This window comes from Pelobates fuscus, chromosome 7 (genome assembly GCF_036172605.1).
Source record: "Pelobates fuscus isolate aPelFus1 chromosome 7, aPelFus1.pri, whole genome shotgun sequence".
Lineage (NCBI taxonomy): Eukaryota > Metazoa > Chordata > Amphibia > Anura > Pelobatidae > Pelobates > Pelobates fuscus.
In genome coordinates, this window is record NC_086323.1 from 144,400,535 (window position 1) to 144,472,623 (window position 72,089).

A 72,089-nucleotide genomic window follows, 5' to 3' on the forward strand; every position below is an offset into this window, starting at 1 on the left:
CCTACCCGCTATTCACAAAAATCTGGGAGCCATGGGAAGACTACACGAACTGCTGACACTCACAAACACCACACTAAGGCTTGAGCTATATCTGACAGAAAACAAACAGTCAAGCACTCTAGCTAACAGCGACAACCCCGCCCCTCTCCCCACTAGACCTACTATTACCTCTCGTTTCAACCCTTTTCTTCTTTCCTCCTCAAAATGTTGACCGATCATGCATGCAATAAACGACCCATATAGGGAGCAGAGGACACAAAGAGGTGATCCCCGAAAACAGTGTAATTAAACGCTCAACTGATGAATGCACAAGGAATATAGCAGAGACATAGAGACGACATAAAATACTACTGTATGCATACTGTAAAACGCCACGTGAGCTACACAACATCCTCTATACACTGCCTCCCTTTTAGTACAAAATGTACAGCATGACTTGATCACTAAAGACATGGAAAATGTGGAGAAAGGCATGTATCATATAGCTACTATACGGACACCCGCTCCACTGAGGAGCATGACCACCTCTTGAAACTTGTGTCATCCGAAATGTACCATGCACTTCTTATGTATAGTTTTCTCTTTCTTTATGTTTTTTATGAACTACAAAACTGTGTCATAGTCTAGAATGTACTTGCTGTATTTTGGCTTCTGCGTAAACCTTACATACATGAGACAAATATGCTATGAACTATGTCACGGCCTAAATAAAGAATTTTAAAAAATGCACAGTTACAAATCTTAGCAGGTCTCAGGGACCCACTGTTTGAAAATCTTGATGCATAACTTTACCTACCTTTCTCTTGTCCCAAGCATTGAAGATTGAACACACATCTAAGCTACTTGTATTAGAGCTGACCTTCCATGATAATATAAAATTGTGCAAGTTTTACTATGTTCCCCAATGTTATAAATGTCATTGAAAAGCGTGTGGAATACTGTCGGGGTACCACATACGCACTGTTATATCTTTATGCACTACAAAATAAAGAATTAAAAAAAACTGGGCCTGCCGGCCACTAATATTTTGGAGGACACAAACCAGGTGGACATACCACACATGATGAAGACCTCAGAGAGAGTGATCCCAAGAAGCTATTTGGTCAAGTGACACTCTCCCAGACCCTGCCAGTATACAAGCACCCTGGACAGTCTCAACATACTGTTGTTGCCTTAGTTAATTTTAATGATAGTTAATTTCCTTTACCTTTTTTCTACTTCTCTTGCTCATTTACCTATCACTAGCATGGCTAGGAGCGTTTGATTTTATGCCCAGAGGTACGAGACTTGCTACTGTATAAATTCCATGGATGAGCAGCCTGGTCGGCTGACCACCTGCAGCTTACGCAAAGTCACACCTTGTACAGCGTCTCCATCTTTACTGTCTCCTCTTCAAACTTCATTCCTATAGGTCTATTAGAGGAACAATGCATAGCCTTGATGTACCCTTTAATGCTTATTCATCTCATATATTTGTACAGATGTACACTATGTGTTCAAATCTAATAAAATCCCCGCCAAAAAAAATTGCTTCAAGTTGTTTTCGGTACTAACGTCATGCCAGGATCACAACTCTGCTCAGGGCCGGACTGGGACAAAAATTCACATTTAAAGACAGAGCAGCCCTAGGAGGGGCGTGGCCCCAGAGGGTTCATATTGTGTCATCACCAATGATTTCCGTGCCTCTCAAAAGTGGGCATATTTGTTTAATACCACTCAGGGCAGTCCATGTGTAGCGGGGGGTGGGGGGAGAGGGGATGATAGGCGATGTGTGTGTGAGGGGGAAATGATAGGGGATGTCGTGTGACAGCGGAATAAGACATCTAGAATGTGGAAGGGGTACATGGTGCTGCAGAGTGTGAGAAGGGGACATGGGGCTGCAGGGTGTGAGAGGCGACATGGGGCTGCAGGGTGTGAGAAGGGGATTGGGGCTACATGGTGTGAGAGGGGACATGGGGCTGCAGGGTGTGAGAAGGGGACATGGGGCTGCAGGGTGTGAGAAGGAGACATGGAGCTGCAGGGTGTGAGAAGGAAACATGGGTCTGCAGGGCGTGGGAAGGGGACATGGGTCTGCAGGATATGAGAAAGGGACATGGGGCTGCAGGGTGTGAGAACGAGACATAGGGCTGCAGGATGTGAGAAGGATACATGGGGCTGCAGGACATGAGAGGGCACATGGGGCTGCAGGGTGTGGGAAGGGGACATGGGGCTGCAGGATGTGAGAGGGCACATGGGGCTGCAGGGTGTGGGAAGGGGACATGGGGCTGCAGGATATGAGAAGGGGACATGGGGCTGCAGGGTGTGAGAAGGAGACATGGGGCTGCAGGATGTGAGAAGGAGACATGGGGCTGCAGGACATGAGAGGGCACATGGGTCTGCAGGGTGTGGGAAGGTGACATGGGGCTGCAGGATATGAGAGGGAACATGGGGCTGCAGGGTGTGTGAAGGGGACATGGGGTTGCTGGGGGGACACAGCGGCTGTTCGGTGAGAGATTGTGCCATGGGGCTTCTGGGTGTGAGGGAGAAAAAGGCTGCATGGTGTGAAAGGGGACAAGGGGCTGCTGGGTGAAAGGGGGGCAGGCAACTGTTTGGTAAGAGTGACTAAAAGAACTGTCGGGTGAGATGGGGGATAAGGACTGCTGGGTGAGAGGGGGGACAAGGGCTGCTGGGTGATGGGGAGGCAAAGACTGCGGTGTGAGAGGAAGGGCAGGGTGTGAGAGGGGACATGGGGCTGCTGGGTGAGAGGGCGAAACAGGGTATGAGAGGTGACATGGGGCTACTAGTATGAGAGGGGACATGGTGCTGCTTGGTGATAGGGGGGACATGGTGCTGCTAGGTGAGAGGGGGAGACAGGGGCTGCTGGGTGAGAGGGGGAGACAGGGGCTACTGGGTGAGAGGGAGACAGGGGCTGCTAGGGGGGGGCAGAGGCTGCAGGGTATGAGAGGGGACATGGGGCTGCAGGCTGAGAGGGGAAGACAGGGGCTTCTTTGGGGGCATGGGGCTGCAGGGTGAGAGGGGGGCATGGTGTTGCTGGGTGTGAGGAAGGGACAGGGCCTGTTCGGTGAGAGGGGGACATATGGCAAAAAAAACGTATATTTCTAATTCATTTATTTAAAACAAAATGTACAGTTTACTCCCCCATCTCTCTTCCTTACCTTGATCCTTGGCAGGAGAGGATGCTGGGGAGTAATTCTTTCCCTGGTGGTCCAGTGGAAGATGTATCTGGTCTACACCCCTTGAGAGGTGTAGACCATGTGCATAGTGCCTGTGTTGTGCATCCGTATTCAGGCTTGTGAGAGAGATCTTTGATCTCCCCACCGCACAGAGCTCCCTCTATGGGCCAGAGGCCAGGCAGCACCAACCCTAAAAGGGGCGGATGGGGAGATGTCTTGATCTCCCCTGCCTGTCTCGGCCCATGGCAATCTCAGCCCACCGGGCATTTGCCTTGGTTGCCCAATGACCAGTCCGGGCCTGACTCTGCTCATCACCAGGCATTTTCTTGTGTCTTTCAAATCTTGTCTCTGTAGAAATTTTTGATGTTTTCCACATCTGCTGAGCTTTCTCAGTTGCCTATGACTTGGGCAAAATAGAGTGAATGCGTTCAACTTTTGCACACATTGATCAAGTGCAAGTCCTTCTTGCTGCATGTAGAGCTGAGCATCATTCACTTCAAAAATGAGAAAAGAATGAGAAAAAAAAGTAAAGGTCATGATGCAAACTAACGAACTTCCTGAATCAACCTTGTTTTCAGAGGTTTATTCTCGCCCATCTCTGAATACTTCCAAAGCTTCTATGATTTCCTTGGTTGTGCTCAGCAAGTACACGTAGATCTTCATACTTTGAACTCCATCTTGTGTCATTGGATCACTTTAAGTGAATTGGTTCCTTAGGAACATGAACATGTTCCTTAGGAACATCCCAACTATGGGTGGAGCTGGAGAAGAACGTGTACACCTTTTCCATGGTGCCAAAGAAAGTGACATACTGTGTCCCAACACCAACTGCATGCACATGAGCAAGATTGAATGAGTAATAGTTACATGGCACAAACACTGCTTTGGGATTCATATCCAAGATACGTTTCTGTACACCACTACTGTGTCCAGCCATAGTTGCGGCATTGTCATATCCTTGGCCGAAGCAGTGCTCCAGTTTAAGGTTATCTGCTTGCAACTTGTCACAAATCTGTTTTGTAATGGCATCAGTTGATTTCAATGAAAGGCTCTACCATGCTGACCTTGCTGTATCTTCAATGTGCACATATCGAATCACTTGAGACATTTGGTCAGTGTGAGAAATATCCAGAGTACCTGGCCTTTGCAATTGTTTGAGAGATGACTGTTCTAATGTGATCACTGAGCAGGCTGAACTCATTCTGTCCCTGCGGAGAGAGATAGGACACAACATAGCCATCTGTCTGCTGAACTTTGTAAAGATGCTGATTGGCAACTGAGTCAGATTTGGCAAGTAATTTGAAAGTTTCTAGGAAATTTCCACAGTTACCATCTGTGCTTAGATCTTTTGAATGACCACGTAAGGGTAAGGTTTCTCTGTCTAGATACAGCACACAATCAAGTATTCTGGCTAAGATTGTCTTCTATTTCTTAAATGAACTCTGTTGTGCAAGCTGGGCAGCAGCATTAATAGTCTCTTGCTTCTGTAGCTGCATTTTAAAACATTTTCCATATTGTAAATGCACTCAGGTGATTTGAACTGGCTTACGCTTTAATAATCCGGGATTTAGCTCCATACATTAAATTCACTTGGCTTTCCAAAAAACATTTTCCCTTTGTCCTTCTGAAAGAAAAAGCATGCCAGAAAAGCAATATGCAGCACAGTTTACAGGGTAAAAAAAACGCCAACCATGTCCTTAATATAATCTCACCATTGTCCAAATTCATGTAGAACCAGTCCTTGAAAAATGACCTATCATCACTGTCTTTTGGACACAATGCATCCGTATTCTGCAGTTCCACTGTCCGTCTTGATAAATTCCGTTTTCATAGTTTCAGGCCAATAGCTTTATTCCGTGAAGGTCAATAATCTCTGGCAGAATATTTGGCTGAGCAGAAGTAGAAGTATCCTCAAGCAAAGCTGTATCTGCTTCTAAAGCAACAACAGGAATGTCCACAGACACTGGATAAGGCTCATGAGACTCCTGTGGTGCTGGTGGAGTACCTTCAGCAGACTCCCAGCTAGCTTACCTTGTTGATTCTGCTCTACCTTTCTCCTCTTCCTGCTTAGTGCACCTTATTCGTTTCTGTTTGAGACACTGTGATTCACTGTAATTCATAGGGTCACTGGGAGACCTGGGGACACGACACAAGGGGACACTGGGAGACATGGGGACACTGAGAGACACTGGGAGCAATCCATCTATACAGCAGAATCAAACCAAGTAGTTTTTTGGTTATTTTTTCTCTGATGTCACTCCTTGTGATTTACATCATGAGATGTCACCCGTACATAATTAATTATGCAAATTAGTAAGGCCCGGTATGTTTTTCCAAGAAAGGTGCCAACCCTAACTACTTCACATACTCTTGCTTAAGTATGGAAACTTACGAGGGATGTATGGGAACAAAACTTGTGTGGACTGGCTGACAATGAAATTAGTTTAGGTAATGCTGACTTTGGTCTCTCTAACACTGTGGCATGTCCCCTTTCTTCTACACTCACTACATACAGCTTTTCTCTGTCCCAGACTATATACCAGGAGCTTCTGCCTCCTAGTAAGAAGGTAAGGAGACAAGTGGACCAACAAGTGCTAGGGGGCAGCCCTTAAAAAGCAGTGAGCGAGCTCATTATTAGACTAATTTTTGCCAAGCTCAGTGTGCTGTCTGCATAGTTTGCCCTTCGTTGGCCAGCTGCATGATTGGCAGGCAGCCTGACATGCATTCATGCCAGGCTGGCCTTCCAATTCTTTGGGCAGATATGCCCTCTTTTTGGGCATGTTCGCCCCTTTTGGCAGGTTACGTGATTTGTGTCAGTGGCACACCCTTTTACCGTGCCCATTGACTTCCTGCTTCACTGGACACTGCTGTTAGGGGTTATAGATTTACTTGAAATATTAAAACATAAATTAGAGAGAGATTAGCACAGGGTATGTGTTTTCTTATAGCTGCTGTTTTCTTTCCCTCCAGCACCATCTCCATCAGATACATGACGCTTGGGAGTGTTTTTGGTCGATAAGTTTCTGTAATTAGGCCCATCATAATTTTCAGCACCAGGACCATTGGGCTCTTAATCTGGCCCTGGTGAGCACCCAATACTTACTTACAGAGCTCCATTTGGGGCTACTTTGCATTAACTGGATGAGTGTGCCTACCTTGCTTTACTTTTTACTATCTATGGTATATGTGTGTGTCTGTATCTGTCATGGTGTATGTGTGTGTTTTTAAAAATAGTGTTTTTACTCACCTTTTTTTTTTCCCACGCTGTGCTGATCTCTCCTCGACTGGCCCTGCCTCTATGGCTGAGATCATCAAGCTTGATGATCTCAGCCAATCCAATGCTTTGCCATAGGATTGGCTGCAAAACGTTACACCAATCAGCATCTCCTCATAGAGATGCATTGAAACAATGTATCTCTATGGGGAACGTTCAGCGCCTCCAGAGCATGGAGGCGCTGAATGTAGGTGCTGCACACTGTGCTGCACTGACACAGGAAGCACCTTTAGTGGCCGTCTGAGTGTCTGTCACTAGAGGTGTCACTAGGAAGCAATGTAAACACTGCCTTGTATCTGAAAAGTCAGTGTTTACATTAAAAAGCCTGCAGGGACAGGCTTTAGACACCATCACCACTACATTAAGCATTGTGTGTGTGTGTGTGTGCGCCTGCTAGTGAGTGAGCTTGCTTGCGTGTGTGTGTGTGTGTGTGTGTGTGTGCCTGCTAGTGAGTGAGCTTGTGTTTTTATGTCAATGAGCTTCTGTATATCTGTGAGATTGTTTGTCTATGAGGCTGTGTATCAATGAGCTTGTGTGTGTCAGAGATTGTCTGTGTCTGCATGTGAGTATGCTTACTGTATAATTAAACATTTTACTCTGAAAGGACCAATATTTTATATTAGAAAAAGCAATATATATTTGATATATATAAATGTATTACTCAATCATCTGGGGTGGCAAGACATAGCCTTACATATTACATGCGACAACATATGGGGCAATGACTTATGGGGCTGGCATAGATTTTTTTTCCAGGGCTGGCAAAAACCCTTGTTGGCAATTACAGGAGTCAGCCATTTCTTGTAGTTGGCCACTAGGTTTTCACACATCTCAGGAGGGATTTTGTCCCACTCCTCTTTGCAGATCCTCTCCAAGTCATTAAGGTTTCAAGGCTGACGTTTGGCAACTCAAACCTTCAGCTCCCTCCACAGATTTTCTTTGGGATTAAGGTCTGGAGATTGGCTAGGCCACTCCGGGACATTAATGTGCTTCTTCTTGAGCCACTCCTTTGTTGTCTTGGCTGTTTGTTTTGGGTCATTGTCATGCTGGAATACCCATCCACGACCCTTTTTCAATGCCCTGGCTGAGGGAAGGAGGTTCTCACCCAAGATTTGATGGCACATGGCCCCGTAGATCGTCCCTTTGATGGGGTGCAGTTGTCCTTTCTCCTTAGCAGAAAAACACCCCTAAAGCATAATGTTTCCATCCATGTTTGATGGTGAGGATGGTGTTCTTGGGGTCATAGGCAGCATTTCTCCTCCTCCAAACCCGCAAGTTGAGTTGATGCCAAAGAGCTTGATTTTGGTCTCATCTGACCACAACACTTTCACCCAGTTCTCCTCTGAATCATGCAGATGTTCATTGGCAAACTTCAGACGGGCCTGTACATGTGCTTTCTTGAGCAGTGGGACCTTGTGGGCGCTGCAGGATCTTAGTCCTTCACGGCATAGTGTGTTACCATCTGTTTTCTTGGTGACTATGGTCCCAGCTGCCTTGAGATCATTAACAAGATCCTCCTGTAGTTCTGGGCTGATTCCTCACCATTTTCATGATCATGGAGACATTGAGGTGAGATCTTGCATGGAGCAACAGACCGAGGGAGACTGACAGTTATTTTGTGTTTCTTCCATTTGGGAATAGTCGCACCAACTGTTGTCGCTGTCTCACCAAGCTGCTTGGTGATGGTCTTGTAGCCCATTCCAGCCTTGTGTAGGCCTACAATCTTGTCCCTGACATTCTTGGACAGCTCTTTGGTCTTGGCCATGGTGGAGAGTTTGGAATCTGATTGATTGCTTCTGTGGACAGCTGTCTTTTATACAGGTAACGAGCTGAGATTAGGAGCACTCCCTTTAAGAGAGCTCCTAATCTCAGCTCGTTGCCTGTATAAAAGACACCTGGCAGACAGAAATCTTGCTGATTGATAGGGGATCAAATACTCATTTCACTCATTGACATGCAAATCAATTTATAACTTTTTTGCCATGCGTTTTTCTGGATTTCTTTTTCTGTTATTCTGTCTCTCATTGTTAAAATACACCTACCATTAAAATTATAGACTGATCATTTCTTTGTCAGTGGACAAACGTTCAAAATCATCAGGGCATTAAACACGTTTTTCGCTCACTATATATATATATATATATATATATATATATATATATATATATATATATGTATATATATATATATATATATATATATATAAAACAGACAAGATCTGGCCCACTAAACAGCAATTTTAAACACACAGAATGTAATAGTGTAATACTTTTTTTTTTTTTTAAACTCCTAATGTAGGTAAAAATAATGAAGATTTTGTAACAGTATATGTTCATACATTGCACAAGCCTGCCACAGTGCCAATATACCCCAATTTTTGTCAAGTCCTATCCTAGCAACCTAATACCTGCTCTTGTCTTGTGTGATTAATCCACTTATTTGGAGAAAAAAATCCTTCCTCCTGGGACTCTTTGCAGGACAAAGTTAAAAGGATTCTATAGTGTTGGGAATACAAACCTGTATTCAAAAAAGGTTTAACTTTTTTTTTCCCCAGGACTGTAAACAGTTATATATATCTATACCCTGCAACTTTCCAAAACCCCATAAAACCTGCACATGGGGGTATCGCTGTACTTGTGGGGCATCCCGGCATACAAATGCGTTTTTATTGCAGTAAAACAGCATTATGAAATTCACCGTTAAAATTACATGCATTTTTTTAAATTTATTACGCTATTCATATTATATTATGTTTCATATATAAATATTTGATGTGAAATGGAAGGCATATTTCTCCTTAATAAAATGATATGTACTAATAAGTGTGGGTGCACGTAATATGAAATAGGTAAATTATGGTTGAAGAGACATACAGATCAAAAATTCTATGCTTTGTTTTGGTTCAGAACTTGGACAATTGCCTCCGTCCTTAAGGGATCAAAACATGAATGGGTCAGCACTAGCCTATGTTCCTTTAAACTGTATATGTGGTAATGTCATCATTGATTACTGTCCCTTTGGCTTACTTCACTCAAATGATATTAGGCGTTTAAACCAATCTGAAATATCTATGTGTAAATCAATGTGATTCCCTTGTGAGATCCAGTAGCAGGTTATCTTAACACGCTGGGGCCTATCCTTGTTTTACCCCTAAGGCACATTTTTCCTGCTGTGACCTACACTTTATTGCTGTGAAATTACTGTCTTAAATTCCTCAAGGCAGACCTGTGTGACCTCCCAGATTAACAGGGAAGTTTACCTAGGTTTTTTTCTATCACATATTTGCGGTGGGAGGGATCTGTGCCAAGCAAGAGATAGCCGTCTCCCTGAATGTAATATTCCTTAAACACGGCTTCAGAACAGCACACCATGGACTCTGTACTAAGGAAAGGGTTCTACAGGCAGGAGATTAATAAAACCAAATGGGAAGTCGCTGAGCGGTATAAAGATCTGAAAGCTATAGGCTCTGGAGCGTATGGAACAGTTTGGTAAGTTCAGTGTGTATATTACTTGGACAAGAATGCATTCGTAAACTGCTTCTGTGTATACGTATGTATGTGTCTGTCTTATTTATCAGTTAAATTGTGTTAGATTGAAAACTGAATTGCAAAATTTCGGCTAAAATTTGGTTTGTTTTTCTGTTCAACATAAATTTCACGCTTTAGCAAATAAATCACATTGTCTTCTGGTCTGTCCATGCGTCAGTCAGTCCTGCTACTGTTCAAGGCACTGGCCATGTGCAAAAAAATTAAGCCAACATAACATTGTGTCTAAATGTAAAACACATACAGTTCTGGCAGCATTCCATAAGCAGAGTCGCGTTAAAGGGGAACTATTCCAAAATGTAACTTTTGATATGTTGTAACATTTATAGGTTTTAAGTTTAGAAGTCAGTGTGTTTAATCCCCACGTCAATCCCCCTTCATGACATCACACTGTAAAACAAATTCAGTCAGGATGTTTACATACACATTGCAAACCTTGTGAGAGAAAAAGGTTAGGTAAACCGTGCCAAAGAGGAAAAGTATATAAAACAAATTAGTACATATACATACACTAAATGAGGTCAAATGATGTATGGTTATATGATGACCTAAATAAAATGAGATAGAGAAAGGTAATGGTGCAATATGTCAGATAAGTATTAAGACATTTTATAACCCAATAAATGACTAACTCACACTTTTTTGAGCTACTAAGAGCTCTGCTGTTTAGCGCGTGGATGGTACAATCCCCGTCTAAGGATATATAGATATTCATTGTATTTGACATCCAGTTCTAAGTAGTCAAATATAAAAAATGAACAAAGGGAAAATAACCAATGGCACAGTATGTTGTAATGATATAAAACATAGAAGAGGTAGGTATCCTACTTACAATTTTCAGAGCAATGACTTGCTCTGGTAGTATATGCTTATGGTGGTACAATCCCCACCTGGGATGTGCAGGAAGCAGATGTAGTGGAACAGTAACAAGGTAGAATAAAATGATAAAAGTAAGGGTAAATTGTAACAATTAACTTTATTTTATAAATAAAATATAGAATAAAAACAACTGTCAGAGTGCTCCAGTCCAGCTGACAGTTGTTTTTATTCTATATTTTATTTATAAAATAAAGTTAATTGTTACAATTTACCCTTACTTTTATTATTTTATTCTACCTTGTTGCTGTTCCACTACATTCGCTTCCTGCACATCCCAGGTGGGGATTGTACCACCAAACGCGTATACTACCAGAGTAAGTCATTGCTCTGAAAATTGTAAGTAGGCTACCTACCTCTTCTATATTTTATATCATTTACATAGTACTGTGCCATTGGTTCTTTTCCCTTTGTTTCTTTTAAATATTTGACTACTGAGAACTGAATGTCAAATACAAGGAATTCAAATTCACGTGCTAAACAGCAGAGCTCTTAGTAGCTCAAAAAAGCTTGAGTTAGTCTTTTATTGGGTTATAAAATGTTTTAAAACTTACCTGACATATTGCACCATTATCTTTTCCTATCGCATTTCTTTTTAGGTCATCATATAACCATACATCATTGGACCTCATATAGTGTATGTATACGTACTAATTTGTTTTATATACTTTTCCTCTTTGGCACGGTTTACCTAACCTTTTCCTCTCACATGTCTATATCTTAGCAAGGGTTGGGAATACTTGCTGGTTCATTGCTGCCTTCCACCTTGATATATTAGGGAGCGCCTATTCGTTGCTGTTTTGTGCACATTGCAAACCTTCACAGAGAAAACACACACAGGTGAAGGCACTAACTGATTGGTGTGCTTTTTTTATCCAATTAAATCAGTTACCCACGTTGCAGCCCCCACCTAACTCCATCATTCGGATCCTGTAGGGATCCATAGTTAATTATCAGTAATTCTAAAACACCGCCATGTTGTGTCGTGTGGTAAAACAAAACATACAGGAAAAGTATGCTAAACAAATGTAGCTGGACTGGCAAAGTGGTGGAGAGAATTTCCCTCTGAAATATACAATTCTCTTGTTAGTTCAGCATAGTTTTCTGTTTAGTGAATTATTCCCAAAATTATTTGATACACTTTATTAATGAATCTTGCATGCATTACAACTGACAGGACATGTGTTAAGAGTACTAGATCCCAGCTGTAATTCACAGCTAAGGGCAGATGTGAGTCAATAAAGCTACCTGTATTTCTTATCTCTTAAATTTATTTGCATTTCCTCTTCTATGGGAGTCACACTTTAAAGCATGACGTTCTGCTGATTATTGTTCGACTGGAGAATGTAACCAATGTTTACCTATAAAATATTTTGTTATAAGAGCCACCATATATTGTACAAACGTACTACATGTGTAAATATTAACCACTTAAGGACACATGACGGAAATATTCTGTCATGATTCCCTTTTAATTCTGTAGTTGTGTTCTGACACTATAGCTCCCTCCTCCCATGCACCTCCCCCTGCTGTCACTTACCTCAGTCCAACCAAAAGTTGCCTAACAGCCCGGAAGTTCCTCTAGTGACTGTCTGGTTGACAGCCTCTAGAGGTGCAGCTAACCCTAAAAGGTAATTATTGCAGTTTCTTAAACTGCAATTATTACGTTTGCAGGGTTAAGGGACCTGTGACAGTGCACACAGACCACTTCAAGTGGTCTGGGTGTCTATAGTGTCCCTTTAAGGTTTGTGACAAGTGGAGACACCTGGAGATGGAGCAGAGGATTCTGGGTAGAGAACTAGCAGTATGTAGGATAGTTGAGTAAATTGTATAAATAGGAATATTTAGAGGGTCATGGCATCAGAATTCTCACTCAAAATTTCTCCTGTCCCAGTTGACAAAATCATTATTATTTTAAACACCCTGAAAGATTTTGCAAGGCTGTGCAGTGTATAAACAAAATATGGAGATAAGGGACAATATAGGCCAACATAAGCAAGAGGCTCAAACACAAGTATGGTCTAAAGGTCATAATATAATGCAGGAAATGAGCTGGGTGCAGATCAAAAGACATGTCGAGAACACTGCCAGAGGGGCAGATTATAGGCATAACTGGGTGGGGAGCAGATTTACGGGGTTGGGGGTTATTTACTAAAGTGTGACTTCAAAGTGAATATAAAAATTCCAAAGTAGCCAAACTGTAAGTATGGCTCTGACCTTTAGAATGTTCCCAAATTTGCTATTTTTACCTTGAATTTGAGATTAACTTCGAAATCTCCGTTTAGTAAATCAGGCTGTTAGTATAATTTAATTTAAAGAAAAAATACACGGTTGCAGGAATTAAGTGAGTATGTCAGATATATACACCCATCGGGATAGCCCTTTAGAAGACATTTCCCATAACTTCACAGCCTTAAAGGAGAGGGTAACAACTCTATTCAGACCTAGAGCCTACGGGGCAAAACAGGAATGTTCACATCATATTTGCATCAGTAATCTTTATGATGCAGGGCTTTGCCAGGTGCTATTGCAACCTACAAAATTCACTGTAGTGTACCCCTGCCTTTTTGGCTGTTTGAGAGCCGCAGGGAAATTTGACCTGAAAATTTTGCTGAATTGAGTGGCCGGACAGAGTGGGACAATTTACAGTCACTCTGCAGAGATGCAGAAAAATAAAAATGAGCAGAGGCAGAGAATGTTGTTTAATTCAGGATGAAGAGACAGAGCTGGAGCAAAGGGGAAGCTACGTGGCTCATTGCAAGGGGCTATTGTGCTTTGTCTCAAAACAATTTTTAAAAATTCAAATTTATTTTAATGAAGGCAATACGCCATCCACATCTTATTTATGTAATTTGACCTCAGGATATCTTTAATTATGTATTTTCTTTCAAGCAGAGCAGAGCCATTAACCCTTTAATGCCAGCGGAGCGTAATTTTGGCATATGGCTTTTCTTCCAAGTTGCTTCATTTTTATCCTCAATTAAGAGGCTTGAGCAGCTGGCAAATGCCATATTTGTAGATAAATATATCGGAAATGATTATGGGAACGCTTAATGAGCCAAGCTCTAATGATCACTTTTTGCAGCTTTTAAATATCATTATGTGAACTGGGCAATAGCTAATATCTATCATACAAATATGAATATACACTGCACTGTGTAATAAAAAAATAAATGAGGTTAGGAATGGCCAATCAAGCAGCATGAGTATCTACCAGTAATTAAAACTCAATTAAAAATCAATGTTATTCTGTTTGAGACTAAACGATAAGATAACAGTAAAACTCATGGGGAAGCCTGCTCGAATATAGTTAACAAAAAAAACTAGACATTAACATATACTTGCTACTTTTTCACGATTAGTACGAGAAAAATAGTGAGTTTCTGGAAAACACAGAACTGCGCAAATATATTTACTATTTACAACTACTTTCACGTGGTGACTGAATGCATCTTAAAAATAGATTGTTATGCGTTGCTTAACATGCTACTTTGTGTAAGTGTTACATACTGTGCACATTTGTATTCACTGGTTGTAACAGTAGATGCAATTCCATTCAGTAAGTAGGTGTGTGATGGTTATACTGCAAATAAGGAATATCAGATATGACTTTTTTAGCCACTGTTTATTTTTACAATACATTTCTTAATTGTGGCTGGTTTGTACATGCCCCCGTTGCATTTACAATTGTTACAACAAAGTCATATAATGGGCATATAATGGGCTGCTGTGGATGGCGGTCAGGGATAGATACTGCTGCCTCGGTCATGTAATGGTTAGTAGATAATTGAGTACTTGGCGAATGTGAGGTGCAAATGACCCAAGTTCTGTCAAACCCACAGTAATAACCCAAGAAAGGAAACAGTTCGGAATCATCATTCCTTTATTTTATGCTTAAAGAACTGAAACATTGATTCAGTGTTACATGGTTACTTCAAACACCATGACCACTTCACTGGTTTGAAGTTGTCATGGTGTCTGGAGCCTGTATGTGAAGCGGTTTACTATAAAATGCTACACACACAGAGTTTAAAACCTCTGCTGCCCTTTAAAGTTACCCCACGAGAATTGTTCAAGTGCTATCCCAATTTTGTTTATGTGAAATCCACTCGAATTACCAAGGTGTATGAATGTGATGCTTAGCCCACCCTCACATGAGTGGCAAACGTATGCCCATAATGAGCTCAGTTTAACTCCGCATGAGCTACAAAATGTACAGTTAATATGTTTAGTTGACTCCGCATGAGCCACTAAATGTACTGTTAATATGTTTAGTTTAACTCCACAAGAGTCGAATACGTGCCCCAGCACTGTGTATATGTAAACTTCACTAAAGTACCCAACATGATTTGATAAGGAGCACCCCTACAAGAGTCGCTAGCATGCCTCACCAAAGAGCGTTGCCTTACACACCAGAAGAGTAACCAGCGTAATGGTCCACAGTCTGCACCCTTTAAACGCACAAGAGCGGCCAGAATGTTTAGACCCCACATGAGCCCCTAACGAGATACACCATAATGTACGTAACAAGGCTACCTAGGCTACTGCCATGTTGCCCTAACTTGCTGGCCACAAGCGCCCACGAACTGCCAGGGAATTTAAAAACATTGTGTACACCCTCAGTTTGCCAGCACAACTAACATGCAGCACCAATCGGTTAACCCTAAGCCCTCATGTGCTGCTAGCACGATACACTATATTGCAAACTATGAGCCCTTCTGGGCGACTGGCACAACACACTAATGTATTAATCCAAAGCCCCTAGGGGCTGCCAGAGAACTACACCATACCATATTATACAATTAAACCCACAGGTGAGGCCAACATGTGAGACTGATTCGTATGCCATATTTTATGTACATTCTTTGGGGGCCCTTTACCTCCACTTGAGATGTCAGAGCGCTCAACTAAGATGGACTTATGTAAACTAGTGTTTAATGTTATGTTCATACTTTAATTCCATGGTATTTTTCGTTCAAACCCTAATCCCATTGTATTGGATGACTGTATGTTACCGCAAAAATCAATGGACAATTATCCACAACAAAAATAAAGAATAATAAAAAAAACAAAACCCTCTGCTGCCTGAGATATATCTCCACATCCTTTTCCGTGTTTGGGGCGTCATTAGGTTGCTCAGATCAAGATTTCCAGGTGGCTAATGTGAATTCTGTGCAATTTAGCATCTGACACAAGAAATCAAAGCATGCTGGCACTGGACAGCCATTGGCAACATTAGTGCCATCTATGTCCTCCCCTCAGTCTGTACTCCATGACCTCCCTAACCCTATAGTGAGGGGGAGTGACATCAGCTATGGAGGATTGGACAGCAGAGAGAACATGTCCTTAGTGCAGCATTAAATGTACCTTTTCTTTTGAGTGCAAGGCCAATCAAATACTTCTGACAGAAGGATAACAGTCACTGCAAACACATTAAGATCCGAGGCGTTCCTGACTATCACTATGGCTGACTTGCCAGCTTATATCAAATGTATTCTCTGCCATGCTGTTGTGCAAGCCTACTGCGATCATTCCGATGGATGGGATCCAATGATCACTCCAGCTTACCTGGAGTGACGTCCAGATGTGATGTGATCACCCAGCTGTCAGGCATTAGATATAACTTAGCCATAATGAAAGCTGCCAGAAGCAAACCCTTTTATATCTTTAAGGGCATCTCCTTGTCCTTTTATCAGGACATCTCTCAAGCCACTCACAGATGGGAGGCCTCGCTTGGAGATGTCAACCAACTTCTCTGTAAGAAGGGAATTGCTTATTGGAGGTGAGACCCCAGGTTCCTGACAGTGAAAGGTAACAGAGTGGTACTGAAGATGGTCAAAGCAGCCCCAGTGCTTCTTAAAGAGTTGGGACTTTTTTTGCATCCTTCCACAAGAAGCACAAATCCAAGTTGGATATCGTGGTATGCGGCCGCCATCCCTACCTTTATACTGGCTGGCACTCAATTTCTAACTGCAGGGTCAGCTACCTGAACTTTGCTAGACATCTGACATACCGTGTTGACACAGGCAGTGGCCTATTAGACTTCTCACTCACTAGTGTCCTGTTGGAGTTTAAGTTTGCTGTTACCTAACAGTTCCATGTTTTCCTTATTTGCTTGTGTAGTATCTCCCAAAATATAAATGTTTAAATTGAGCTCTTGCAACTGAGCTATTCCATTTGAGCCATACTTTTATTTACTCACTGCTATATTAAGTCGACCCTATCCATGTTTGATGTATTATGGGTGTTCTTATATAGCCCAGACACCAGTATCTGCTAACTCTTAACATTACGTTAATTTTGTTTTCCTTTATATTGTTATAAGGGCATGCACCTGCTAAGTTTATTCCTGTAAATTACATAATGAAAGATATATAGAATTTCTCACACACTCATGGATAATGTCCACATACAGTGCTGTATAAATCTCAATTCGAAAAGTGATTGTGATAAAAAGTGAAATAACTTCCCTTAGCAATATAGGATATGCCCGAAGATTTCCTCCTATCTTCAATTCAACATGTGTATGGTATAGTGCTATTCCAAGCTAGGGAAATAAGAAATATATGGCATAGTGCAATACTGTATATACTATAATTGGATATATGGGCAAGTGACAAATGCTCACTCACACTTTAACATCCCAAGAAGTGCCTTCAGAAATATACTTGGTGTGTCTTCTTTACTTCAAATACTTGGTAAATGTGAATCTCACATAAAAAACAAAGTGCAAAAAAATAGATTGGATGACTGTATGAGTAATGATTCCATTTCTCTTCAGCTGTTTTCGATTCAAATTTGAGTTACTTCCGGGTTTCGTGTGTCCTGTGCGGTCACGTGACGTTCCCCTTTGTACACTCCCCCCATTTGTATTTCTATTCAGAAACAGTCTTTTTTGGACTTTTTTCAACATCTCAGCCTGTCATTATGAGTAACAGCCGAAACGAAGGTGGAACGCATAGCTGGAACGCATGACGTCATCACGCACGTCACGTGACCACACAGGACACACGAAACCCGGAAGTAACTCAAATTTGAATCGAAAACAGCTGAAGAGAAATGGAATCATCTGCAGAACCATCATTGGGACTGATTGGGGGTGGTATATATTAGGGGATGTTTGAAACTAGGTTTGTATGTATTTTTATTCATCATCTTTGTTAAAGATTGTCCCTGAGGAAGTCCCTAACAGGGAAGAAACGCGTTGGACTGATTTACCTGCTTTTATTTACTTTGATGTAAGTAATAAATGCTTTTTTTACTCTTTACTCATACAGTCATCCAATCTATTTTTTTGCACTTTGTTTTTTATGTGAGATTCACATTTACCAAGTATTTGAAGCAAAGAAGACACACCAAGTATATTTCTGAAGGCACTTCTTGGGATGTCAAAGTGTGAGTGAGCATTTGTCACTTGCCCATATATCCAATTATAGTATATACAGTATTGCACTATGCCATATATTTCTTATTTCCCTAGCTTGGAATAGCCCTATACCATACACAAATTACATAATGTGCAGTTATTCGTTCAGTGATTTCACATAATGTCATTATATCTGCATACCAAAAAAAATAAATAAATAAAAGGTCCATAGAGAAAAATGTTCAACATATTTACACAATAATGACAAATTCTTTACTAACAGAATACTTTACAAACCGAAAAAAAAGCAATATATGTTTGCAGAAATAGGAGAATTTTATTATGAAATTAATGATGAATTCTGACCATTGACTTTCGGAACCCATTGCATGGACAACAATAATGAATATTGTTGTAGATTTGAAACATCACTATTGAGCTTTTTGAAACCTATCTCACAATTCTCATTGCAGCTCAGCTAAAGACATTCGAACAGGTGAAACTGTGGCCATAAAGAAATTGCTCCGTCCATTTCAGTCTCAGGTTCACGCCAAGAGAGCATACAGAGAACTTCGTCTTCTTAAACACATGAATCATGAGAATGTAAGTTTACCAGTTACTGAATCTGTGATACAGGGCAGTTTGTCCATGCTCGGAGATATTGATTGGTTTATTTTCAGTAGCCTCTAATTGTCTTCCTCTAAAAAGGAAATATAAGGGAGCTACTTAGCAAAGAGAAGCAGGTGGGATCAGTCATAAAAAGTCAGAATTTACTAGGATAGCTGACGCAGCTCAAAATCAAGAAGGTACATCTCATTAGTCTACAAACCAGAGTATTGAGTAGATTAAGATAGGTTTTCAGCAGTTGTCCAACAATGAGTTGTCAGATGCGGAATCTAAGGGTTAAACACTGCACAAAACATCATGTACGAGCATGTGGTTTTATAACGTAGCAGAATTTGGCAGAGACCTCGGTTCGAAACTCAGCACACTCTGCATGGGAGACATATCGAGAAGTTAAAGTTTTTATACATTGTATTTTTTTTCTGAAATAATATAATTAACTTTCCCCAAGAAAATAATGCAATATTTTTCAAGTAGTTCTAAACATATTTAGAACAATTGTTTGCAGGTTTTATACCTTAGAAAAGAATATTAATACTTACGTTACCTTTGGGTGTAGCCTTGTTGGAGACAGCACAGGTTAATGGAGTTCAGGTAGCATTCTTTGCATTCTGCAATAAACACAGGAATTATTACAAAACGACTAAATTCCAATAATTCCGTCAATTTGAGATGGATACAATTCCTGTGAAGAATTAGTCATAGCTCACTTGGCACTTTGGCTTAAATATCTATAAGCTGTAGCATGTTTTAATTTTCCTTGAGCACTTGTGTTGGAAGCATTTGTTAATCCCAATACTTTGCCGTCTCTGTTGGCGTCGAGTTGGATTTAGCACAAACACGAGAATAGATTTCATTGTGTTTAAGAAGGTTAAAACAACCCATAGTCTGTTTGTGAAGTAAAGTGATAGGATTATTTAGAACTGATTCTGAATGGCGAGGTCTTGGGTTGTATGTAATCATCTTATATAAGAGTGCAGTGTAAGTTTCCCAGGAAGGACACAGCTTAGGTAATGTTTATTGGTTATATAAAACCATGATTAACACGTTAAAGACCAATGATAACCTATGTAGGCATAACTGCTTCATCAACATGAACTACCCTAATAATTAAGCAGCAACTGCTGATGTTTAATAAACATTGAAGAGTCATATTCACAGATTGTGAAATACCAATGATAAAAGGGTTAGAACGGTTGTTAAATATTGTTCTTAATCGTTTCACTTGTATTTTTAAAATGATACATAATGGAATGGAACCATTTTCATTTAAAAGAAACCCCCCTCTGCTTTTCACTTATGTGATCACAATGTTTACGTAAAGGCTCAGCGTCATCTATTGGGTACCTCGACTGCAAAGAGTAATTCAATACAGAATGTGAATTCATAAGAATTTAAAGGGATATTCAAAGCTGGAGTTCAGAGACTATATATAGTGAGTAATGCTCTAACAAATATACAAAAAAGAGCTAATGGCCTTGTTCTGGAAAAATAAAAACAAACAAACAGTATTTACAGCTTCAGCAGTGGACTTTTATCAAACCAATCATATTGGGAGACATATTGGAGGTTTGTGGAACAAAGCTATTTAATATTTTTTTAAATAATTCCTAAATTAAATTCATTAAATCATTTAGCATAACTAACTGTAAAATACCTATGCATTGCACATAATAAGTGGGTGCCTGGAGTGTCCCTTTAAAGGGACACTCTGACCAGAACCACTACGTTAACCTGCAGTGGTTCTGGTGCTTTAAGAGCCCATCCTTCATGGATGAAAAAAGGCAGAGTTTACATTTGTCCCTAAGGCCACCTCTAGTGGCTGTTACTCAGAGATGCATTTAGCCAGTGCATCTCTGGTGATGAGGAAATGGTGATTGATGTGCAATAGCTTCCCAATTCTTCCTAATGGGAAAGCACTGGATTGCCTGTCATCATCAGTCATAATAGTAATAGTAGGAAGTACTTATAGTAATATGTAACAGCAGCTGCAATAAGACCGTTGTGGCATCCGATAAAAGGTAAGTAAATGTGATTTATTTACAGAGTGAGCACTGGGGCCCGGATGCCGATCCAAGCTTCCCACAGGAAAGCATTGAATTCAATGCTTTCCTATGGGCTTCCGTGTCATGTGACCAAGCTTTACTTGGTAAGGGCAGCGGAAGTGCTTTTAATGGCTGTCAGGAAGACATCCATTAGAGGTGGAGTTAAAAATTATAAAATTTGGGGGGCGGAGCCTGGCTCTCAAGGAGAGTGGACGTGCATGCTGTGAGCTCCCGCTGAAAAGGCCAACAAACCACCTTTAAACGGGCTAAATCAGCTTTTGACCCCACTGACGGGCAACACAGAGCCCAGAGGGGACCCAGCGAGACACCCTGAGACTCTGCAAAGCGGATCGGGCACGGGAAACCGGGAGAGCGCCGCTGCGGCCTACTATACCGGAGCTGGGGAGGGACGGCCGACCTCTCTGCTTCCAGGTACCCCACGAGAATAGACACACTCCTACCCCCCCCCCCCTTTGGACCGGTGGGGGTCATCCCGGTCTACGCTCGACAGCCTAACTCAAGCAACACGATATCGGCATATAGTCCCAGAACGGAGCACAGCCACATGGAGAGGGCCGAAGCGAAAATGGCGCCTGACACGTGGCATGATGGGGAGGCACGAGAGCTATGTGCCCCAGTCCTTTGCTCCGTGGACCGTACACTACAGCGGCTGAATAAGCACATTAAACGGTTCTGGATAAAACTGGAAACCCTATTCTTTCCTAAGCCACTCCAACCTCGAGTCCAGAAGCGGGACGGCAAGAGCCGGAGGGAACAGAGGACCCCCTCCGGCCTACAGCATCGAAACAAGCCTGCACCTCTCACTAGTGGCCCACCTGGGCCGAAGGCCACCAAGGGTTTGACCCGACGACATCGCCCACACGGACGGAGAGACGGCCGCCACAGACGGCGACAAACCCTTGCATCCCTCCGTCACTCCCGTTATGGGAAGGACCCGGTCCTTGGAAGAGAACGGGCCCGTGGCACAAAGATGTCGGCCTTCATACCGGCCTGGGGCTGGAGGGAGGACCCACCCTACCCCCGGCAAACAGCCGCCTTTGGTACACGTCCAGCACCGAATGCAGCGAGCAGATCACAAGGCCCAGACCGAAGATGCACCCCACGGGTGACGAGCTCCCGGCTCTCCTTTGCTGGACTCTGGCACGACGGCTCATGCAGCCTCCCCTCGCAGGGAACTGGTTATGACAGCCCGACAGCACTCTGCTGGCTTTTTCCGAACTTGGGAATCGGCTGACTGGTGACTATGACAGGGACAGGCCCGCTGTATAATGTTTTGGCCTCTTCACTTTCAGACAGTTTCCAGCGAACCTAATTTAAAACGGTCCCTCTTTTATGTGTCCTGCTTTTATGTTTTTTCTTATGCCATTATTTTTCTGCTCGCTGACTCTATTTATGACGAGTGTAACTATGTCCCTTAATTCCTTGCGAGTTGCAGTTAATGTGTTCTTTAATTTTCTTTTGCTCTACACATGATTGTTTGTTGCTCCAGCATCCAAAGCAATATGTACTAGATTAGCCACATAGACAGTTCTTGCTTTCAACCTCATTGTACTTTTTGATATCAGGATGTCACTGTAAGTTTGTTTAACATGCACCTATTTAGCAAACGCCAAGACGAATAATGCTATGTTTAACTACCTATACAAGCGAGAACCTACACCGTTATATATTGTCTTTAACATGTACCTCTTTAGCAAACGCCAAGACGAATAATGCTAGGTTTAACTATCTATACTAGCGAGCACCTACACAGTCATTTATTGCCTTTTCTAATATTAACAGGTACCTATTTGGCAAACGCCAAGACGAATAATGCTATGTTTAACTATCTATACAAGCGAGAACCTACACCGTTATATATTGTCTTTCCTAATATTAACATGTGCCTATTTGGCAAACGCCAAGACGAATAATGCTATGTTTAACTATCTATAAAAGCGAGAACCTACACCGTTATATGTTGTCTCTCCTAATAGTAACATGTACCTATTATGTTTACCTATCTATACAAGCGAGAACCTACACCGTTATATGCTATGTTTAACAAGATAACTGTATCTCTATGCGTGCTACTAACCTATTGAAAAGTTTGCATGATATAAAATATAAAATGAGGCTGTCTTTAGAAGGAGATGTACTACTGTGTTAATGCAATCCCACTCTGTACAAAGCTGTGCATCCCCTCCTCTTTATTCTGTACCCCATTTAACTCCTGCCTCAATAAAAGAAAGATTGACAAAAAAAAAAAAAAAAAATAATAATTATAAAATTCTGCAATGTTTTATGTTGCAGGCTTAAAGAGATGGGATCACTGTGTCCAGACCACTTTATTGAGACACAGTTGTCTTGGTGATGTTAGTGACCCTTTAACCCCTTAAGCACACATGACATGTGTGACATGTCATGATTCCCATTTGTTCCAGAAGTTTGGTCCTTAAGGGGTTAAGCGGACAGTCTCTCTCTCTCTCTCTCTGGTAACTTTCTATGGCACATTCCCTCTGTAGCTCCAGCATTTTACTGCAGTAGGAAATAGCATTGAAGTAACGGTATGTACACCTATATGAGTCAATGTTTGTAAAAGTGAGAAAAAGCAAGAAGGACATGTTTGTCTTATTCAATCAATTATTGTCTATTATTAACAAATCACACGTACAGTGGCATATTTCTTTATCCCTGTTCTAGAGATCCCTTACATCAAATAATTGACGTCAATGTGCTTTCTGCAGGTCATCTCCCTAATCAATGTATTCACCCCTGATGAATCACTGGAGAACTTCCAGACCTTGTAAGCATATAACCTCTCTATTTTGTTCTCCCTCTCTATTTAAGAAAATATATACAACACAGGGATATTTACTAAAGCGAGAACTGCTGTGAATTAAAAGTGAAATTTAAAGGGACACTCTATTGCTAAAATAAATCAATAAAATTACTATTTAGTAGATATACATGTAATGAAAACATACATGCATTTAATTATGCATTTTTTTCATAGTGGGTGTATCTTAGCTTGCAAACGCTGCAGATCTTTTGTCTGAAGCCTTTTATAAGCCCTTTCCTTCTAACCCCGCCCAGACTTTCTGTGTCTGTCCAATCACAGACTTCCCAATGTAGCGCAATGAGACGTATTTGCAAGGCAGGTGATCTGGACAGCTGCTCCCTCTTTAGTTTAGTTTCACTGAGCTAACCAAACCAGGAAGTAGCAGTACCAGTTGTCTGACAGCCAGGTAGGGTAACAAGGTTCATTAATAGAAATGCCCATTTCTATTGAAATCTGCACTTTTTGTAAAACGAGAAAGAGGACACTCTTCACTTATGCATTAGAGGTCTGGAGTTCACTTAAAGGCCCACGTAGCAAAGCTGTCTTGGCAAATTATCCCAGTTCTCTATTTCAGCCTTAAATTTGAAATTCACTTTTAATTCCTGACAATTTTTACTTTAGTGAATAAACCGGATAGCCTCAGTGAATATGACAAACAGGCAAATCATGGTACAATCTAAATAATTTAACCGTAATACATATGTTACAAGTGCTAGTTGTAGAGCACGGCAGAACATCTCACAATATCTTATGGTAATAGTTACTCACTAAAGTGAGAATTCATAGTGAACTTAAAATTTATGCCAAAGTAACTGAACTTGAAGCATAGCTAAATCAGATCATTTTTCCGGATCGGCTATTTTATTGCATCTTTATGACAGATGTTTAGCTAGTGTGAGACCATGCATCCTATTTTCTGGCTCATATTTGTATTAGGTCCAAGATTATGTTGAATTACTAAATTAGTTATGATCTTGGTGGAGGGTCAGCGGAGTTACTAAATTAATCATGATTTATACATTAAAAAATCATTACAAAATGAGTATGTGTTAAATTTTGCTTTTCTCAACTTATGTCATTTGAATTTCCTTTTAGTTATATGGTTATGCCATTCATCTGTCTGGACCTGGGACGGATCATCAAAATGCATAAACTAAGCCACAAAGCAATAGTTTATCTTCTCTACCAGATTCTGCGAGGTTTGCAGGTGAGATGATCACGTTAATTAAAAGGACCATCAAAACACCTAAAGCACTTTAGCTTGTGTCTTCTTTGTCTCATTTTACAAAATGTGCATATTTTTATAGAAACTGATTTATAAATTAACCTTGTTACACCCACCTGGCTGTCAATCAGACAACAGGTCCTGTTACTTCCTGGTTTGTTTTGCTCAGTGGAGCAAAACTCAAGAGGCAGCAATTGCTCAGAGCACCTGCCTTGTAAAGGTTTATCATTGGGAAGTTTGTGGTTGTACAGCCACAGAAAGTCTGGGTTGGGGAAGAAAGGTAGGGCTTGAAAATGCTGCAGGCAAGAGAACTGCAGCTTCTGCAAGCTGTTGCTACATAAACTCATATGAAAAAAATGAAAAATTTATTTTATTGTGGTGCCTAGAGCGCCCCTTTAATTCATTCCTTTTTCCCATGTAAGTCTATGTCGCAATGTTAAACTACGTTTGTGATGTCAAATAGCAGGCAAATTGTGTAGCATTAATAAAATTATAAGTGGAACAAAAATTATATTTGAAGTCTGATAACTTAAATTTAATACCTACACTGTAAATAAAAACTATGGATTATAGCTAAATACTAATATAAAATGGACCAAAACCATGACACTTTAAATGAATGCTCCAAACACCATAACCACTACAGCTACCGTCAAAACTGTCTATCACTGTAGTGGGAATTGTGAAAAAGGAAATTTTACTTTAAAATAGCTCAGCTGCGTAGGAGAGGTGAATTAAAGACTGCATACGGTTCAGATATTTTTGTCTTCACAATATCCTGTTTTTGTAAATAAACACCAGTGTGTTTTTTAGATGCAAACTTTTAAACTTCTGAACTCAAGGAATTCCTCAAATCCAGCTTGGTTGATTTTGAAGTAATATTTAGTATTCATTGTCAGTTAAATCCCTTATTATTTATATTATTCCTCGTTATATTCCTATTTCTGTTAAACCCATAGAGCCTCAGGGGGAGGTGAACATCTGATTACAGATTTTTCTTCTTGCGGTAATTGTGCTAAATGATTGGGTAGCATGCTGCAGGCTGGTACTTGTATACATTCGCCTTGTACCAAATACTAGAATGAGTATCTCCAGGGGGGATTGGAATTCAGTGTAAGTGGAAAGGAATGTATGTTATCTGACACTGTTTTCTCATAAGTAAAAAACATTATCTTCAGATAACAAAAGAGGTTTATTCTATTCAGCTCTGGATGAACTTCCAGAGTGCAAAACTTGGATATAATAGCTAATTGGAAGAAAAAAATATTTTGTACATTTTCTAAAACCAGCTTAGATACCAATGTGAACACTGCCCCTGGAGTTAACACTGTTAAGTAACTGGGATTTGTCAGGAATTAGAAATTTTAGGTAAAATGTCTCTTCTTGGAGTTGGAGCAAATAACTGGCGTCTGGTTGACCAAAGGTAAGTTGTCAACCTATTTGCTACTTACCCTGGGAGAGTGCCAGGAATCCATGATACTCGTGCACCATGGCTTCTACAGCATAGACATGCGTAGCTCATTTTTGTAGGTTGTGCACCTGGGGATTTTAAAGGAGAATATTTATTGATTATTCAGCCATAAGAATCATGAATCAAAAAGCTTTTCTGATCTACTTATAAATATTTAGAAAAGACAAATGTTAATATTCATCTTAATCAAATTATTGAGCTATTTCAGTTTAGCTTCTAAATGGGGAACAGCCGAACAGTTGAGTCTTGCCTTAGGTTGTGTCTGGGCACATGTAGCATACCCTTTGCACATGCCAATGTCCAAGAACATCTTCAAAGCTGTTTCTATACCATAGCTCCCATGAGCAGTAATATACTAGAGGCTGACTCATAAGAGTTGTATTTGAAGAGTAACAGAACTATAAGTTGGAAGAAAATAAGCAGACTTAACATTCTTAATGCCGATTGGGTGATTTGTAGAACTCAACTTTCCAAATCCTGTTAAAACCCAAATATCTCTAGTACGCATGTAATAAATGTGTCCCTCTCTGTATGTTTTACAGTATATTCATTCTGCTGGGATTGTGCACAGGGTAAGTAAATAATTTTTTAACATAAGTATCTGTGCTTGCCAGTACCCACCCCAATAATGCCTGTGTCGTTTGGGGAGGTGGGTGCCTAAGTAGCCATTAACAGTGGCCAATCTTTTTATTTTTTCCACTTTATAAGGGCTTTAACACGCCGCCAGGCATGGGCTGCAGTGTATACACTGAGTGATCTAATACACGACTTTGTCCCGGCTAAACACTATATTAGATGGTTATTAAGTTTAGAAAACTACAGAGTTTGATATTGTCATTTTTTTTTTGCAGGACCTGAAACCAAGTAATTTGGGAGTAAATGAAAACTATGAGGTCAAGGTAATAACTATGTAACCACTGATAAAGAGGGATTATGGGGCAACATTCTTAATGTAGACAAAACAGCAGTTTAATTGTATTAGTTCCCATGGTGACTTCATCACTTATAGAACTTTACCCCAGTACTGCATAAACTCTATGAGTGAGATTTCTCAAAGTGTTATGTTTGAAAAAGATAAAAGTATTACAAAGCTGTAAAGTAGACTAATCACCAATAGAATGTAACTGTAGATTCCATTGGTTTCCATGGCGATTTCCTTGCTTTTAGAACTATTCTTCACCACTTGTTAGAACATGACACTTATCTACATGAATGAGAAAAAAAACAATGGTCTGTACAACAAAATAACATTGTCCTCAGGTCACCAACTTCCACAATGCCGAGGGGTACAATTGTTTTCATTAGATCAGCTTGCTGCAAAAAAATGAAACGATACCCTCTTTTGGCTTTCTAGATGTTCTCAACCCTTGTTAAATCTCCCAGTTATACTGTTTGTTTAATAATTTTTTTTCTAATGGATTCAAGTTGTGTGCTTCATGGTGTCTCCCATGGTTTCTACCAGGGCTCACAATTTCCACTTGCCACCAACCATTGGCAAATGAAAATCTAGCCCTAGCGAATAGAAATTTGCCCCTGGCGTGAATGCTATGGTTTTAAGTGGTGAGTAACCTTTAGGGCTTAGCTAGAAGCATAGGACTACAAATTTTAAGGCATGTTTCTATTATATATTTATCTACCATGTTGTCTCAACTAGATTTGTACATATCTTCTTATAATGGGATGGAATAATGTCTTGGTGTTTCTCATAATCCCCAATTTTAAACTATTTTAAATATTCTGTGTAAGAAACCCAGGTGTATACCAATAATTTGTATTCTTAGATTTTGGATTTTGGACTGGCCCGACAGACTGAACCTGAGATGACTGGCTACGTGGTGACCAGGTGGTACAGAGCACCAGAAGTTATTTTAAACTGGATGCATTATAACCAAACAGGTGAACAAGCATCAAATATTCAACGAGATCTATATATTTTTACATAGCTATATATACCGGTAGACTGAAAAAAGACATGCGTTCAGCCTTTCTCACATCTGTTTTTGCTGTTGATCCAAAAGTAGACAAAAAAACTCTTCTGATTTTGCAACAAACTAGGATCTCACCTTGAATCAAAAAGCTTTTACCGCACATATTAACATTTTTATCCCTTAATATTTTCTGGAGTAAGGTGGTGTGGCTAAGGAGGCAGGTATATGGTAGGGCGTTCTCCAAAACATAATTTTGTGCAAAAACTATAAATAAATACAGCATTTTTATGAGGCATTACTATGTAATATTGATTGGCGTGTCCCTTTGAACTAATAATTATTCAGGAGAAAAACAAAAGGATTTAAATTGTAGGCCTGGCAATTACTGTGATATCATCATTAAATCCCTTTATTCACAATAATAATTGCTCATAGTACCACTACAATTGTATATGATATTATAGTGATGCCACAGTGGATGTGAGGTGACAAAATTCACTGCTTTATCACTAAATAGAGCTGTGGTGTGACATGCAAAATCTAGGCCAAAATAGTGTACTATTCTTTTTTTCCTCCAGAAATTATCTGTTTTGCCCTAAATCTAATGGTCACTATTAGTAAGAAGCTAGCATATTTTATCATTTTACTTCAAAACACATTTGTTCGCTATTTTGCTAGCATCCTCATATTCCTATGTTAAAAAAAATGGTAACAGAATTTTACATACATTGTATACATGGAGATATATGTTTGTCACTTTGCTTTCTTGCAGTGGATATTTGGTCTGTTGGTTGTATTCTGGCAGAAATGATAACTGGCCGCGTCTTATTCCCTGGTGGAGACTGTATCCTTTGAACAATTTAGTATATATATCAGGTACTACAGGGTTTATTTTCAAAGTGTGAAATTTAGCGGTACAGATGGAAATGTTTGCTAGAGGGACAGTATCTCGATAGTGCAACTAAAATAGCAATTAAAGTTCAACCCCAATTAGAATACAGTATGGGTATGTGATCTGGAGAGAGAAGTCAGGGGGGAAGTGAAAGGAAATAGAATTCTCCGAATTCATAATTTTTCTAGAAAATACGGATGCTTGACAGATGCTTGTACACTAAGTAAAGACACGTGCCGGGCAGAACAGTAACTCTCCCACATGAGTAATTTAGTGTATACCATATGCAGAACAAAACAAGTTATTGACTGTCCTGCTGTTAAATGTGACCTGCTAAAACACTCTGCTTAAAAGGACACTCCAGACACCAAAACAACTTCATCTAAATTAAGTTTTTATGGTGCCAGTTGGCCTCTGGAGGCACTTTAACCTCAATGAATTAAACCATTCGGGAAGTTGCCTCCAGTAGCGATATCCACTCCCCACCAGGCGGCATCCAGCTTCTGAATTTTCTGATTCCTGGCGGCACTCCATGTTTTCTGAATCTGAAAATTCAGAAGGTGGTTCTGTTTCTGAGAGTTTTGTTTGTGTGTAGTGGCTGAGTGTTGTATGTGTGGGGGGGAAACAGATATATGTACACAGATTCATCTACACACACAACACTCAGAGCCCAGGGCCTGGTGAGTAGGATGGAAGTAGGCTGTGACAATGGAAGAGCCATGTAGCGGAGCTCCAATACCCAGCATAGGTATCTCTGCTAATTCTTCCTCGAAGCTGTAAAAAGCAGTATAACAATCTAAGACACTTTCCCCCAAGCAACTAGACGACACATAGTTCTGGGAGTCAACTGGTTTTATTTTGGCCACACACAGCTTTAATGCACAGACCCCTACATGGGGTCTCTCATACAAAAATACAGGGCTTTTCCTCCCAAGATCCTCTGTGCCTGAGTGATAAACCATGTACCTCTGAGAGATAAACCATGTATCGCTTCCCGTGTTCAGGAGACCAAATGGCCACCAATTGTTTGCACACATGCGTTCGGTTATACAAATGGCGGCCACACAGGGGAAACACTTTTCTTAATGAGCAATTTGTAGTGAACAGCCAGGCCTGGTCGGTTGTTAAAATGTGCGAATAAGGGGACTACACAGATGGGGGTTCGGTAAACGAGGGGGGGTGTACGGACAGCCGAACAACAGGGAATAAAAGTGTATTAAGAGCGTCTATTCCACTACAGGCCATTTAAGACATCCTGATTTAAAAGGAGAAAGCAAAATTTGGCACTTTGGGTGAGGAAGAGGCCAGTAACAAAAGGGGGGATTGAGGAGATTGCTAAAATTAAGAATATAAAAAGAGAGACATGAAGAGTGGTATTGAGATGGGGAGAGAGAAACAATATTGGTTAGGAGAAATTATGAGACAGATGCAAGGTGGCTGAGAGATACTGGGCCATAGTGAGATGGGTGAGGAGACATAGAAAATTGAAGGTGAATGAGTGAAGAGGTTGAAAGGTGGCATTGGGCATTAAGGCATGACAACCTTTGTCCGGGATAGTCACAATTTCGGGATCAATTTCGGCTCCTTGTCAATATTTGTTGTAAGCGCTATCATTTTTTTAAAGTTAGTGGAAGAACAGTGGAGAAGAACATTTCTGTTCCTTCTCTCCCAAAGCAATGTGTGCCCTGGATATGCCTGGACTGAACTGGATTGTAATATAATGTGTTTAATGTTTAATGTACATTTAAAAGAAAAAGAATCATAATACGATAAGAAAGTTGAACACAAGTGATTTTCAATATTTTATTCAATAGTGTAATTATCCGAATTGTGAGGGCCTCCCTTTAACCTTTCAATCATACCCTTGCTTGTCAAAGCTCCACCAACACTACTTGCAAAGTTCTGTGTTCTCCTTAAATTTCTACACAGATTTTGATGAGCTGAACAAGATAATTGAGGTAACAGGCAGCCCAAAAGAATCCCTCATTAACCGCATGGAAAGCACACATGTAAGTGGACATCTAGTTATAGTCATTATTTAAAAGATGGTATTGAATATATTTTATACTGTACTATATTTACTTTTTCAAAATATATATGTTTTCGGCTGGAGTTCACAGGTGAATTACAAAGTAAAAATGAAGATGAAACTCCCATCAATGTAAGTGCTCTGTAGCGCCCTGTTATATGGCCGGCGGCACACTCGAAATAAGAGAGGGGTCGGCCACAGAGCAAACTTGCACATAAAGTCTGCCTTGTGGGCCTCTAGGGAGCGCCTGCCCTGCTGCCTTGTAAAGACTTCTCATTGAGCTGCACTGGGAAGTCTGTGATTGGACAGCCACAGAAAGACTGGGCACGGTTATAAGGGGAGGGCTTGACAAAATCAGAGATCTGCAGCTTTTGCAAGCTGATTTTACGTATACCTTCAATGGAAAAAATGCACAAACCCCCGGTGAAGAAAATTAAAATTAATAAAAATAATAATAATTAAAAGTATGCATGTTTTCATTGGAGGTATAGCCACTAAACAATATTTTTAATTTGTGTTTATTTGGGCAGTGAAGTGTTACTTTAATAGTTAGGGAATTGTTTAGGATAATCACAGTTAATAGAGATCAACTCAATACAAAATTCAGGATAATCTGGATCAGTTCACTATAATTCTTTTTTAGGGGTTTGGGTTCCTTTAGTTTGGCTGATGATGAATAACACATTCAGGGTAATTCACTAAACACCTGATTTTGCCTGAATAGACAAACGTTGGTGGAAATGGGCAAATTCTGACCACAATGTCAATTCTGATATATTCACTGAAGCCAGTTAGGTCAATCGAACTGAATGTGTCATTCGGTCATTCGGTGTCAGGTTTAAAATCAGTTATTTTGCCATCCGTACTCTATACAAAGGATAGGATTTGGAACATGTACAGAGCGGCAATCTTAAACTGAATTGTGACTGAATCCATCCAGCAAGCATGCATATTTGTAAAGGGACACTATAGTCACCCAGACCACTTCAGCTCAATTAAGTGGTCTGGGTGCCAGGTTTTAGCCCTTCACATGTAAACATAGCAGTTTCAGAGTAACTGCTATGTTTACATAGCACGGTTAATCCAACCTCTAGTGGCTGTCTTCCTGACAGCCGCTAGAGGTGCATCTGCGACGCTGGATGCGAAATTCGCATCCAGCGTGCAGAACGTCCATAGGAAAGCATTGAGAAATGCTTTCCTGTGGACTGTTTGAATGTGTGCATGGCTCTTGCCGCGCATGCGCATTCCGCTCCACTCGGGAGCTGACGTCGGAGGGGGAGGAGAGGTCACCACCACCGAGGGAGCCCGGCGCTGGATTAAGGTAAGTGGCTAAAGGGGTTTTAACCCCTTCAGCGCCACAGGAGGGGGACCCTGAGGGTGAGGGTCCCCCAAGGATGACATAGTGTCAGGAAGATGGGTTTGTTTTCCTGACACTATAGTGATCCTTAAATTATTGCAAGCAAAAGATCATTTAAAGTACTATTTGTAGCCAGTGGGCAAATACTTAAAAAGCCCTTGGCACTGAGAGGGTTAACCATGTGGTGGCTGGCTAGCAAGAGGCAGTTTATAAAGTAGGGGTGGGGGGGTGAGAGGGGAAAACAAAATATTGGGGTCACTGAGGATGGGGCTTTCAAAATAACTGTAGGCATCGGGTGGGTTTTTTAACCCCTTAAGGACACATGACGTGTGTCATGTCATGATTCCCTTTTATTCCAGAAGTTTGGTCCTTAAGGGGTTAAACGACCTGTCCTGCACCATGCCCCCACTTGTGCTATTTAAAAGGAAATCCTAGTTTCTCCCCCAGATCCCACAAGTGTTTCTAATGTGCTCCAAAGATACCATGCAGGCCACTTCAATGAGATGAAGTGATCTGGATGCAAATAGTGTCGCTTTAAATTTGTCACTAAGGAAAGAGCTTATTTAAAAGGGGTGTTTAGGGTACAGGCATGTAGACTTTAAATGGTTATTTGCAAAGTACTCCTCCTTCTATGATTGATCGTAAAACTGCAGGAACTGTAATACAGTGTGCATCACTCAGTGCTGCTCTTTCCTGTGTGAGAGACTGTTAGTGGGCAGATGAGAAGTGATTCATTCCACTTCCTCTCAAGCCCATCACAGATACACTGGAGGATCTGGGACAGCACTGACGTTTACTCTGCCTATAACTGTTCCTCTAGCCTTGCTATCAAGAATAGGGGGCTGGCTGGCTGACTAGTCTACAGTGGACACTGGCCAAGGTTTCAGGTACTTGTTTCCTCTCACTAGACCAGGGGTTCCCAACCCAGTCCTCAAAGACCCCCTACCAGTCCAGGATTTAGGGATTACCTGGGTGTGTCTAAGGTGTTTAGAAACAGAGTCTACGGTGTTTTTTTTTCTTCTTCTTTTTCTAAACACCTTAGACACACCCAGGTAATCCCTAAATCTTGGACTGGTAGGGGGTCCTTGAGGACTGGGTTGAGAACCCTTGTACTAGACCATCTAAGCCTCAAAAAGGCCCATTATAAGTGCTGTAAATAGGCCCTGTAGGAACTTTGCCTAATGGGAAATCCAGCTGTCATAATAATGTATGTTTTACAGGCTCAAAACTATATGAAAATGCTTCCACAGAAGCAGGGAAAGAATTTTAAAGAGCTTTTCCCAAGCATGAGCGCACTAGGTAAGACAATATATAATTATTACAATGTCATGTTTTTATTCTGGAACATTTGCAGAGCTAAGAATGATAGTTTGGAACAAACCAATTACAAAGCCCAAGCAGTGCCATCTATTTAAGGAGGGAGGCCAACAGCTCACCAGTTATTACAGAACTACAACTACTACAGCTATTATGAATCTCAGCCATACCTTGGCTACCCTTCCTTTAAGATGAGCAGTGTAGACATAATTAGAGGCTAATTCCTTAACAAAAATATAGAGATGCATTGAGGAATTATTTTTCCAATGCAAATAGTTAGGTTTAAATACTACAAATAACCAAGATTCAATGTTTGTCTGTTCACCTTAGAGGGAACAGACAAAGTGTGGAACGTTCTATGCTCCCACTTTATGTAAAATGCATATTTGATCTTAGTAAAAGATTGAAACAAATGTACCCAATGATAGTAATTTTTTTTTTAATTTTTTTTTGCTGTGCAGGTAAAAAAAATTACAGGTACCCCAACGGCAGTCCTTGAGCTGCTTGGCTTGTATAACAAATAGCGTACTTGCTAGGCATTGCACATTTTTTGGTAAATTAGGTGCAAGATAAGGTTACATGCAGGCAGTATATTCAGTTTAGCTAGGTACATGCTTAGATATGAGAGATATAGCATCACCCCTTAGACCTCTATAGCTACATATGAATGCAAGCAGTAAGGCTAGAACATTAAGACAGGTAATATTTCGACATTGCCATAGTTATACTGGGGCAGGTAAAGACTAGTTAGGTCATATTTAGAAAGACCCCTTGTGACTGGTTAATTCACGCCCTCTGTGGATTCAGCTTGTTCGCGCTGTTGTCCGGTGGTCTGCCTGTGTTGCGGCTGCTGCGGGGCTGGTTGACAGGTGCTGCACGGGGTGATGTGCGGCATCCGGCTCGCTGGACCTGGACCCCAGTGTGTCTAGAGGCTGGCGTGGTGCGGAGTGGGGGCTGATGTTCCCTGCTGTTCAGGCAAGTGCTGGCTTGGCGTGCTGTGCCCCTTTTCCCGCCGCTAGTTGCTGTTCGATCCCCTTACCGGAGCCGGGAACATGAAGAGAGTCACCCGAGGTAGGTGTCCCGTTAGGGTGCCAGGATGCGTGCGTGCGGCTGGATTTTGTGGGTGTCTGATCCTTTGGTGCTGCTGAACCGCGTTGGTTGCGGCGTTTGTGGGGTGGGCATCTTTCATTCAGATCTTGGGGTTAGGCGCGCGGTCCCCGCCATCTTAGAGTCTGCATCTGGTAGAGCTGCTAGGCCTTAGTCTCAGTCGTAGTGGTCGGGGCTTCAGGGTGAGGACCGGGATCACCCCCGCTGGTCCAGAGGGGGGGGGAACGGAGCCAGTTCCTCGAGGGTGTAAGCCCCAGGCTGGACACTGTTCTGCTTGATAGCGCGGCGGCGCACTTCCGCTCCACTCACCGCCGGAGTAGGCCTCAACTTCAGCATTAAAAATTTCTCCACCAGGGGACTAATACTCGTCGAGCAAGCCTCACCCTGGGTTCAGTGCACTCTGCCTGTCGAGGGCCGCCGTTGCTGGCCGGTGTTTTTGATAAAAGTCGTAGTTTTGTGGCTGAATGGCTTAGTTTTTGCTGGAGCTGGTCTGTCTTGCGACCGTCCAGCTCGGCGGTCCGGCCCCGCCCCCCAATGATAGTAATTTTATTTGCAAAAAAATGGCTGCCATTTTATTTTGAGTTTTGAAAAGTAGTGTCTAAAAAATTTTTAAGTTAGTATGTGTACACAGTACAAATAATGTAATGACAAAATGGTAATGTCTTTGTTGATCTCTGATTTTTAATGGACTGTGAGAAATAAAAAAAAAGCCTCACAACACAGGTCACAGAATAATAAGAGTTAACAATTTGAATATATTCTATTTACATGCATTACTGGTGAGGTATACAGGTTTGGGGGGCTATGAATGCCTATTTCTGCTACCTGTATGTAGATATAATTGAGACCGATGATGTTAAGACTCTTTGGTTTAACCCATTTAATGTCAAGTTATTTCCAAAACCGCAGCCAACAAAATTCAGATTTTAATGGCTTTCTAACGATTAAGAGGTAAATGTGTTTGTTTTTATATATATATCAGCACTCACTGCTACATTATATATGAAAAAACAACACAAAGGCATATGTATTTTTATTTTTTGACTGAAATGGAAATAATATTCAATACAAAATAGTGCAGAATGAGTAGCACGACAACCTCCTCCCAATTCTTCACGAACGACATGCACAATGGATGGCCCTACCAAGAAATGGGTTAGACCCGCCTACTAAGAGGGCGTGTCAGTTTGGCATCAAGAGTACCATTCTAAAAGACCTCCTCCAGGCCACCCCAAACGTACAACAAAACCCTAGTGCTTATAGGACACCATAGAAGTAAATTAGGGATGATGGGACAGGACCCTAAAACAGGGACTGTCTCACAAAATCAGGACAGTTGGAAGGCTCATCCAACTGAGCAACAACCAATACAGGGGTAATTATTTTATTACAATAACTACTGATCTATACATTTGATATCTATTAGGTTAGCACATTGTATAACTGGGAGAAAGGCAGTATTGCCAACATTTGATAAAAAAATTTCCAGGGACACTTTGTGGCAAGTACACACACAGATGAACACAGACACACATAGATACACTCAAAGAGAAACGAACTAAATAAATAAATAAAATAAATTGGTTGTTTGTCATTGTATACATATTTTTACATTTTTGAGGGTGTGTGAATCCGCAAAATGCTCCACTGTGAAATCTAAATTTTATTTAAAAATAGCTGACTTAAAATCACCAGGTAGGCTATGCTTTTATTTTAGCTATTTGGTTTCAAATTTTAAATTCACGTTGAATCCCTGATACTTCCTGTCAAGAACGCACCCTACTTCAAGAGTGTGCGTGACGTAGTTCTGGTGGTGAAAGGGTTAAAGTTCACGATTTGTCTGCTCTAGACCGGAAATAATAATAAAATCCCCCTAAACACCACACACACTTAAGCATATTACTATTTTAATGCTGCCACCACCAAGACAATTGATAAACACCAAATACAACTTAGCACAATACCTATGTAATTGCAAAACACTCATTAATTAGTCTCTTCAGGAATGTGATTCTTTACCAGACAAAGGCAGAACTTAATAAAATAATATTTATTATGAGCAAAAAATAGTCACAGTGCATACAAAAATATAGATGACAATCAAATTAGTTACACCAACAACAGATAAAAACAAAAGGGATAAAATAACAGAAGTCCTAATCACTTACTCAGGTTTTCAAGGTACAACTTCTGCCCGGGGGGTCTCTGGTAAGAAAGGTGGTGAATTAGAATTAGATTCTGGCCCCCAAGCAAGTACAATACACACTTCAGTATCATTAGATGTATACCCTGTGGATTACTAAGCCTCGCCCAGAGGTGGAGGTAAGGTGTACCTATAAGTGACCACACCCTTCTGTTCCAGACCAACATCAATCCAAATGTAAACATTTAGTTCTATCTCCTCTTATGTACTTGCCACAGAAATAATTGGATCTATGAATTTGTTACCATTTTTCCCATTCCATAGATAGGGCTCACTCCTTACTTGTGACCCAATAGAGCGGACATCACAATCCCTTCCCCTATAGTTAAGTTATGCAAATCATGTTTGGGTTTGATTAGAAGATTGTGCTTGTCCCATTCTAAATATAATAAAAATGAGGCTTAATTATCAATCTGTGGGTAAATATGAATGTTTCTTTTGGATATGATACTGGAACACAAGGCTACTGGCCATTAACATATCAAAGGACCCCCTATCTAAGAGGGAATCTAGACATATGGCAAATTAGAGAGTTAGTTTATATTTAAACATACTTCCAGGTCACTTATTTGTGACTTCCCACACCTTCCAGATCCTTTGATTCATCAAAGGATCAATCCATATGGTAAACCATCTGACCCCTTTCAAATTCCTATGCAATTTACATTATCCCTCCTGTCATCTGACTTTGCAACCAAGTGGCCAATTCATATATGCACTACACAAATTACATTAAATGGCAATATTCTATTGTGCAACAATGAATTATGCACCCTTGGCGTGGCACTTTCCTCTTTAGCTAATAACCTTGCAGGCTTTGAAGTAAGATGCCAGGTCATAAGAATACATAGATGCTACGTCTTGTATATCATTAGACAATTTGCCATTACTTATACTCATATTTATTTTCCATACCTGATATTTCTGCAGAGACTGACCTTCTAGAGAAGATGCTGGAATTGGACCCTGAATCAAGAATTACTGCGTCAGCATGCTTGGCACATCCCTATTTAGAAGAATACCAAGATTCAGATCCAGACTCACCTGCAGAAAAATACGATGATTCTTTTGAGAGCTTAGACCTACCAATCCATGAATGGAAAAGTAAGATATGTGTATTGTGTTTTATATGCGAACGATAATTGGGAAAGCCATAACTAGAGAAGGGTTAATCATGATGATTAGTGTCTTGCATTAGGATTCAACTGCATCAATTGAAATGGTGGCCAGACTAGTGTAAGCCTGAAAACTTGGTTCTAATATTTGGATTTACACTAAAAGAGCAGTAGTATCTAGTATTGAGGTAATGATGTTCTAGTTGGTTTTGTATGAACCAGTTTTGATGCCATAAAAAAAAAACAGTGTTCTGGTCTAGTAAATCAATCCCGATGTGGGTCACAAAAATCCACTGAGTTAGCAGTCCTGTTGAATGTGGCCTAGTGTGATAACAATTTTGTGGAGCATGGCATAGTGTGGTAACAAGTTTGTGGAGCATGGCACTGTGTGTAAGCAGGCCTGTGTAGTGTGACACAATGTATGGTAGCAGGCCTGTGAAGTGTGGTACAGTGTGTTAGCATGCCTGTGAAGTGTGACACTGTGTGTTAGCATACCTGTAAAGTGTGGCATGGTATGTTAGCATGCCTATGAAGTGTGGCACAGTATGTTAGCATGCCTGTGAAGTGTGGCACAGTATGTTAGCATGCCTGTGAAGTGTTGCTCTGTGTATTAGCAGGCCTGTGAACTGTTGTTCTGTGTGTTAGCAGGTCTGTGGAGTGTTAAATTGTGTGTTAGCAGGCCTGTAACGTGTTATAATTTGTGTTAGCAGGCCCGAGAGTGTGGCATCGTATTCTAACAGGTTTGAGGAGGTCATTGTGTGGTAATAAGTGTTGGGAGGCCTGTGAAGTGTTGGGAGGCCTTGTGGAGCATGGTACTCTAACACAATAATGGATGAGGGGGGTATGTAGAGAATAAAAAAGTTAATAATGATCTGATTTATATGAGCAGAGTAGGTACACACAGTTAACATATCAATGGAAAACTGTGCATCAAGGAATCTGACCTATAAAGGTTTTGCTGATTCACATTTCAATATACATTAGTGAGTTTTTAAGAGACGGAAATCACTACTCTATTGACATACTCATAATTGAAAAGTAAGAAAGAGGGGTCCCATGTTTAAAATTAGACAACAAAGAGATTTTTATACAACCACTATTCATTTGTTGTCTTTCTGTTAAAAAGTTTTTATTGTGTTTTTTTTTTTTTTTTTCACATTTAACAATAGGGAACATTGATGTGGAACAATATTTCTTGGCATAAAAAGCTTTGACAAACTAAATACAAACCCACAACAAGAGATCGAACTCTCCAGGGTTCCAACATGGAATTATTACAAGAAATTAAAAAAAGAGCTTCTCACAACGTGCTGTTGATACATGGGATTATCTAAATTAGATTACAATCCGAATACTTGCCAGTTCCATTCTCAAATAAGGAATAGCCTACATGGAATTGTGTTGCCTTATAAACAAGCAATAAAAAAATGTACAAATACATTCTAAAATATATCACAAATAAAATACAGGGTCCCTGACTGTTACTATACTTAAAATCTACCTGTATGGTACTTCGTTTATACGCTATTTTGATGCTTTATAAAAATAAACTAATATATATAACTCACTATTCAATCTTGTTTTGGCCCTTTTAACACAGTATAGAATTACAGGTGAGAGCAGGTGGCTCTTCTGTTTTTTTTTGTTCAAAGCAACTATAACACTAACAATGTAGTCGCTGTGACTATATTTCTGGCAAGTGCATTTTGGAAGGCGTGCTGGAAAAAAGTGACAGATGTGACTGTTGCACTGTGTCAGCATCATGGGATATGTGCCATATGTGGGGTCATTCAGGCAGACAAGGGAGGTATTCTGGCAGAAGTAGGTGATAGCTTCATGTAGCATCCACTAAACTGTCATTGTGGCAGTGTTGCTGGAACTGGATAGAAGAGAAGCATTTAGTTGTTATCTACTAAAATAATTAAATATATTTTATTGATCTTTATAACTTCCATTTCAGGTTTATTATACAGCATTATTATGCAAAATGCTGCAGCAACTCTGTAATATAAAACATATCCATATTACTAAAATGTTCTATAGCACGCACGGAGAGGTACAGTCCCAGATATACTTTTGGATACTTTTTAAAGATGGATACATGCAGTAGGATACAGATACATAAAGTGGTTTTTTAGAAACATGTGGAAATGTTTACTAAGGTGTAGTGAACTCAAAAGTGGTGGAATGTTCTAAAAAGGCAACAATCCCCATAGAACAATGGAATTAAGCAAGAATATGCAACTGGGCTGGTGGGTTCTGTTACAACTTGATACCACTTTTCTGATCAAGACACAAGACTAGTGAAATGTACACAGCTAATATGCTATATAAACAGGTTTGGAGGTGGATTTTAAGTGATGACATTTATTTTTCAGGTCTAAGCCACATGGAAATGATGACGTTTGAGCCAAAGACTACACCCCAGACGGCTTTATAACCATATCGGACTGATTCATTCTTATTCAATGTGAAACTTTCATGGAAGTACCACGTGTTGTTCTGTGTTATACCTTTTTGTTTTGTATATTTTGTACAAATATGTTTTGTATCTCTTTACTTGAGAGGATCAAATATAGAGTGGTTTATTCATTAAATTGAAAAATGCAGTGAACTGAAACGTCCACTCTAAAATGTAAGCAAAAATTACTGTTTTAGAAAAATTCTGTAGTTGCAGTTTTGCTATTTTAACCTAAATATTGGAACTCTGTTTGCTACAATTTTTGTTTAGTGAATAAACCCATCATCTTTAAGCTAGGACAAACAGATGTCACATTTAAAGGGTTACTCAAGCAACATGGCCACTTCAGCGATTTGAAGTGGTGATGGTGCCTCAAATCTGCATGTGCAGTGTTTTGTTATGAAAAGCTGCACATACAGAGTTTAACCTCTTTGCTGCCAGAGAAGTAACTCCACATCAGTGTCATTGAGGCTTAATTACCCAGCCCAGAACAGGAGTCCCAGGCTGGCTAATGTCAATTCTGTGCATATTTCTATGCACCGACGCCAAGATAGATCAGTTGACGCACTCGGCCAATGAGAGAGTGACAGAATCCTCATCTGGCTTCTGCTACACTGTACAGCAGTTTTATGAGCACTCTCCTCTCAATGAAAATACTAGGAACAAATCTTCAGAACTCCTGGTGTGTTGGACTACATCTCCCATAATGCTCTTACAGCCATAATGCTGGCAACGCACCAGGAAATATGTAGTCCACAACATCTAGACTGCAGGCAGTTGCCTACCCTTTGCTCTAGAAGAACAGTCAGTAGGAAATATCTTTGAAAATTAACAGTTTTCATGTTTATTCTCTATATTGGGAATTATTAAGAACTGAGAAGAGAATATCTAAAGAGATATATATTTTTTTTATTTAATAAAAAAATGAAGTTCCCTGATCAATTCTCAGACCTGTGACGTTTAGTTCAGTAAACCTTAGGGCTACTCCAAGCTCCACGATCACTTCAGTGTTTTGAAGTAGTTATAGGATAGCACAAGCGCTGCACATACTTAGATATTTTATATTGCTGTCGGAGGTGTAACTCCAGTATAACTATCCAGCTGGCTAAGGCATATTCCTTGCATAGTTTCATTTGTTGGCTGAGAGTGCTCAGCTAGCATTGAGGGAGACTCGCATGTCCGGGGGGACACAGGTAAGAGTCAAACCATTGCAAATTTGTTTGCCCCCTTTCCTGGAAACTGTGGCAAGGTACTCCTAACATCATAACCCTAAAGTGGGCTGTAGTGGTAATGATGTTCGGAGTAAACCTTAACTCTGCTTGTGTGTTTTATTACAAATTCGCATTTAAAAACAACCTTGTATAATGTTACATTTTGTTTGACAGAGTTGTAATTCTCTTGCTTTTATATTTTTGGAATAAATATCCTGTGCTTGAGTTTCTAATTTTTATCTCTGTAACTCATTCCTAGTTAGTTATCAATGCAGAATCACATTATATTAGGAGATAAACAACACATAAATTAGTACTATAACATAACCAAAACACAGCTTTTATGTTAAATGAACATTCCAAGCACCATAACAACTACAGCTCACTGTAGGGTTTATGGAGCCAGGGGTGGCCTAGCACCACCCCCACTGTAAGGAGTCAAACGGTTTTAGAGTGTTTAACTTCTCACCTGGCACTGACCCATACCTCCACTACTGCTCAGTGCGAGATAGAAGCTCTCTTTACTGAGCTACACTCATTGGCGCAGAGTAATCAGCTGACACTATCAGCCAATGCTGATGAACCAAATCTTATCAAACAGAAACTCCCGAGCAAGAGTTTCTAGCTCTCACTGAACAGTAGTTGAGGAGGGGGAGAGGCATGCGGAGGACCCAGGTAAAACAAAGCAAACCGCTTGACTCTTACAATGGGAGATCATCGGGGGGTTCCTGGAACCATAGCCACTTTGGTGCTTGGAATGTTCCTATAACCACAATAATGGTTTTTCTCTCTCACTTCATTACAATATTCCATGTGTTCCTTACTCCATTGAAAATACTGCTGTACACGTAAGAACAGTAACAACATCAAGAAGTTAACTACAACTAACAGACACTCTTGATGTGGCATTAACAAACGACTTGACTGATAAACCCAGAAAAGGCAGTTTTTACACTACTGAGCCTGCACGGTCAGTCTCTTTGCCCAAGAACCTCTCTACATTAAGTTGCAGTGGTTCTGGTGCCTATAGTGCCTTTAAGGGAACAACATCAAGATTTAATGGTTTGGTGAGAGATCAATGCAGATTCTACACAGCCTGTGAACTTCAAATGTCACCATCTTTTATTTTTCTTATTTAAAATATATCTTGTTTGCTGGTATTTTAAAACATTATCTATACAATGCATTAAAAAAAGGTTAAAATCAGATTGGAGGGTCAAATCAGACTGTCCCTTTAAAGCAGCACTGTCACCTCCCCACGCCCACACTAGCCCCTAAAAAATGAATATTGAATGAAGATAGGATGATTATGAAATGCTCATATTGTCTTTGTTGGAATTCCGTCTGAGTATATATCCTACCACTGCCTAGAAGTGTCAGTCCCCCAACCATCACCAGTGTACAGCAGTAGATTGCTGAAGTGCCAGGATCTGACAAGGACCGGCCGGAAGAAGATTTTGGCGCCCACAAGCGACAGCTTTAGGTAAGTTAAATTAACCTATGCCTGCCCCCCAACCTGAATCCCTGCGGCGATTCTGCATTGTCCCCAACGGGGACGCTTTAAAGTGAACTTGCCACGGTAGGAGTAGGATGCTTTTTTTTCTGGACGGTCAGACTTCCTATTACTAAGTCCAAATGAGACTTTTACCGGCCAAGGATGGCTGGTCAAAAACTTTTCTACTGTGATATAGTTGAGCCAATCCAGAAATAGCGTGTAAGACAAACAATTTAATAATATACCAGAGTGTACCTGAGAAGATAGAAATCTTATAATTTTCTTCCTGGTAAATATTCATGCTGATGAATTCCACTTAACCAAAAATGCTATACAATGAATAAAACACATGTCAAATCTATTAATTGTAATTCTAGGAAGGTTTTATTGGCTAATTTAAGATTTTATATTGATGCCTAGTTTCCTTTTAATAAAATGTACAATAGGGGCATAGTCAATGCAAATACAGTACATGTTAAAGCTGTGCTGTAAATTGAATTTCGGTTGATGTGCGTTTCCAGCCTCTGCTCAGTCTCCGCTAATTCTAGAATCATATTATGTATTTGGTCTCCCTGGTTCTCATTGTTCTGAGTAGATGAAAGAATGGTCCTTTCCACTGGTTGAGCATTAACCTTTGACTTTACATTGTGTAGATCGTTTGCAACCCTGTCAACCACCTTTTCTAGGTGGGTATAATTGTGCTGCAAGCTCTCCAGGTATTTTCCAGATTCCTTTGTGTAAGCCATGTGTTCTTTCACTGCCTTTAAAATTGCATCCACAGCAATACCAGCTCCAGCCTGCTTATCAGAAAGTTCTGCATTCAAGTCTTGTGTTGGCACAGAGGTAGAGGACACCATATTTTTCAAAACTACAATAAGATCACCAAGGTCCTTTTGCTGGGATTCCTGTATAGAGGCATGCTCGTGGATGGCCTGCTGCAAACTAATTGGTCCCTTCTGTGCTTCTAGAAGTAAATTCTTTAACTCTTGCAGCCTGACCCTGTTAATGTAAGTTGATCCCATGACGCCAATAACAGCACCTAATACAGACCCAATAACAGACCAATTCTTAGTTCTCTCTGCCCTGGTCCGTTCTTTCTCATGACTCTCTCTCACAGAGGCAGAAAAGAGTGCAAATTTTTCCCGTTCACCCTCTTCTGCATTGACATAGGAGGTTCTCAGACGCTTTTCTTCCTAAATAAAAGAAAGTACAAATACAATTCTCAGCTGGTCAGTAGAAATTTCATATGACAAATACAACATTTGTAAACTTACAATTTTCCAATGCAAATGTTTAAATTCTCACGGTAGTTTTTTTTTTACAATTTAAGTCTCAATTATCAGGCTTCATATTCGCAAATATACTGGGTCACATGGGCAATTGTCTAATCCTTTTTATAACTTGATCAGATTTCAGAGTTTTAAGACAGATAAATAATAAATAATTCCCTAATCTGACTCCACTGCAGTCATGGTTGACATTCAGTAACCTCACACTAGGCTATTGTGCATCCCCCTATTCATTAATTTAAAAATGATTTCATAGTATAATCACAATAAAAACAGGGGCTGAGAACACAGATTCAGCTTTAAAGACAAAGACAAGTGCTGCAATGGGATCTGTTTTAACTTTGGAACTTGTTGCTTCCATTTTGGAGTTGGTAACATCTGTGACCGTTTATAAAAATGCCACTTAGACAGCCAAGGAGGTTTTCTTCCGCATTCATTAGCTCCATAGAGCTAACAGGAGAGGTGGGCGCACTAACTTAAAATATAACTCCCTTTCTCTCTTCTTAGTGATCTGTAGTAAAGCTCATTGTGAAGCATTGGAAAATTCCAATCATGTGAATGCAACTCCAGCACAGAGGCTTCTCAATGAAAAGCCCTGGCTGGCAAATTACACGTCACACACGTCAAAAGAGGGGAGGGCTTGCAGAAACTGTAGACTTTTGCAAACAGTTTTTTTTCATATATTCCCAAAGAAAACATACAGGAAAAATAAAATACATGGATGTTTTCTTTTAGGGTATTTGTACTTGACAAAAATGTAAAAAAATAAAAATAAAAAATATAAAATCTATTCTCTCTAAATCTATCTGACAGACCAAGAGTCCTTGATGCATCACACCTACTCCTTTGCTGTTTATCTCAAGCCTGATTTACTGTCCTGGCTACCCTGCCTCACACAAACATTTCTTGTTAGCAACAATGCTAACCACACAAGCCAGAGGGAAAGTAGTTTATCTTGCGTACAATAAAAGTTCTTGGCATACAGATCTGTCTTGTTGACTCTACAATTCAGCGATCTACGCAAACAGACACTGTTCTTTAGCAGAATTCCAGAAAATCTTATGGACCAACGGAGACTGATGCATCTTATCAAATACCCAGTTTGTGAATCCCAGAAAGCATGTCAGACCCAGCAGTTCAACATCTCCTAAAACAGTTTATATCTACACCAAAGCATTTGCTTGAGTGATAACGGTCTTAATCAAATGTGGTACTTAGAAGCACACATGTATGTTTTCATATTTTTTATACACTGGTAGGCTCAGTAGTACCCACATCAGTCATTTCTTTTTTTTTTTATTATTCTTTATTTTTGTTGTGCATGGTATAACAGTAGGCTTATGCAGCCACGATAGCAGTCGTAAGCGGAAACAGGCATAACATTCAAAACATGGCATACGAATATACTGCACAATTTTTTAAGTTTTGTTGAGAGAAAGAGTATATAGTGGATGGACATAGTAATTATCATGCAAGTTTTCTTGTCTTACATGCACATTTTTAAGGAGTTAATATAACAAGAGTCATCAATATCAGTTACTGTCGTTTTAGGTCTTTGAGGTGAGATAGCTTAAACATGTTACACCACGCTTAATTGCAATAATACAGTTGGTCTTAATTGAGCAGAAATGGGTAATCTGCCTTGTATATACTATCGACAGGTCTAAACTAGAATAGCACAGGTTACCGTATTTATTCGAGTATAACGCGCACACGTGTATAACGCGCACCCCTAATTTTCGATTAAAAATCGGTATAAAATTTTATACCGATTTTTAATCTAAAATTAGGGTGCTTGTTATACTCGAATAAATATGCTCCGATAATACCGACCGCCGGGCTCATTACAAGCCCGGCGGTCCTGGGGGGGGCGGGCAGCAAGCGTTTACTCACCTCCGTGCAGCTCCTCCAGCTTCCCAGTGTAAATCTCGCGAGACCCGCGGCCAGCTCTGACGGCCGCGGGTCTCGCGAGATTTACACTGGGAAGCTGGAGGAGCTGCACGGAGGTGAGTAAACGCTTGCTGCCCGCCCCCCCAGGACCGCCGGGCTTGTAATGAGCCCGGCGGTCCTGGGAGGTATAATCGGAGCACCCACTCGAATATTTATTCGAGTATAACGCGCACCCCTAATTTTAAATTAAAAATCGGTACAAAATTGTGCGCGTTATACTCAAATAAATACGGTAGGTATGGTTTTAAGGCTCTTCATATGTGTGAGTCTGCGCTGGATCAGCATTTATGGATACAGAGAGAGTCCCGGATGGCGTGTATTGTGGCGCCGTGTAATATTTTCAGCGTACGCTGGATTTTCCATCGGTATGTGATGCCTTTAGATCGGAGAAGCGTTGTAAAGGGTTGAAGTGTTCTCCTCCACGCCATGGTGCTTCCAGATAGGTCCGCATAGAAGGTGAGCGGCATGCCTTCGAATGTATATGGTGAGTGGTTTCGAACTGCGGCCATGACCGCTGCCTTATCCTTGCCGCTTTGGAATCTGACCAGGAGATCTCTCGGTGCTGAGATTGGGGCTTTTGCCGCTTTTTGTAGACGGAACATCCCCTCCAGCCCCACCACTTTTGCCTGTTTGGGTGGCAGTAGTGCCGTGAGTAGTCGCCGCACGAGATGTGGCAGCTCCGTCTCTGGTGTGTTCTCAGCTATCCCTCTAATTTTGAGATTCGGCCTTCGTTTCTGGTCTTCCATCGCTGCAAACCGTAAATCTGTGTTTGCCTGTTGTCGTTGCAAGTCATGAACTGCCCGTTGGAGTAGAGCTGTTTGCTGGGCGTTTTGGCGTGTGTCGTTTTCCAGTGCCCCCATGCGGTTTGTGAGGCCTAGGAGGTCTTTCCTGACGTGGGCCGTATCTGCCTGTAGTGTGCGTTGAAGGTCTGCGAGCAGTTCCTTCATAATCGCTGTTGTGACAGGGGCTGTATCTGGGTGAGAGGTGGAGGGCCCCAGGGCTTTCTGCTTTCTGGTATCCCGCTGTTGTTCCCAGGGGGATATCATCAGAAATCTCTGTGTCACTGTCCGATATGTCAGCCATTTTGGGGTCTAGGCCGTTTTGGGCATGGCGCCACAGGTCCCCGATATTCATGCCCAGTCTCTGCTTTTCAGGTTTAAGCTTCTTGGTTTTTCGCCTCATGTTGTCGTTGGCAACTGCTGGTATACAATGCAGGTTTTAGGGGTATGATAAAACCCCTTTTTTTGCCATTTTTCTTGGTTTTTCAGGTCGGAGCTCATGTATTGTGCGTCCGTCCAGGTCAGTGGCTTGGCTCCGCCCCCCCACATCAGTCATTTTAAAGTGGGGTATTGATAAGACCCAGATCAATGGGTTGCTGGAGAACCGATTAGGCAACACTCATATTTTTAGCATTTTGTGTGCATATAATCTTGTGAAAAATTATCAGGATTCTACGTAACATTTATCTACAGCCTGTAGGGAAGACACAGCACATGTACATTAAAAAAATAATTATATATATATATATATATATATATATATATATATATATATATATATATAGGTAGCATCTGGTGAATAAAAATAGCTGCATAAAAAAATACTGCAAACAGGATATACACAGCAGTGAGTATTTCAAGCGAAGAGGTATTTTGCTATACATACATACAAGTCCCATGCAAAGTGAAATGTGATTTTTTTCATATAATCCTAAAAACATTGTTCAATACATGTTTATGACAAAACAACTGCAGAGAGTAAACAGCTAACACTAGATAGTTACATTTGCCATACTGTGAGCAACAGACAAGTAATGAGAACAGGATCGCTTTATAGTAAGAATATATTCATTCAGGATATGAGCTCTTGTAATTTAACTAGAACATTTAGACAAAGCTTAATATAAATGGGAGCTATTTCTTCTATAATATACTGTAGGCACCAGAGTGCTCCAATATGTTGTAACCTTAATGTGGGATCTGTTCGTGTTAATTACCTTTCGTTTTTTAAACACATAACACATGTTGTACATGATATTATTGATCTCATTAAAGTTTGTCTGGAGGAGCAAAATCTAATTATTAAAGAACATATTTTAGGTTGAGTCACTGGCTCCCGATCAAATTCTGTCTTGTTGCTGTAGGGGGGAAGGGGCTGTCACAGGAAACAGGAGAGATTTATCTCCCTGGATAATCAGAAATTGGTTTCATAAATCAAACCATTTCTCAAGGCAAATCCCAAAATAACTACTTCTGACAATCCTGATAATATCATACTGTGGTTATCGTGTTGAAGAAATGTGATTCTGAATTAATTTTGTAACTGTAATCTCTTTTGAGAGTTTAATTAATTTTCATACTTCTATTTTTTGGGGGGTTGTATATTTTATTTTAAATATTATGATACTACATGAGAGCCTCCAGGGCCAACCCTTATCAGTATGAAAGAAATGAAAGACTCAATAGGGGAACAGCTTTGAACACAAATTGTAAATAAATCATAAACTTAGATGCATATGTTAATGAACTCACTCTCGCTCACCCCCTGTACAAACCACTTAAACACATCCCATAATGGAAGTCTACATACTTCTTTATTACAAGTTTAATGAAAACAGAACATCACTTGACAAAGAAGATTAGACCAAATCAAGCCATGAAATAGGGATACACATCAGGTATAGCCTTGCTGACTGACAGTCACATACATGCATTGATGGAGAGAGATTATGGTAGCCCATGAGAAGTAACGTGGGTAGATTAGAACCTACATCCATTAGAACAATGTTTTAAGTATTGGGAAACATAAAGATAAAAAGTGCATATTTAAAAATTTGGCATATACCCACATAATCCATAAATTACCATTAGACCTAGAAGATATAAAGTTTACAAATTAAAAACGGAAATGTTGAAAGGTTTGTGATCCTAGCAGTACATTTTGACAGCGGAAATAATAAAGGAACAATGTAGTCAGTTGTGCTCTTAAAGGGACACTATAGTCACCAGACTACTACAGCTCAATGAAGTAGTCTGGGTGCCAGGTCCCTCAGGTTTTAACCCTTCAGATGCAAACATAGCAACTGCTATGTTTACATTTGGGGTTAAGCCAGCCTCTAGTGGCTGTCTTCCAGACAGCTACTAGAGGCGCATCTGCGACATTGGAGGCATATCATGCCTCCATCGTGCAGAGCGTCCATAGGAAAGCATTGAGAAATTTGCATTCGGCTCCTGTGACGTCGGACCTGAAGTCAGACTTGGAGGAGAGGTCACCAGCACCGAGGGAGCCTGGCGCTGGAATAAGGTAAGCTGCTGAAGGGCCACGAGGGTGGGGGCACCCTCAGGGCACTATAGTGTCAGGAAAACCGCTTTGTTTTCCTGACACTATAGTGATCCTTTAAAGTGATCATGTACAATTCCATATATAATTTTACACTCCTGGCCACTTGGGATGGACTACTATATTCACAACACTCACATCTATAAAGATCAAAGAAACAATGTAGAATCCACAGCCCTTACAAAACAATGATGCACCTTGCACCAATGCAATGGACGTTGCAGTTCACATCACTAATAATAATAGCAGGTGAGTGATAATGACTTTGTCCACGACTGTTGCTGGCAGTGAAATGACAACATGAAGAAGTTAAACACTGTAAATATGCACACACACCCAGGGTCTGATACGGGCATACTTTGCCTACTAATGCCTGATGTAAAACAAATTATATTATTTAATCTATTTCAATCTGAAGATCCAGGTAGTTTTCAACTGCAAGGTCAGAACCACTCTGTTAAGATGACATTATTTCAATGAGTAGGTTGGGTGAATGTGGGTGAACCACATTGTGAACTTTCCTTAATAAGTTTTACTATAATGTGCCTCCACACAAAGTCTATAAAATCTTAGTTTTCAAGCACTAGATTTCAACACTTAACCTGTTCTTAAACTGAATGTTCTTTATCCATGAATGAGACCAAGGACAGTTTAGACATCCATCTGGTTTAAATCCTATTTTAGAAGAACTTCCCCATTCACAAAATGTGTCAATTGCAATGACGACTTTAGGTATGTGCACAAATGAAAACTATACCTTTTACTAACCGTTTCATCCAGTAAGCACATATATTGAAGAGTAGCAGAAAAAATACACTATCCAGTCTAGCAAATACATTCTTTCAATTTAATTCCTAATATTTTAACTGCCATTTCACTGTACTATGCAGCAGTAAATCATTCCTTACCACTTTGTTCAAACATCACATCAAAAGCGGATCTAACTAAGACAAAGCTTGTTTTGACTGGACGAACTTGTGGTGTGATGGTGGAATAATATCATAAGGGCTGATTTGGTGTCAGGGAATCCAGCAGAGTCATTAGAAGCAGCATTCTATGGCTAAGTGGAGCACAAAGCATCCCACAATGACCACCATGTAGTTGCATTCTAAACGTGATCCATAGCCCCCTGTGATCGAAAAGTCAGCCATTGCTTATCTAAACCGTGTCTGTTAAGTAAGAAGCAATATTAATATTACCTGGCCGAAGAAACCAGACGCATGTAAGCGGAGCTCCGAGCCCCAAACAACGAAAAACGCCTGTAATTACCCCATTATCCCAATAATTCACTAGCACACGCCAAGTAACCTAATGGGGAAAAAGGGGAAAAGACCGGTACCACACAAGCCCTCCCCGGGACTAACGATCGGGGAAATGTGGATGCACGCACGAGGAGCCACAGAGGCCAACATGGCGGCCCAACACGGAGGGTGCTCGGACTTCTCCGAGGAAGTATCCGAGGAGGAAGAAGGGGGATACCTGCCACCTCCCGACCCACCACGGCAGACTAAACGCCAGGGTAAAAAGGCAGAACCAGAACAGCTCACCGTGGCGATTATGAAAGGAATGATGGCGGACCTGAAAAACAGCTTCCGCGAGGAGGTATCAGCGCTTCGCGCGGACCTGCAAGGCCTGACAGGCCGCATCACCACGCTAGAAGGCTCATCGCTAGCCCAAGCCCAGGAAATCTCCGCGCTACACCACACGGTGCAAGACCTGGAGCACCAAAACCGGCAGTACGAACAACGCCTCGCGGCCCTGGAGGACGCCAGGCGCGCCTCTAATGTTAAAATCAGGGGAATCCCAGAGGCCATCGCCGACGCCGAACTGCCAAAACTAGTCGACCGCATACTACTCACAACCCTGCCGCAGGGGCGGCAAGAGAAGATCACCCCAGTGGGGGTCTTCCGAATCCCCAAACCCTCAAATGCACCAAACACTGCTACGAGGGATGTCATCTTGAACCTCCGTAACAGCGGACACAAAGCGATGATCCTCGCAGCCTTCAGAGGCAAGACCCCCCTCAGGTTTGAGAACATGGAAATCTCCCTGTACCTGGATCTATCCAGCAGCACCTTGGCGTGGCGCCGAACGCTCAGACCCCTCACCTTACTCCTCCGGGCCCACAAATTGGACTATCGGTGGCGACCTCCCAGGACTCTATCGGTCACAAGAGGGTCGACCACACACAGCATCCAAGACATACGTGACGCCCCGGCCTTTCTCCGGCTACTAAACCTACCCCAAGATCTGCTAACACCGAAGGAGTCAACCACAACGGGCAATGCCAACACCTGCTCCCCTGAACGCACCCACACTTGGGATCCAGATCGGAGAGCTCCGTTTGTACCCCAGAGCTCCACTCCAGAGGCCTATGCAACTGTCACGTCTTAGAGACTTTGGGACACTCAGAGACTTGGCCTAGTCGCACTCACCTCGTGCCTGTTACACCGGGACCACCGGACCTTGGAGCATACGCCGTCTGGACTGGTATATTACGAAATATCCCACACTGTAACAGTACACCACCGAACTGCTATGAGCTATTCAGCTTTACTGTCCCAGACAGGAACACCATTGTTAAGGACAGTTGCCGATGCCCCTAACATGTATTTCTTGCATTGTTGCCTAGGCCGCTAACTACGAATAACGTTATATTACTTGTTTAATGGCAGTGTTTGTCACAGCTTCATTACTGTTATTATTTCATACGGTTAGCACAACGTGAATCGAGTGTAGTTTAGGGCGTAAGCTTGAACACTAGCCGATCTCTGTATTAAGCTCATCCTATCCGATACAATAACTAGCAGAAACGAATACTCAGCAAAACTCCCGCTATGTTTTCGGGAGATTCTCCTAGACGTAACAACTACTGCAAAAATCAAGCTTTTAGAGCTTGTTAGCATAAGGGCCACACAAGCCGACATACGCAATGCAGAGCATTGCATCTTTGGTTTCGGTTTCTCTCTTCCCGTAACTCTTCTTTGCTATACGACTAAGCCTCACCGTCTAGGAATGCATGGGACACAGAGCATAACCTGCCTATCCCACCGACCACATTCTTCAGCGCCAGTAACCCTAACACTGTCCCATGCTCATTAGACCCAGCAGCCTGCATAATTTTAAATTTTTTGTTTATGTCAATCTGTTAATTTCATTTTAATTCCTTGGAAAATATGTTATGTACGGTTATGTACGGACCGCTAAGACTTGCAGAGTCCAGCAAACTACCCGCAAACACTGTCGTGGCCATATATGTCTCCCACTACCGCTCATAGCACGAGCAACTAGCTGCTTACATTAATTTTTACTTAATTTGTTCCTCCTCCTGCAACGACTCGTAAATATACCCCTCGACCGATTGCAGTACACTACACTACGTATAACCCTGCATGTAACATAGGTTTAAGTTATGTTCCTTTATGTTCATATCACCTCCACCACATGGTTTAGTTCATCTTAGTAAGCAAGCGAATACTTGTAACGCAAGTTGTACTACAGCATACACAGGAGGATATTCCATATGAAAATGTGCATTTGTCTGCGTATAACTTGTTACATGTCCTGTTATTTTAACAACCACACTTGTATGTTTACATGACGATTTTGCAAAAAAACAAAAAAAAAAACTATGGCGAGCTTTCTTTGAGGTGCACTGCACACCATCTTGTTATTATTAACTCATGTTACCCCACAATGCCTCCTCTTTCTCTTTTGTACCCCATAACGCATATGCCATAATAAAAGAAAGATTGACAAAATATTAATATTACCTGTAGCAATTTGTGTTCTAGAGTTGCCAGCTCCAAATACTGCACATCTTCTCGGGAAACTCTATCCAAACGATCACGCACTTCCTTCAGTTTGAGCTGCTGGGACTCCACATTTTCACGAGCTTCTCTTACTATGCCACGGGCAACCATGAAATCCTTCTCTGCCTGGAGAGTAAACAGAAGGTGTTTGAAACACAATGAAAATCTACTGGCTACAGGACAGTACCGAGCAAAACATACAATACATATGAACCTCTAAACTGAGATTTAAAGATAAAAGCATTTGGGCTCTGACAAATGCTCAATATACATTTAAAGGAACATCAAACATTGTGTGAAAGAAAAGATTAAAACGAGTTTTAGGAGATCAGGACAGAGACACCGACCCCAGCTCACTTGTACTGCCAGACCGCCGACACACAGCATGGCAGACGCCACGTGGGTTCCAGCACCCGAGCCCTGTTTACCCCCACTGTCGGAACGGCTAGAGCGCCTATTCAACGACTTTTGGGCCAAGAGCGCCAGCCGCAGAGACTCCTCAACGAAAGCCCCACCGACACTAGGCACAAAGGATACTGCACGGAAGCTGGCAATACCGGTGCGGACCCCGAGAGGGACCAGCATAGCGGGGAGAGGAAGTTGGAAGAACCGTCGAAAGATCCGGTGCCCGACTCGTAGACCACGGGTGAGTTGCCTAAAGCCTCAACAGAAACGCTCTCCAGGGCTGCCCCCTCAACACCCCTCTCTCCCGCGTAAAGCTCCTTCTAAGAACCAGCCCTGCACCAGCAGACAGGACTCATCCCAGAAAAGCACCCCTTCGGGTTTACAGTATCACACAGGACTTCCTAACACTCACCAACCTAACCCACCAGGAGACCCAGGGACGGTACGGGGCCAACGCAAAGCTCAACAAAGGGACACTCGGTCACCTAACTCCCCCAAACGGTGGTTCCAACACCAGCATGACTCCAGGGTCACCAGGGAAAGGCCCACCAAACGGGCCCGCAAGCACACCGACCCCCCAACGTCTGACATACCATCATGGGAATCAACGGCTGGGACTCTCCTCACTGGGCCAGCTACCTCAAGACGCCACGCAGGACTATACCTTTCCTACGCAGGAAATAGGCTGACTACATCATGAAAACACCAAGCCTAAGGTCCTGGGAGGTACACTGTCTCTAACACGTATGGGACCTGAGTATATACCCCCAAGCACACGCTGAATAACTGTCCTTGTTCTATTACTGTTGGTTATATTCTTGTATTAACACTATGCCTACTGAGACAGCTGAAGCAAGTATAGGGCTTTGGGGGGGATGTAGGGAAAACTCATTATTGTCAAGCATTACAGCCTGATAATACGCTAGACCACTGTTATACCTACCTTTAGAGTGATAAAGGAGGGGAGTATCTGTCTAACCCGTTATTATCTGTCTAACCCGTTTGTTTTTTATATTTGCCAGCGATAGCTGAACCGGTTCATGAATAAATGCATGATGTTAATGCTTTAAACTTCTGACTTTCACACACTCATGGCCATGTAGCATGACTTACAGCGACAAGCCCACAGACTAACCTGCAGAGCATTAGCCATACCTTAATGACAACAACAGCACGCACAATGGGAATAGCACACTGTGCAATACTTTAAACGGGCCCAAAGCGACATAGTACGACAGCGAGGCACTAGCCTCATTGAATATATCACACTCGACTCACTATCATTCACTTCAGCTTGGCCATAATATGCTACCGTTAATAGACACCTCAAAATAAAAAAAACTTGAGGCATTAACAATCTGGAAATGTAATTAACTAAATGTTTTGCTGTATTAACCCTACGATGTAACTCATACATGCATTTCCCTATCTTCGTTCTGTATCCCTCACGTATGCCTTACTAAAATAAAGAATTAAAAAAAAAAAAACAAAAAAAAAAAAGAGTTTTAGGTGACTTTCAGTATGTTTTATTCAGTGATGTAAATTTCAGACAAGTGACAACTCCCTATTATAATAAACAATATGCAATTCTACAAACAATATTTCAGCACAATAGCATTAAATTAGAATAATGTGAGGTTTTGTATAACTTTTTCACACTGATGACTGGTGAACAAGCACACATTTTCTTTTCTTTTAAACCTAAGGCAGTAGTAATGTTACTAATTAGTGAACTTTGCCCGTTGTATTGCAGAGTAGAATATACTGACGCATTACAAATAAATCATTTTTTATGTGTTTATTTTTATAGTTGTTTTCAAAGTTTAACAAGGAGTACACAGCCAGAAGAACAATTGTGGTACATTTACAAGTTACAAAACGATCTAAACTATTGATACAACAGGCATGTGTATGCCATCAATGCGGGCCGACTAGGTAGTTATAGGGGCAGCCAATAGGATATGACAGGTGTAGGTTTGCTCTGAAAGCTCCCTCAAGCTTCCCAAAACGGAGACAACTTGGCCAAATAGCATAATATTCTCGGGGACATTTATTTGAAGTTACAGTAAGAATGTAATGAAGCCAGAAGTAGTACCGTGCAGGGGGCGGAGCCTGACCGCGGAGCCACGAGGACGTTTATCTCGGCGGCTCCTGCTGAGCTGGGCACACTAGGCTGAATTGTGCTGCCAAACCGGCACTTAATCGAGGCTAAAGGGCCGCTACGTGAGAGAGGGCACCGAGACAAACTGACCGACACCTCACAAGCGAAAAACGGAGCTCAAACCACGGCGCGGCCTACCAGCATGGCGGACAACGGGGAGACGGCCGCTCCCTGGGGCCGACACCAAGCCGGGCGCTCGGAGGTGAGCTCTTGTGTCCCCCCCCGGACCGGTGGGGGTCATCCCGGTCCATCCCTACATACCCTTGCAGCGCAGCAACGAGCCAGCACAGGCTCCAAGGGGTCCCAAGCCCAAAGTCCCTGCAGCCTCCAAAATGGCAGACACCTGCAGCACCGCTGACCAGTTCAACGCATGGCGGGAAACCGAAATGCGACTGAATAAAATATTCACCGCATTTTGGGAGAAGCTTGAAGCTAGGGGGGCACACTTAGTCGCTGACAAGAGCACCCCAAGGAAGAACGAGCGGAGCGTCGAAGCAACCCCCCAGCAGCACACAACCCCAAGGGATAGGCAGGTGTGGAGGCCTCTCTCAGGGACAGACCCGGGAGGAGACCAAGAAAGCCCACCAAGCGACCGAAACTCACCCCCAGGCCACACACAAGCACCGCCTGTAAGGGATACCACAGGCAGGCAGGGCCGGCGGGTAACACAAGCTGTAAAGCGGAGCCCACCACAGCAACCGCCAGGCTGGGCCCCCGCAGCAACCACAAGGGTCCGCATGAGCCTACCGCACTTACCTACTGGGACCCAGCGGCGAACCCCAAGACCCGTAACCGCACAGACCAAACGGTGCACCAAGGGGCGAAAGCATTCTACCACCCACCGCACGAGCAGGCCTACCTCTACTAGACAAGGGAAGCAGGTTGGGAGATTATCTGACCAGCCCCAGCAACACCTCAGCCAGCCGCACCGGCCTAAGCAAGGCTTGACGGGCCGCACCTTGACAGCCGCAGGACAGTCTCTATGGGCCGTATTAGAACCACGTTCACACAGCATATGGTCCCTCAACACCCCAAATCGTACACTGCCGACCAGGAGCAGACGTTCTACACAAGGCAGGGGGAAGCCCAGCCAGGGAATTGGCTAACTATTTAACAGTGGGAGCTGGCTACCAGCCAGGATCAGCCGCCGGACAGTGACTCTATCCTAAGCTGCTGATAACCCAACGGCACAAGAACAACAAAATTTCACAAAGTTAACGCTGTTATTATACTGCTATAACGTTAGCCCAGCTACATCCCCTCAATTTATCATATAGACTAAGCTCAGACAGGTGACCCTAGCTTGTCCCCTAATGCTTAATTCCTACAACCCTGTCTAAACACACACACAGCACATCCCGCTCAAGGAAAGCGTAAGCCTAAAAATCATTAACGTACGCTTATTAGTATCGATCTGCTAACATTTATTCATCACCAGCTTATGTTATACTGTTATACCGTTGAACCACTACTATCCGGCTAATTTAGAATTTGCTAGCACTCTCGATGGTTTAATGACATGTATGAATACGTTTGTTGACATGTTTACCTTATCTTTACTGCTGATGCATCGCTAAGCTAAAACTGTTTATATAAAATTGTGCTGATTAATCTAATGTTTACGCTATTCGAGAACCTATATTGTCGCAATTTTGCTCTCTCTAACCTAAAAAATGTGCCTGACTATAGTTTACCACAACCTGTACAGCAAATGTTTACTACCATACTTTGATGTCGCTGTTGTGGCGCACCAAAGCCTACTGTTACTTTTGTGCACAACAAAAATAAAGAATTAAAAAAAAAAAAAAAAAGAAGTAGTACCGTGCAGGTAGATTTGCAGTTTTGCCAAATAGTTTTTAGCGTCTACTTTGCCAGTTAGATATCAATTGTGAGGGATGTGTTAGCTGCCAGATGAGCAGGGCATATCCATGCACAACCAAATGGTGCATGGGTCATCTCTGATGCATGTTTCATTTAACAATTCCTCGACAGCTGACACATGCGAAGATGCTTAGGGATCCACTGAAAGCCAGATAAACAATACATAGGGGATTTATGAAGGTGCTGACAACTGAAAAAGTTGTAAAGTTCTAAAACAGGTGCAATCACCACGAAAACCAAAAAGAATCAACACGAACATTCTACTGGTTCAGTGACAGGTCAGTTTGTAGACCTCTGCAACACATTTTATTAATAACATTTTTATAAAGCCTCCCAACTCAGTCAGGTATCCATGCTTGTATATAACTATAAGAGCAGATTGTTTAAATGTGTGTAGTTTAATGTGTCCTGTTGGCACTGTGTTCTTAATATTTAGTGCTAGCAGAAAATCAATTAAATGTAACTTCAGAGACGGAATTATTGTAGCAGATTACTTGGATATTGAACTGTATGGTGGTCACAAAATGAAAAACATTTTCTTTGTTCATTTTGATTATAATCTTAGTATAAGCAGAGTCTCATTTGACATATTATACCTCAGCTACATTCCCTTGGGCATCTCGAATCTCCACCAGTCCCACAAACTCTTCGTACCGGTCCCACCACTTTTTGGCTGTCGCAGAGACTTGCTGCACAACAGTTTTGCCTACAGTTTTTCCCACTTCCTTAAATCTCTGTATTGGGCTGGTATCTGTGTCTTCATGTGGGGGTTGAACATCAGGCAATTTAGCAGCCGAACTGTGAGTCCTTAATTGAAAAACCTGGATTCTATGGCCTAGAAGTAAGCTTGTCTTGTGGGTGGGCCTCATGGCAAACTTCACAACTGGAAAAGAACCGAAGGATCTCATCATAAACAACAACTCCTGATGGTGAAAAACGTTTCCGCAACTGAAAGAGAAAAAAAAAAAAAAAAACATATTCACTACAACTAGTAATTAAAAAAAACTATAGGGTTTATTCAGAGAACTGTAGTGAATTAAAAGTCTGAATCGCAAAAAATAATCTGAAACAGCCATTACTGGGATGAATAAACTAGTGGTAAGTAAACACAACACTAAACAAAAAAAACCCAAAAAAGAACTTACCTTTAAAGCAGAGAAACCCCATATGAGAGCATGCAATACGTCACCGTGGAGGTTGAAGCACCTAATGTATCTGGAGTCTGTAATTTTCTTGACAGCTCATAAAGGTTTATAAAGGTCTGTTTCCCCTAGCTCTTTGCAACGCCACACCTGCATTCCCACCTTCTCATTGAGCTGCACTACATTATTATAAAAAATTTAATTTCTCTGGAAATCAGCACTTTTATAAAATGTGGAAGAGTGGCACTCTGTTAACACCTAAAGCACTTCAGCATGGTTTAGGGGTTTTAAGTGTTTCTTTAAAGGACCACTAAAGGCACCCAGATCACTTCAACTCAATAAGGTGGCCTGGGTGCAGTGGCCCTGTCCTATCTACAACACAGCCATTTAGTAGATAGGACACTGTTTTGACTGTGTGGTCTTCCTAACAGCCAGTATAGGCACTTGCGGTGAAATGAGTTTCACTTGTTTATGTGATGTTCGACATCCATGAGAACTTTGAACGTTATCAAGTTAAACTTATAGCAAGCCAATGGATTTAGAGCTTCCTTTTGAGAGGCATTTAATTGGCCGCATATGCACATCTCGCCCCCAATTCTCCTCTATGCTGAGCATTGGATTGGACAAGAAGCCAGGAAACTACGCCTCCAGGGTGATACCTTGGAATAAGGAATGGGTGGCAGCACAGGTATGTTGAACATTTGTTCACAGGTAAAAACGTTTGTTCTCAATTTCTTTTTTCACAAGGAGGGGAGGGCTGAATTTAAAAAGTGACTAGGACACTATAGCGCTAGGAATACATTTTTGTATTATGTATTTTTATGGGTTAGGGTTACTCCAGCCAACATGACTGCAGTGATTTGACGTGATCATGGTGGTAGGAATCTGTATGTGCACATACAAAGTTATCTGCACTTGTGTGCTGGAGGCTAGTTACAACCCTGCAACACATGACTTAGGCAACCTGGAACTGTACAGTGCTACCTAATGGCAATTCTGTGCAAAAATTAATCCGTCTCCAGCACAATGGCGACGAACGTATAGCGCTTCAGTTGCAGACAGTGCCTGTTTTTTACATTGCCACACCATGGCATCCTCATGAGGGATAGCATCTATCAGTGGAAGTACAAAACAAAACAAAAACCTGTGATACATTTATAAAATTAAGAAGGTAATTTACTAGAATGGAAATATTTGAGAATTCTGCTTGAATTTCAAATTTAAAGGAACACTACAACAACCTAAAGCAATTTCGCTTGCTGAAGAGCTTTATGTGTGACGACTGTGTACTCTTTTTTTCCTGTTACTAAGACTGCAGGTTTTAATAGAAATTGGTGCTTTTATAAAGTAATCTTGTTACACCACTTGGCTGTCAATCAGACAACAGGTCCTTGTAGTCCTGGCACAATAACTTCCCCCTAATCGCCACCCCCACCCTCTGTTGTGCAGAGGGGTCTAATAATCCCTTCTGCCACTTACATGGGTCCAGCACCTTGGCGCTGACTGGGGTTTGCCTTCACTCCTACCCAGAGACCTAATGCGCATGTGCGGCAATGGCCGTGCTCACATTAAAATTTCACATTGGGTTTTGGGTGACGCTGAACGTCCCCATGCATAGTGTGAGGACGTCCAGCGTGAGTTGGGTAACCAAAAGTTGCCTAACAGCCTGGAAGTCACTGTTAGAAAGCCACCAGTGGTGGAATTAACGTTGGCAGGTAATTATTGCAGTTTATTAAAAATTGCAATAATTACCATTGCAGGGTTAAGGGGCACTATAGGGTCAGGAACAAAAACATATATTTCAGACCCTATAGTGGTAAAACCACCATCTAGCCCCCCTGCTCCCCTCTAAATATAGTATAAATCTTACTTGTATTCAAGTCTGCATCTGCTACCTCTGCCCCGTCTACGGACATCATCAGAAGTAGTGGTCTGAACCTATCACAATGCTTCCCCATAGGATTGGTTGAGGCTGTCAAGGAGGCAGAACAAAGGGCAGAGCCAACGCAAGTCAAACACAGCTCTGGCCAATCAGCATCTCCTCCTAGAGATGCATTGAATCAATGCATCTCAATGAGTAAAGTTCAGTGTCTGCATACAGAGTGTGTTGCATACTAGGAAGGACTGCTTAAAGCGACACTATAGTCACCAGAGCAACTACAGCTTATTGAATTTGTTCTGGTGAGTAGAATCATTACCTTCAGGCTTTTTGCTGTAAACACTGTATTTTCAGAGAAAATGCAGTGTTTATATTACAGCATAGTGATAACTTCACTGACCACTCCTCAGATGGCTGTAGAGGTGCTTCCTTAAGGGACCTGGGACACTGCACCCAGACCACTTCAATGAGCTAAAGTGGTCTGGGTGCCTCTAGTATCCCTTTAATAATAGTATCCCTTTAATAAAACATTATTGTAAAAAGGGTTATGGAAACCCTTTAAAATTTAATTGGAATTCATTCTAAATTCCACACAATTCACACTTTATTCATAACCCTGTCGGATTCCCAAAACTAGTCTTCCATTTTAAATTCACTTTAAATTCCAGAGAATTGAGACATCATTGATCAAGCTAGACCCACCCTCCTGTCCTTATAATAACTTACCATTCAGTGTGAATAAGGCAGGTGTACATTCATCCTGTTCTCTTTAATCTGGCAACAGCAAGTTCCTAAAATGAAACATTTTGTGTTACTCAGCTGTTAGTTAGAACATTTTATAAAACAAGACCTGTCAAAAACCCAGAGCGCAAAAAAATAAAATAAAAAAATATGACACAAAGGTTACACAGATGACAGAACATACTTCCTATGAAAATTGGGTGCAGCAAGATGGCCGCTGTGGCATTTCCACCGGATACTTGGTGAAAGGTGCAGCAATATGGCCACATTAGTGCTTCCGGTGGCTTCACTATAACAACTGAGTGTACAAAGATGGCTTCCTAAATGTCTCTTCCAGTTACCTAAACTAAATTGTATCCGTGTATTGTTGTGTGTTTATTTATTTTTTTTATTAAGTAAAAGCCCAGTTAATTAATTCAACGACGACTTGTGTCCTTTAAATCCTTTCCTGCAGCCTGCACCGGAAGTGACTCTGTGCAGGCAGGAGAGCGGACACCTATTTCCGGTGTAGATTGGGGTCCTTTTTCTCGAAGTCACCAACCGCTGCAGTGATGTCTGGAAGAGAAGGTGTGTTATAGGGAGGGGGGTGGTGATAATCCGGTGCCATCTTCCCTGGGGAAGCGGTATATTGGGTATGGGAGTGTACGGATAATGGGGTACAGAGCCTGCTGTGTGGTATTGGGGTTCTATTTCATGGGGAAGGGGCCAGTCTAAGCTGCCTTCCAGCCTAATGAGCTCAGCCAGATTTTAAACCAGTTAAAACAAGATCTGCCCAGTAACCACTGTATCCTTAATCCATCCTGTGAGCAGGATACAGTGGTCACTGGGTAGGACTCTCATAATGAAGAGGGTATTGCCCAATATTTTTATTTATTGCAATTGGGTCATGTTCTAGTTAAAGGACCACTATAGGCACCCAGACCACTTCAGCTTAAAGGACCACTCTAGTGCCAGGAAAGCATACTCGTTTTCCTGGCACTAGAGTGCCCTGAGGGTGCCCCCACCCGCAGGGACCCACTCCCGCCCGGCTCTGGAAAGGGGAAAGGGGTTAAAACTTACCTTTTTCCAGCGCTGGGCGGGGAGCTCCTTTCCGCCTCCGTTCCTCCCCGTCGGCTGAATGCGCACGCGCGGCAAGAGCTGCGCGCGCATTCAGCCGGTCACATAGGAAAGCATTCATAATGCTTTCCTATGGACGCTTGCGTGCTCTCACTGTGATTTTCACAGTGAGAATCACGCAAGCGCCTCTAGCGGCTGTCAGTGAGACAGCCACTAGAGGATTAGGGGGAAGGCTTAACTAATTGATAAACATAGCAGTTTCTCTGAAACTGCTATGTTTATAAAACAATTAGTTAACCCTAGCTGGACCTGGCACCCAGACCACTTCATTAAGCTGAAGTGGTCTGGGTGCCTAGAGTGGTCCTTTAATGAGGGGTCTGGGTGCCAGGTCCACCAAGGATTAACCCTTTCTGCTGTGAAACTGCTATGTTTACTTTAGGGTTAATCCAGCCTCTAGTGGCTGCCTCATTGACAGCCGCTAGAGGCGCTTCCGCGCTTCTCACTGTGATTTTCACAGTGAGAAGACGCCAGCGTCACTAGGAAAGCATTAAGAATGCTTTCCTATGAGACTGGCTGAATGCGCTTGTGCTGCGCATGCGCATTCAGCCGATGACTGGAAAGGAGGCGGAGAGTCCCCCACGCCGAGGGAGCCCGGCGGTGGAGAAAAGGTGAGCGTTTAACCCCTTTCTCACCCTAGAGCCTGGCGGGAGGGGGCCTTAAGGGTAGGGGGGGACCTAGAGACCCTATAGAGCCGGGAAAATTTGTATTTTTCCTGGCACTATAGTGGTCCTTTAAACAATGGGTCAAAGATCTAAGCGGAAATAAAAATGAAAATAAAACCACTTTGTATTCCTAATGCTACAGTATCCCTTTAAGGAGCATTCCTTAGTGTTATACATAAATGGATTTATTTATAATCCTTGGGATGATCTATAGTTGGTGTCTATGACTGGGTCTCTTGTTCATGTTTTGTAAGGGAGAATAATACTATTGCCTCTAAATCCGCATATAAACAGTCTCCTCATCACATTGCCTGGCCACACTAGCAATGATCTCACAGCTAGCCTTATGCTTGTCGTGGATAAGCCTCAGATTCACTTTGAGCAAGCACTCAAATCTTGTGATGAAGCAAAAAAAAAATAAAAAACTGCTAAAATATTCTCTTCAAATTGACACTTTTTATAAAGTAAGAGGCAATTCTGTTACTAACTTTAGGTAATCGAAAACTGAAGTGCTTTGTGGCAAGAAGTGTTCTGAAAGGAGGACAGGTGTGGTTTTTTTTTTTTTTTTTTTTTTTTTTATAAATCACGTGATTCCAGGTAGGGTACAGTGTGCAGACACTTTGTGGACAGATAATGGTGACATGGAACTTGTTATGTTGTCCCATTTAGATGGAGTGGACTTTGGATGCTAGGGCAAAACATCTTAAAAATGGAGGCACTGCACCCATAGCCTCCTAGCACTGGAACCACTGCAGTAACTTATAGTGACTGTAGTACTTGGAGGGACCTTTCCATACTAACATTTGGATTGGGGTGTTGCCAGTGGACCAATATGCTCAGGGTTCCAGATACCGTAGCTCAGGGGTTGGCAACTATGGCCCTGGGAGCAATATGAGGCCAGCCTCCTGAACTCTCTGCCACCTGCAAATACCTGTTATAAAATCATGGGCAATGGCCTGAGTATTCAGGGAGTGTGATTGTGTGCGTGGGACAGTCTTAATGTTTGCATGCACGTGGGTCAATGAAAAATACCACTTTTATTTAGATCTAATCATTATGAAATCCTTTTTTTTACTTTGCTAAGATTTCTCATTATGCTCTCGTGCAGTCAAGGAGCTGTATATTTACTGCATTGTTCCTGCCAACCTCATACAAGTGCCCTGTTGTGTGCCTAAAGTAGAGTAGTGACGTCACCTGTGCATCGGCATCACTACATGAGAGCACTGTACTTCCAATGGCAACCGCTGTATCCCAGGGAGAGGATCCACACCAGCTGTCCCAGAGAAAGATAGGGAAGCTCGATGGACCTATTAAAAATCATGTGTGGGAAAGTTTGTGTAGTTGATTATATGTGTGTATGTATGTATATTTCCATTAGTGTGTTTGAAGGGGTCTGGGTGCTGTGTCCCTTTTTCACTTCGTGCTGCAATGTAAAACATTGCAGGTTACATTACAGCTCTAAACCTACCCACAGTGGCTGTCTACCCGATAGTCACTAGAGGGCTTCCTACATCGAAACGGACCTTAAATCCGGTATCTGACGCTGGACCTCCAGCATCAGATGTTTTCCCCATAGGAAAGCATTAGTTAATGCTTTCCTATGGGGAAATCTTAATGCGAGTGCGGCCATTGCCTCATTTGCGCATTCGGTCTCCCCGCTGGCAGACGTAGGCTGGGGAGGAGCGTGGGCGGAGAATCACACAGCACAGGGACATCGGCGCTGCATTAAAGTGAGTGATTGATTGAAAAGGTTTTTAACACATTCAGCGCTGCAGGAGGGGGGGGGCCTCAGGGAGGAGGGTGCTGAAGGGAACTATAGTGCCAGGAAAACAGCTTTGTTTTCCTGGCACTATCGTTTCCCTTTAATAATATGACTCTCTAATTTGGAATCCTTAAAAATGTCAATTCCACATAAGGATACCAAATTAGGGATCGACCGATATTGATTTTTTAGAGCCGATACCGATATTCTGTGAACTTTCAGACCGATAGCCGATATAATTTGCCGATATTCTGTACATTTACCATTTTGGAAAATAAAAACAATTTCTAAAGGTAAATGCACAAAATATACATGCCACGTGTAGTGGATGCAGTTTGTTTAGACAGGGGAGCTGTGTATGTTTGTGCAGTGTTTGTTTAGTGTGTGTAGTGGATGCAGTGTGTATTTGTGTTGTGTGTGGGTAGTGTGCGTAAAGTGAATGCAGTGTGTGTGTAAAGTGAATGCTGTATATACTAAATGCAAAGTGTGTGTGTTTGTATAGTGTATGTATATAATGCAGAGTGTGTGTGTAGTGTGCATTATATAAACACACTACACAAACACACACTGAATTATATAAACACACTACACAAACACACACTGAATTATATAAACACACTACACAAACACACTGAATTATATAAACACACTACACAAACACACTGAATTATATAAACACACTACACAAACACACACTGAATTATATAAACACACTACACAAACACACTTTATATAATGCAGTGTGTTTGTGTAGTGTTTATATAATGCAGTGTGTTTGTGTAGTGTTTATATAATGCAGTGTGTTTGTGTAGTGTTTATATAATGCAGTGTGTTTGTGTAGTGTTTATATAATGCAGTGTGTTTGTGTAGTGTTTATATAATGCAGTGTGTTTGTGTAGTGTTTATATAATGCAGTGTGTTTGTGTAGTGTTTATATAATGCAGTGTGTTTGTGTAGTGTTTATATAATGCAGTGTGTTTGTGTAGTGTTTATATAATGCAGTGTGTTTGTGTAGTGTTTATATAATGCAGTGTGTTTGTGTAGTGTGTATAATGCAGTGTGTTTGTATAGTGTGTATAATGCAGTGTGTTTGTATAGTGTGTATAATGCAGTGTGTTTGTATAGTGTGTGTATAATGCAGTGTGTTTGTATAGTGTGTGTATAATGCAGTGTGTTTGTATAGTGTGTGTATATAATGGAGTGTGTGTTTGTATAGTGTGTGCGTATATAATGTATAGTGTGTGTTTGTATAGTGTGTCTATACAAACACACTGCATTATATACACACACAATACAAACACAAACTGCATTATATACACACACAATACAAACACACTGCATTATATACACACACAATACAAACACACACTGCATTATATACACACACAATACAAACACACACTGCATTATATACACACACAATACAAACACACACTGCATTATATACACACACAATACAAACACACACTGCATTATATACACACACAATACAAACACACACTGCATTATATACACACACAATACAAACACACACTGCATTATATACACACACAATACAAACACACACTGCATTATATACACACACAATACAAACACACACTGCATTATATACACACACAATACAAACACACACTGCATTATATACACACACAATACAAACACACACTGCATTATATACACACACAATACAAACACACACTGCATTATATACACACACAATACAAACACACACTGCATTATATACACACACAATACAAACACACACTGCATTATATACACACTGCATTATATACACACTGCATTATATACACACACTGCATTATATACACACACTATACAAACACACTGCATTATATACACACACACACACTATACAAAGACACTGCATTACTATACACACACACACTATACAAAGACACTGCATTACTATACACACACACACTATACAAAGACACTGCATTATTATACACACACACTATACAAAGACACTGCATTATAATACACACACACTATACAAAGACACTGAATTATATACACAGTGTGTTTGTGTAGTGTATGTGTATAATAATAGAGTGTATGTGTGTGAGGGGGCATTTTTTTATTATTTTTTTATATTAAATTAAATTTTTTTTTTATATGTTTAATTTTATTTTTTATTTTTTGTCCCACCTCCCTGTTTTTTGCCTTGCCAGGGAGGGGGGTCCAGTCAGTGGCATTGGCTTAGGCTGCTGTGGGTGGGGGGGCGGGCGGGCGGGCAGCAAGCGTTTACTCACCTCCTAGCAGCTCCCCAGTATAAATCTCGCGAGACCCGCGGCCAGCTCTGACGGTCTCGCAAGATTTACACTGGGGAGCTGGAGCAGTTGCTGGGAGGTGAGTAATAGCTTGCTGACCGCCGGGCTTGTAATGAGCCTGGCGGTCCTGGGAGGTATTATCGGCAATATCGGTATCCCTATTGGCCGATACCGATATTGCCGAAAATACCGAATATCGGCCGATTATATCGGTAAAACCGATAATCGGTCGATCCCTATACCAAATTACGGGATCTTCCACTAATGGGCTGAAATTTAAAAAAAGGGATTTTCTTAATTTTTATCTTTTAACTGTTAGTGGATAGTTCCCTACTTTGGTATCCTTATGACAATAAGCTTAGCAGATTAGAGTGCCATCTACTATAATCTATATTTTTACAAGCCACGCATCTGATGGTGGCCCACCATCAGTTTGCAGACATGGTATACGCCCCTCATGTTGGGAAAAGGTTGCTGACCACTGCCCTTAGGTTTTTGATGGTGACAGTTTTACATACCTGCTGCCACCTGGGAAGGTAACTTAAAAATCATATTAGGTTAGCCAGGACATGTAGACCTGGCGGCTGCACTTAGGTTAGAGGCCCGCATTGCACAGTGTTTCTTTATTACCCAGGGTGATGACACCCACCATGATATTTTGTTTTTTGTGGCTTCTAATTTTAGACATAGTTGATGTCTTCCAGAGCAGGTGGATGTTGTTGGCAGTGCAACCAAAGTTAGCTGTGACTTGCTGAAATGCTAAATCTTGGATTAATCAGGTCAATAGGATTTATGTAGCTGATCTTATGCATCAGCGTGGACCTTGGTTTTGTGCATACAGTCACATCTGAGGAGGGCAGTGTCCTACTGCATTGTGTAAATGTAGCTTAGAAGACATTGGCCTTGATCAAGGAATCCCTTCCACATATATGTTGGTTTATAATGTAACTGACACACTCAATCTTTAACAGTGTTCTGTTTTATTTCATTGCAGGTGGCAAGAAGAAGCCTTTGAAAGCGGCTAAAAAGCAATCTAAAGAACTAGATGAGGTAATTTTGACAGCTCGTTGGACACAATGTTAAACTACTAAATATTCATTCCAAATTTAATTCACGTTACAGAGTGTAACGGACCGTTTCAGCAGACAAGGGGTTAAATCCGTTTAGGCGATAATCCCCTTTTTACAGAAAGGCACAGCTACTGCAGAACATCAAAACTCACGAATTGGATATAGGCGAATGCATCAAACTCCCGAACTGTATACCAGGGAATAAGATAGCACTCCAAGCTGGAACCTCACGAATAGCTGCTAGCAGACGAATAGGAAAAGCATACATCAGCTTACACTCCTAGCAATCAATCTCCAACAGCATACAGTGAATCCCCCCAAGAACGAGACAAGGCTCCGTGTTGAGGGTCAAGCAGTGGTCTCAGGTCTGGAACACCCAGCCTGCTTTTTATTACAGTTGTGCACATACAGGACACACCCAGGGGGAGGCATAAAACAACCAATCAAGTAACAGTACAACCTACACATCCCCTCCCCTCAGATAAGCAATTAACATAATTATTACATACAGTAAAAATACAGTTTCCACACATACTCGGTAACTTTAAAACCATACATCACATTCACATAAAAATACATATCCACAATCAATCCATTCAGGGGAACAACATATTCAAAAATGGCATGAATCAGACCAGGGGTTCAAAAGTTAGTAAAGTTTCTTTTAAAACCCCTGTCAGCATGGCTAAATCTGGCTCACACAGGTTTTACAGAGGCCTCTATCCTGGAGACAATGGGGGGAAGTACTCCAATTATCCAGGGATACAGGCAGACTCCATTGAGCACATGGTTACACAAAGACAGTAAAACACTTTAAAATACATAAACTTTTTATACATAACACACAGACATGTAACATATCCCCAGATAGCTGGGATCTGAATGCACAAAACTACCGAATAGCGCGCAGATCCTATTCACACAGTTCAATTGCCATGGAGCTAAAGTCTTTCCCATAGTCTTTCATTATATGAATAGGCTCCATGGCATAGCTATCTGGGGGCATCACCGCTCACACAGGGCAAGTACCGAATGGGCCCCACTGTGTTTAAGGGGCCAGAATGAGTGACATGCACTCTGTTAGGGCCGAATACGTTTTTTAAAAGGGCCCAATCTCCCAGGGACCATAATCACATGGCAAGAGGCTGGCAAGCAGTCCTCTCCAGGCCCAAGTGGCGAAGGGCACTTCATCACACAGAGCATTAGCTGGGTTTAGTTCCTGATTTATTGTCCCATATATGGATGGGGAATTCCTCTTGTCTGACACCTGGTACATATAGTTCCGGGTGCCTGGCAGGCAGTTTTAATCTGCCTTTAGCTCTACGGTGGGCAAATGGCAGAGCTGCTACTTGGAGCGTGTGACCTTGTGTTCTGACTAACAGACTGAGTTTCTGAAATCCTCGGACTCCACCTTGCTTTGTGGCTGGGGCCAAGCTGCTGTCTGTATGATGACAATTGCGAGTGTGTAAGGAATTCTGTGTATGGAGGATGTGTGGATGTTTTTTATGTGGGTATTGATGGTGGTGTTTTTGTTTTATGATTGAGGGGATTGGAGTGTGTGGTCCCAAAACATTCCTGTGGAAGGTTGTGGAATTTGTGCTTGGGCTTAGAATGGAGGGATTGGCAGCAGTGGGTTTGTGTGGTCCCTGCAAATTCCTGTACAATACTAGAAATAGCCTAAACACTGTGCACCATAGACAGACCATACATACGACACCACAAAACAGCCACTGCATCTGTACATGTCACAAGCAAAATTCTCTGCCATTTAGGAGTTACAGCTTTTATTTCTGTCCATGCAGCCCATGCCACATCTCCTTCTGGCTGTCACTCACACAACCTGCATGTAAAAAATGGTTTCGTTTTCAATCAGATGTTAACTTCCTTTTAGACTTTTTTTTTTTTTTTTTGTCTCCTGCTCTGTAAATTGAGTTTTAACAACACACAGAAGGCTCCTGCCGGCTCTACAGACATTCACCGAGCTGGAGATAAGAAATTCTAGATTAAACTGAATGTGCAATAAAGGAAGTTTACTCCTGTTTTAGTGTGTCTTGCACTTGTCATTTTACTAATCTGTGTCTGTATATTTAATACACATGTGTGCTGACAATCTCTAATTGATTTTTATAGGATGAAATTGCATATAAGCAGAAACTCAAAGAAGAACAAAAAAAACTTGAGGAACTGAAGGGCAAAGCAAGTCAGAAGGGGCCATTAAGTGAGTATCTAGCTCTGTAACAGTAACACCAACTGCTAGAGTTCTGCTGTCCATTGTGGAACAACGTGCAACTCTCCATCTGCACATTATCCCTTTAATACAGGGAGTGCAGAATTATTAGGCAAATTAGTATTTTGACCACATCATCCTCTTTATGCATGTTGTCTTACTCCAAGCTGTATAGGCTCGAAAGCCTACTGCCAATTAAGCATATTAGGTGATGTGCATCTCTGTAATGAGAAGGGGTGTGGTCTAATGACATCAACACCCTATATCAGGTGTGCATAATTATTAGGCAACTTCCTTTCCTTTGGCAAAATGGGTCAAAAGAAGGACTTGACAGGCTCAGAAAAGTCAAAAATAGTGAGATATCTTGCAGAGGGATGCAGCACTCTTAAAATTGCAAAGCTTCTGAAGCGTGATCATCGAACAATCAAGCGTTTCATTCAAAATAGTCAACAGGGTCGCAAGAAGTGTGTGGAAAAACCAAGGCGCAAAATAACTGCCCATGAACTGAGAAAAGTCAAGCGTGCAGCTGCCAAGATGCCACTTGCCACCAGTTTGGCCATATTTCAGAGCTGCAACATCACTGGAGTGCCCAAAAGCACAAGGTGTGCAATACTCAGAGACATGGCCAAGGTAAGAAAGGCTGAAAGACGACCACCACTGAACAAGACACACAAGCTGAAACGTCAAGACTGGGCCAAGAAATATCTCAAGACTGATTTTTCTAAGGTTTTATGGACTGATGAAATGAGAGTGAGTCTTGATGGGCCAGATGGATGGGCCCGTGGCTGGATTGGTAAAGGGCAGAG

General features: G+C 41.5%; 2 protein-coding genes across 2 annotated transcripts; one reads left to right on the top strand and one right to left on the bottom strand.

Annotated features, from left to right (window-relative positions):
* Nucleotides 1-9,746: 9,746 nt before the first annotated feature.
* On the top strand, nt 9,747-40,847 carry LOC134568293 (mitogen-activated protein kinase 12-like). The gene is made up of 12 exons (XM_063426753.1): nt 9,747-9,935; nt 18,708-18,837; nt 23,651-23,709; nt 24,841-24,952; nt 26,984-27,013; nt 27,293-27,340; nt 28,223-28,337; nt 29,142-29,213; nt 31,191-31,270; nt 33,868-33,946; nt 38,205-38,378; nt 40,768-40,847. Exons 1-12 carry the CDS (start codon nt 9,817-9,819, stop codon nt 40,827-40,829), a joined length of 1,080 nt encoding a protein of 359 aa, XP_063282823.1. The 5' UTR covers nt 9,747-9,816; the 3' UTR covers nt 40,830-40,847.
* Nucleotides 40,848-43,938: 3,091 nt separating this feature from the next.
* On the bottom strand, nt 43,939-62,386 carry CCDC51 (coiled-coil domain containing 51). The gene is made up of 5 exons (XM_063426752.1): nt 62,340-62,386; nt 62,141-62,205; nt 58,990-59,341; nt 53,908-54,072; nt 43,939-44,749 (listed from the first exon to the last, which is right to left on the bottom strand). Exons 2-5 carry the CDS (start codon nt 62,167-62,169, stop codon nt 43,973-43,975), a joined length of 1,323 nt encoding a protein of 440 aa, XP_063282822.1. The 5' UTR covers nt 62,170-62,205; nt 62,340-62,386; the 3' UTR covers nt 43,939-43,972.
* Nucleotides 62,387-72,089: the final 9,703 nt, after the last annotated feature.

What these genes read in the sequence shown, in the direction of transcription:
- LOC134568293 (XM_063426753.1), top strand. Translation starts at nt 9,817, where the DNA reads ATGGACTCTGTACTAAGGAAAGGGTTCTACAGGCAGGAGATTAATAAA. An exon ending in CTGGAGAACTTCCAGACCTT is followed by an intron (nt 23,710 to 24,840) that starts GTAAGCATATAA and finishes ATTTCCTTTTAG; the next exon opens with TTATATGGTTATGCCATTCA. An exon ending in ACCAATCCATGAATGGAAAA is followed by an intron (nt 38,379 to 40,767) that starts GTAAGATATGTG and finishes TTTATTTTTCAG; the next exon opens with GTCTAAGCCACATGGAAATG.
- CCDC51 (XM_063426752.1), bottom strand. Translation starts at nt 62,169, where the DNA reads ATGTACACCTGCCTTATTCACACTGAATG. An exon ending in TGCCTTATTCACACTGAATG is followed by an intron (nt 59,342 to 62,140) that starts GTAAGTTATTAT and finishes TTTCTCTTTCAG; the next exon opens with TTGCGGAAACGTTTTTCACC. An exon ending in CCCAAGGGAATGTAGCTGAG is followed by an intron (nt 54,073 to 58,989) that starts GTATAATATGTC and finishes TTTACTCTCCAG; the next exon opens with GCAGAGAAGGATTTCATGGT.